The sequence below is a fragment of the Tenrec ecaudatus genome, chromosome 15 (genome assembly GCF_050624435.1).
Source record: "Tenrec ecaudatus isolate mTenEca1 chromosome 15, mTenEca1.hap1, whole genome shotgun sequence".
In the NCBI taxonomy this organism is placed as follows: Eukaryota; Metazoa; Chordata; class Mammalia; order Afrosoricida; family Tenrecidae; genus Tenrec; species Tenrec ecaudatus.
In genome coordinates, this window is record NC_134544.1 from 36548870 (window position 1) to 36620958 (window position 72089).

General features: G+C 39.1%; 1 non-coding gene across 1 annotated transcript; it reads left to right on the plus strand.

Moving 5' to 3' along the window:
- The first annotated feature begins 20002 nt into the window (after positions 1–20002).
- Positions 20003–20130, plus strand: LOC142428461 (small nucleolar RNA ACA64). The gene has a single exon (XR_012780359.1). It is a non-coding gene; the product is annotated as a small nucleolar RNA ACA64 (small nucleolar RNA).
- Positions 20131–72089: the final 51959 nt, after the last annotated feature.

Below are 72089 nucleotides of genomic sequence, written 5' to 3' on the forward strand. Positions count from 1 at the left end.
AGGAACACCTCCTTCCATTAGCAGATAAAATAATTGAAGTATCTGTGTTAGTCTGGACTGTCTAGAGAATCAAAACCAGAGATACTCATATATGTGTAAGGAGAGTTTTATATCAAAGAACAATTGTACATTAAGAAAACATCCCAGTCCAGTCCTGAATAAGTCCATAAGACTGGTAATAGTCCAAATGGCAGGTACTAGTCTATCAATTGCTGTTCAGACTCATACAACAAATGCAGTGAGCCTGAATGCAGAGAGATCACAGGTCTGTGGGTGGAATAACTTGTGGACCACTGGTGGTGTGACCATCCATCTCCAGGGCTCTGGCTGCCATTAGCGTGGCTCCGTGTGGTTTGTCATCAGGATTGTGTAGCAGGGAGAGAGTTCCCAAAATCCTCATGAGTAGGCTGAACCCACAGGAGGGATCAGCCTGTGACCTGATTGACAGTCTAGACTCCGCCCCTCCATTCTTATTTATCAAGTTGACATGAAGTTGTGTAACTACCACAGTATCCATTCTTTGCTATATTTTCCTAGAACAGAACATGATCGAAGTGGATTTTCACATGTGGGTGTCCCCATCTCCTTACATGAACTTTTATTTTCTGAGTCAGAATGACTTTTTTCATCATTCATGCTAAATGTAGTGATATTAGCTGAGGATAAAGAGAAAACTAAAATTCATATCGGATCTAAGAAGTTATGAGAAATGCTTTGAAGAGTTTCCTACTGAAGCTGACACCCTTGTTTTTAGTCACTATAGCCCCCTCCCAAACAATATTTTCCCCCTGAAATGTCCATGTTTTAAAATATTTTGTTCCATTGTGTGCTTCATAATATTTTTACTAATCATAATAAAAAGTTTCTGAGCAGCATAAGATTATCCATATCAGTCATGTTTTCTACTGAGTGAATATAATCTTACACAAATAATTATGTAGATAAAAATTTTAATACTTTATCTACGTGTGAGTTGATTTTTCTTGTTTACCTGGAACAAAAGTACGGATCTGCCAGGTATTCTGCCACTAAGAGGTGTCCGAGAGGCTGATCAAAGGCATGGTGGATGCTGCTTCCAGCATGCCTGGACCTCACTGAATACCTCTTTCCTTTGCATGTTATGGTCTTCCCTATCTCTCATCACACATAGCATAGAATTGCAAATCCAAATTGATTGATTAAACCAATTTAGACTGGTTCACTTGCAGATGGCCCAAAGGGAAAAAACACAAAAACAAACACAACAGAGGGAGGAAAAAGACAAAACAAAACCCTTAACTCTTTCCCACCTAGATTATCCCGGAGGATGTGGGAGACAAAGAATAACAACACTCTCTTCCATGACTATTTTTCTTTTTTCAAGATCCCTTTTATGTTGTTCCTGTTTCCCTCCTATAATTTGTAAAGCGCAGAATATAAAACAAGCAATTGTTCCTAGTAATTTGCAGTTTCGAAACAACATCTTGATGCCTTTTTCCCAAGTCATTAATTACAGCACAACTGAGCACACTCTCTCTAGTGTCTGCTTCCTTCGAATGGATATGATTGGTTTCATGCATTTTAGGAAAGGGCAGAGCCAACTCGGGTCCCTCCACAACGTCTGAATTGTATGTAGACCTAAACAAATTGGACTCCTTGATTAAGACACCGAATGGTGGGATCCAGGAAGAGTTTTGGGGGCAAAAAATCTGAAATGAATATATGTGATTCATGGAAGGGCTATGTGTTCCTACACTGATTGATTGGGTCCATGGAAGCCTTAAAAGACAACTTCTCTTAAACTGATTAACATATTAAAGAGAATATTAGTTAGGGGTAGAAAACCATGACAGTGTTTTGACCCATCTAAATTTTCATTCCCCAGTTTTTAAACATTAAAAAACATAGCTAATACCCTCAATTAAGGTAGATGGCTCAGGAAGTCGTGGGCCAGTCTCTTGGTTATTTTTGTGATTGTTATTGTAATTGCTGTCATTTTTCTGGCCTTAACTCCTAAGTTTGAGCACATGCTTACATGAAGATGCTCCTTGATGATCATGTGTCATTTTGGAAGATGTCTTAGGGCACAAAAGGGACTCCAAATCTCAAATATAATTTATGGAGAACATTTATTGAGGTCCAAAATGGGCTCAAAAAGAACAATTGTGAGGATGGCCCGGAATCCATCTGTTGTACACAGGGTTGCTATGAGCTGAAAGTGACTCCATAGCAGCCAAGAGCAACAATGAGGCTAAAGACAACTGGATAAGGGAGGCAATGAGCACAAGGTCACAATGGCATCTGAGGGCTCATAACTACACAGCTGTGGAAATGAGACATGGAACACCAAGGGGACAGTCACAAAGTCATGACTGCTGGCAGAGCAATGTGTGACAGTTACGGGGGGACAGTAGAAACTGGACCAGGACCACAATTGAGACACCTTTGCTGGGTTAAATAGAAGAGCTTACAAGATTCATTCAGGGCCTTCCAAGTAAAGTAACTAAACCTGTCCATGGTACAGTTCATCAAGGTCACACCCAGGCAAGCCCTGAAGGGGAAAAGCCCCTTCCTAGAAAGGTTAGAAGGGGTGGAAGTAATTTCCTTTCCCATGTGCTCTGTCTGAGGGCAAGGCTGTTCTTGACCGCAGTTAATGGTCTGAAGGGATTCGTTGGAGGCTAAATCTACATGAGGACTCTGCAGATGGAATTTGTGTTTTCACAAGCATCCCTACTTTATTCACTGCCCTTGAGTCAATTTGGACTCCTGGCAACTCTAAAGGGCAGGGTAGAACTGCCTCTGTGAGTTTCCCAGATTGAAGCTCTTTTAACTGAGACAGCTTTTCATGTATTTATAGTTCCAAAACATTTTATTAGGAGCTAATCCAGACAGCATACATTCCATTGTTCAATCACATCAAGCAATATTTACAATTGCTACCCAAAACAGTTTCAAAACATTTTTTTCCCTCTTGAACTTCTTCGTGTCGACCCCTCCTTGTGTTAAGCAGGGTTAGCTACAGAAATAAAACAAGGACACTTATGATATGTATGTATGTATGCTTATATATACACACATATATACGTTTATATAGAGAAAAGGAATACAGACTATTAGTGCACACAGCAGAACAGAGAGCGCAGTTCAACTAACTTTCATGGTCAGTTTAATATGCTGAAGGTCCATCCAATTCACAAGGACTGCTGGTCCAAGACCAAGGAAACAGAATGCAGGAAGCTGAGAAGTGGAGGCGTAGCACAGGCCTGTAGGGCATAATGATGTAGTGTAGTTAAGCAGGTCATTGTGTGGAACAGCACAGTGCACAGTTCCACCACAGTTCACCAGTTAACTCAGCTCGCAGGTAGCACAGTACACGTGTAGAGGCAGGACAGCTAATCCAGGCAGCGTGCTAGCCTGACCACCAGGGACAAAGAGGAGCACAACATTTATCTCCACTGTGCCTCTAAAAGAGGTCATCAAGGGGCGACCTGTTAGACACGCATGTTCCTATGGGTGCTCCCTTGGCACAAAAACCTAGCTATCACACCCCCTTCGCCCTCCCCCACCACATCCCTAAGAACTCTTATACTAGTGGCTGTCTCTATAGGTTCATCAATCCTGGGTTTCATATACTGAAAAACATATAAAAACACATTGCAAAGATTCAAGAAGGCTACCCACAATGACAAAATACAAGAGAGATAAACCCACAAGTGAGGGATGGGAATAAACTGGTCATGAGATGGAGTATTAGAGAAACAACTCTAGAAGATTAAAATGATAAATCTGACTTGAACAGTTAAAACTTGTTACTTGATCTCTGGTCTTAAACACATCGAGACCGTAACTCTTTCCTGGAGCAAAAAGCCTCGTCTTTCTCCCGGGGAGCTGCCTGGTGGTTTCAAACTGTTGACCTTGCTGTTAACAGCTCAGTGCATACAAGTCTTCTGCAAATGGGATGCTCAGTATTTGAGCTTTAATACAAAGGATTATGGTATTCACTTAGCTATTGCATAATGAGTCAAGGAATATGAGAACTCCACCATATTTACTAAATATTTATTTTTTATTTCATAGAAGGTGCATTATATTTCAAAATTATGTCATTTAGAATTACCTGGACATGTTCTAATTCATACAGTTCTCATCGTCATGATTTAATAGAATTGTTTATTGTATTGTGAACACAGTATCAAGGCCATATCTTGCTTCCTCTAGTTACACAAAGGGCAAGGAAAACCTAAACACTCAACAGCCCAAGGACTATTGGCTCAAAGCAGAGTTCAGATGCCTCCACCGTCTGCTTTCCTTTACCTATTCTCAATACGCTAGTCATATTTTACACATTGGGCTACATATTGAGAAATAAATATTCTATTGAAATAAATAGAATATCATGAGCCAAGATTAAAATGTTATTCTTCCATTGAATGCTAAATGAATGTAACAGTTATTTATAGATAGATTGACTTTTTCCCCCAAGATGGTATTTATATGCAAAGAAATCATCTAAATTAAAAAAAACTAACCCCTTCTCTCGAGGGTCCTTCCTTGTCTTCTCCAAGGTACGACTCAGAGTATAATTTTTCTTAGGCCAACAGTATGCTTCACATGTCTTTAAAATAGTCTTTAAAGAATTATGTTGATTTCTTTCTTGTTCTCCATTTCACTGTTTGTACATATAATACCCAGGATGGAGAGAAAACTAAATAGGTGTATAAATCAATGAGCCAATTGAATTTGGTCTAGTCTAAAGAGAAGACCGAATGTAATTTTGTAAATTTTACTCATAATGTATAACCTATGCTTTTTCCTTAATATTAGAGAGAACATATTCGTTGTATAAAATATTCTAAAAATACAAGTTTTATATCTTACAAATATAAGCCATTGCCACTTAGCTAAGTTGCATAGGTAGTACAATTTCTTCTTCACTAATAATTGGAAAGTTGGCAGTTCAAATATGCCGAGTAGCCCCACGAAAGACAAATCTGCCCATCTGCTTCTATAAGGTTTCCCTCCTTCAAAATCCAAGGGAATCTAGTTCTACTCTGAAACACAGGGTCCACTGAGTCAGTATTGACTTGATGGGACTAGCGTGTGTCCCTTAGCTATAAACCCGATGACCTGAGTGATGGGTTCTTTCATCCATTCTTTCAACATTTATTAGAAGCCTACTATTGACATAGTCACAGGAGAGTGCTAGGCATCATGGGGGTAACAATAATGTGGTTTATGTTCTCAAAAAGTTTGACATATAAATGAGAAAATGGACAGAGTCAAATGATAACAGCAGGCTCAACATGGATGGTCAATTAATCCTAAGCACCACGTTTCCTATGGGGCATTTAGAGGAAGACTGGGTGCCTGGGAGAGAGGCCTTTTAGTGTTCTGTGGAGTTTGAGGGCAGTTTTTAGGAATGGACAAGAAATTCACATTAAATGATGAAGAAGAGACACAGGTTTGCATATATAAGAGGAGAGAGTTGATGCAGAGAGAGATCAGACAAGGTGGAAACAACACTGAGTCAACCTAAGAATGAGCAGGAAATGATCCAAAACAATAGCATTATCTGCAAGAACAAAGGATTCTGGTTAAATTGCTGAATCAATAGTTTACTAATGTACTACGTTTATGTGCCCAGCATTATGTTAGCTTCATGTGGGCTAGTCACTGCTTCAAATACACACTGAAAGTAACAACGTCCTACTTGGAGAAAAAACACATTCTAGCACCTGCCTGAGCAACAGCAAAGAAAATACCAGCACAGCGCTTCTGCAATAAAGTCAGAAATGGGAAAGAAAGCATACATGGAGTCATTAAAGTTTCATATGGGTTAGCAGGAGAAGGTATGAAATTCATTGTTTTTTGCTTCGCTTTGTTCTGGTGGTTTGGTCTTCATGATCACCTTCCTGGCCCAGAGGCAAGGGAACGTAACTTCCAAGGTCCCTTTATATAACTCTATGCCATTACAACACAAAAGCTGTGGTCTGACCCCAGGCTTTCTGTCCATACACCAGTTGTTCTGAGTTCCTATCCTGTGAAAGCCTGAAATAAGAGAGTTGAAAATATGGTTTGGGCTAAGCATGTCTTTTAAAGCAATCTTTGAGCCAGTGAAGGAAACTTTGATTTGGAGACTGTATGTAGAATTTGAATCTATACCAATGCATCCTGATGCAAATTACAGCTACAGCATGGACTCGGCGGCCTCTTTCCTGTATCCCTTTTATATCCCCTTGTGTCCTGGATTCGGGAGCATCTTGCTTTCTGGTTCTCAAACAGCTTTGAGGAAACTCCGGAGGTCTGGGATCCTGGGAGTCTAACTGCACAAATGTTCCGCGTATGTCCTTAGCTACTGAGCTGTTATTTTCTTTGGTCTCTACCTGCAAATTGAACTGCAATAAACCCAACTCAGGAGAGAGTTCAGAAAACCCACACATTCCTATGTGGCCTCTGTCGTGCTCCATCTCTGCTTTGGAAAATTCCCTCAGCCTGTTTGAAGAAGAAAGCAACATAAAACAGTGACTTACAATTTATCCCAACAGTTTTGATTACTTATTTAATTTTAATCCTCAAATCGGCACCTACCTGTGTATGCATTGGTCCTTTCTCTAGTCTTCCTGATGCACTTTGACAATTATAAGTGAAGAAATCCAAATCTTCTGGGGAGCTTGGGGAAGGGGATGGGTGGAGTGGGTGGGAGGGAGGGAAAAGAACTTCACTTGATCTTTTGGTCTTTTAGCCAGCATTCTTCACCTTTAATAAAGAGCAGCTGTTGAATCAAATTTAGATGTCACTTTTTAAAGTGCGAATGAGTCCGATATGTTGTCTTTTAGTTACCAAGATTTTGGATTCTTAAAGAATCAAAATTTTGGTGGCCCAAATGGTTAAGATTCAGGCAACTTGCCAGATGTTTGATGGTTTGAAGCCACCCAGAAGTGGCCGAGAAGAAACTCTGGCAATCTGTTCCTCAAAGGTCACGCTCAGCCTAGAACCCTAAGGACTGCAGTTCTATCGGGACACACACGGAAGGACCATGACTCCGAATTGACATCCAAACAACTGGTGGTTTGTTTGTTTGCTTTTTGGGTTGTTTGTTTGTTTTCTGCATGTTTTTTTACCTATTGGTGCTAAGGTTTTAAGTTCCATGAAGTTTGTACTCCCATGTCGTTGAAACAGATTGGTGAGAAATCTGCTTGTCTTTGAGGTGGTAAAATGAAAGCTTCTTCCTTGGTCCATTCTGACCAGGAACATGTATTTCTAGCAAAGAAAGCGATTGCCATCCTAGCTCACTGTGCTCCAGCAGAGGACAAGGTCTGTCTCCTGGGAAGAATTAGAGAGCATTCTTTGATGTTCACTTGCCTACCCATCCAACACCTATTGTCTGTGAGTAGATTCTGATTCACAGTAACCCCGTGGGATGGAACAGATCTTCCCCAGAGGGTTTCAGAGACTGCAAACTGTCATGGGAACAGACAGCCTCATCTATTCCCCATTAAACTGCTGGTGGGTTTGAACTGCTGAATCTCAGCCACGAAATGCTTAACTCACTGTGTCACCAGGGCTCTTTCCCATTTGCCTGGAAATAGAAAAAAAGGAATAGCCAAGTGCTCATAAACAACACAAGAATTCCCAAACTCTGATTTATTAAAAGAAGGCTTTCATGTGCTAAGATATGAGAGCTTACATTTTCAATTCTTCCAAATCCGTCTACTTCCTTCTCTTCATGTTAGACTCTTCCTTTTTTTTCATAAATTTTCATTTGCTCCTTTCATTTTCTGTTCTAGTGTATCTTTCTCCATGGCATGTTGGTAAACCTTTAGCAACCAATTTTAGGAAGACTCTCACACACACACACACACACACACACACACAAAATCACCCTGCTAATGTCCATGATATAAATACTCCCACAATCTAATTTGTTTGAGCAGACTCCAACACACCATTGATTCTTTCTTTTTCAATTTTACTTTATTGACTCACATTCTGTGAGATTATTGGATGAAAGTAATAGAAAGACCTACAAGAATATATTCAAAATGCCTCTCTTCATTAAAGCGTGGTTTTCACTCCCAGTACTTGAAATTTAGGAATAGCAAAATATTTTATCCCATAGTCTATGGGTTTATAGTTATTGTTGTTATTAGGTGCCATCCACTGGTTCCAATTCAGAGTGAACATACAACAAAACAAAACACCTCCCTTCCTCTTTCTTGCCAATCTTCAACCAAGCCTGAAGTCCTTTTCCAGGGAGTGGAAGATCCTGATAACTTGTCCTAAGTACATGAAGCAAAGTCTCACTATTCTTATTCCTAAGGAGAATTCTAGTTAACATTTTTCTAAGACTATAGTTCAGAGGGGTGGGAAGAGATCTCAGATGTGTGTGTGTGTGTGTGTGTGTGTGTGCTTATTTAAATCAACAGGCAACTGGAGATGATGGGTACCAGACCACAGGTTTCCATACCCTTTTTTTTTCCACGAAAGAGTTTTCAGTGTTGAAATGTACACCTTTTTGCTCTCAGCATTCATCTTTTTTTTTAAACGTTTTATTAGGGGCTCATACAACTCTTATCATACATATACATACATCAATTGTATAAAGCACATCTGTACATTCTTTGCCCTAATCATTTTCTTTTCTTTTCTTTTCTTTCCCCTTTTCTTTTTTTACACTTTATTAGGGACTCATAGAACTCTTATGACAATCCATACATATACATACATCAATTGTATAAAGCACATCCATACATTCCCTGCCCCAATCATTCTCAAAGCATTTGCTCTCCACTTAAGCCCTTTGCATCAGGTCCTCTTTTTTTTCCCCTCCCTCCCCTTTCCCCCCTCCCTCATGTGCCCTTGGTAATTTATACCTCGTTATTTTGTCATATCTTGGCCTATCCGGAGTCTCCCTTCCCCCGCTTCTCTGCGGTCCATCTCCCAGGGAGGAGGTCACATGTGGATCCCCGCAATCAGTTCCCCCTTTCCAACCCACTCACCCTACACTCTCCCAGCATCGCCCCTTACACCCCTGGTCCTGAAGGTATCATCTACCCTGGATTCCCTGTGCCTCCAGCCCTCATATGTACCAGTGTACAACCTCTGCCCTATCCAGCCCTGCAAGGCAGAATTCGGATCATGGTAGCTGGGGGAAGGAAGCATCCAGGATCTGGGGGAAAGCTGTGTTCTTCATCGGTACTACCTCGCACTCTGACTGACCCATTTCCTCTCCTAAACCCCTCTGTGAGGGGATCTCCAGTGGCCAACACTTGGGCCTTGGGTCTCCACTTTGCACTTCCCCCTTCATTCAATTTGGTATATATATATACCACACACACACACATATATATATATACATACATATATATATTCTTTTTTTTTTGCATGTTGCCTTATACCTGGTCCCTTGGGCACCTCGTGATCGCACTGGCTGGTGTGCTTCTTCCATGTGGGCTTTTCTGCTTCTGAGCTAGATGGCTGCTTGTTCACCTTCAAGCCTTTAGGACCCCAGACACTATCCGCATTCATCTTTCAACTGGCTTTCTTTATATTATTTCCTTCTCTCAAACCTCTTTCTCATTCCTACTATTTCCTTCAGTTTACTTTGTACCCTTCCCACCACCTATAATCGTCACTCTTGTGAAATCACCAACCAAAATATTCTTAAGGTGCATCACATCACTGCAGTGCAAGGTAGAGCAGAGAAAATAGTCAATCAGTTAAGAATAAAAATACACAAATAGGAGGCTAAGCCATGAAGGGGGAAGAAATCTTTTGTCAAAAAAATTTGGCCAACATTTATGCAAGTCCTAGTCCATATGACTGTGGTTGCCAACAGTAACCATGGAGCTGTTTCTTCCCACAGCGAAACAATGCGCTTCCCTTTCTTCCCACGTGGGCTGAGACCGTGCTGTGCTGGGGCAGTTGGAATGTGCATGGAAGTAACATCGCTTCAAGACAAAAGTTTAAGAGCTGATTCTTTAACAATCTGTAATGTTTAAGAGAGCGGAGGCTTTGTCAGCCTGGGTCTCAGAGTGAAGATAAAGCGAGACAAAACCTCCAGATGACTTGTAGTGGAAATGTAGTTCTGGCAAGAAATAAAACTTGTTGTAAGCCTCTGAGATTTGGAAGTTGTTTGTGAACACAGTATATAACATAACCTATTCTGAGGAGTACAGTAACCGAGAGGGGGAAACATAAAATAAGGAATTGGCTTTGAGAGATAAGAGTGTAAAGGCTCAAAAGAAAATGAAAAGTGTGGTTAAATTATTGTCCCTTTAAGGGAGATTTCCCCAAGAGGGAAAAAGATGACTGAAACGAATCCTGTATTCTGGATGAATTCAGAAAGCACTAATTCCGGTTGTCCATGCACATACATATTTAAGGTTTAACACACACTTCCAAGCATCTGTGAATGTGGCTGCAGCCAGTAAATGGGAAACGTGCCTTGCCAGAAGTGCTCCCCTCCAGAGTTGAGCATCGCTGCTAGTTCCAGCCAAAGGTCTGCACCAACCACAGCTAAAAGTGACACCAGCACTTAAACGTCACCATCAGCAGAGGAATATCTATTTCATATATGACATATGAAATGCACAGATAATTTCCCTGTTCCTTTCTCCTAGTCATTACAATGTAATCTACCAGGCATCTATTTGAGTCTAAAGTGGACTTTAGAACTCATGTTCATTAATGGGACATGGGGCATAAAAAACCCAAGTCTCTTCTCCAAATATGCCCCTTCCTATTGTAGGTCAACAGATTTGAACCTCAATGTTCTCCATCTGTACAATGCAGAGGGATCCAAGATCACAACCACCCTGCATAATTTGTTATAGCAAGAACGGAAAGCTACAGTTGATAAGAAATCCTCGTGGTGAATCTTTGGAGTGACTGAAGTTTGCTTGAAGGAAATGAATCCTGCGCTATTGCATCATTTGTTGTTACAGATAGTTGAGAGGCTGTGATTTGATCCTGCTTATAAACCAGCAAGTTATCCAGTTGCAGCTGCATATACCGGAGGAAGACGTGAAACAATTTGCACAATGGTAGCAATAGTAAGAATACAAACCTTGAACTGTGGTTTCCTAAGCACCAACAGACCGATGCAAAGAGAGCTAACTAACACTTACACAGTAAAGAAAGCCTGAGTTAGGGGAATGAAAGTAATGTATAAGGGGTATTAAGCATGTCTTTAAAATTCTTTCCCCAAGAAAGAACCACACTCCTTATAATATAGGACACTAAGCAAGACCACACTTAGCTCCATTGGAAGACACTAAGCCTATCACCTTTCAAACAGAAAACCAGCTCTCTCGCTCTCTCTTTTCCTCCCCACTGTGCTGGGAGACACTAACTCTATTTTCTAAGGGAGTTTACAATACAAACATCCATCAAAAGATAATCCAAAGCAACGGCTATCGGTGTGTTTAGCCATAACGCATCATTCTGTCTCCCACAGCACTCTCTACTCTTCTGGTGTGGTACTTTTCTTCTGGGTTCTGTAATCCACTGCAATAGCCACCAAGGACTCACAGACAATGGTCACAATTATAAGTTTATTAGGGAGATTAAGAGGTTACCAATCAGCTGTACAATTCAGGTGAGAAATGCTCTGAGCTTAGGTTTTCAGTCAGGGCATGTTACAAAGCTCTTGTAAGCCTGCTGAAAAATGCCCAAAAGGCATACCATTCTAATGTAAACTTCAATCCAAAGACATTCAACTCTAGCTTCATGGGTCAGCAAATCCTGCTCCCTGAATTAATTAACCAGAGGCACACTAAGCCACAAGCCAGCATCCTGTGTCACAGCACTGTGCTTTAACATTCTCGGTGTGCCAGGAAATTCACCATTGTCTCATGCTCTGGCTCCTGGTTCTGCTGCTGCTGCTGCGGCTGCTTTTCCTTGATCACTTCCCCTGGTGTCAAAGCTGTCTTCTGGATCAAGAAACTTCACTGAGGAGGAGTTTCTGGGTCCACTCCTGACTCTTGTTGGTAGTAAGATCCTCCTTCCTACATTTCAGATGGCCCAGTTTTGCCCAAAAGAATGACAATCCCAATTAATCCTGTAAACAAGCACTCACAGCTAAATCCTATCAGTATTTCCCCCCCATGTTCTCTTATTAAGAACCATCAGGAAAATGTTTTCTCTAAAAAAAATTTTTTTTTGTGGGAATCACAGAGACTGCAGCTAGATGAGCCATATGAGTAATTCATTACATTTCCATCTGCAGAAATGGAAAAGGATTTATCACCCTAAAACTCCTACCCATATGTATATACAACTATGGTTTACGGAAAAAAATGAATTGAGGTAATAGAGCACGGAGGCAAATCTGTACAGCCTTCATTAGGGCCACTGATAATAGGTAGGACCAGCCTTCATTTTGATTTCAACCATGTCGTAAGGTCCTCTTTCCACCCAGCCAAAGGCATCCCCCAATACATTAAGGTCTACCTCAAAGAGCCACGTGGAAGAAAGAATAGGCTGTCTGTTCCCTTAATGTCTTGAAAAGTCCTGCTCTGTCATATAGGGGGACTGGGGGTTGGGATCAATCGTCAGCAGTGCGTTTTGGGAAATCAAATGGCATTCTCATCAAGTTTCTGTCGCTGGGTTCTCCATTTGGCCCAAGGTATGATGTAGTTACCTTAGGATGTATATTAGCAATTGCACCGACTCCACTATGTTCTCCAAGTAGGATGTATGAGGGGATACCCCTCCCCCAATAATGGAATATTTTCCCCAAAGCTATGTATTTAATATTTTTTACAAAACAACTTTATCATCTTCAAAGTAGTCTCCATTACACTTAACACATTCCTGGAAACATTTTTCAAGCTCACGTGTTTGGATTGTTGACAGCACCTTCCTCAATTTTTTTCTCTATCTCTTCTAAGTAGTTCAGTTGCTGTCCCTTCGCATGCTTCTTCAGTCACAGAAAGAAAAAGTCACATAGAATGAGGCCAGGTGAGTCAAGTTCATGGGGCAAGAAAGGAATGCTGTTTTTTTTTTTTTGTCAAAAACTGACCCAGGGTGATAGCTGCATGAGTAGGTGCATTGTCATGGGGCCTAAACTGGAGCCCCATGTACCACAAATAAGGCCTTTTTTTTTTTTTTGTCACACACTGGTACACAATCTTTCCAGAACCTCTAAATAGAAAGCTTGATTAACAGCCTCACCAAGTGGAACAAACTCTAAATGCACTCCTCCCCGCACATCAAAAAAAAAAAAAAAAAAAGCAAATAAGTATCATCTGATCTCTGATTTCACTTGACAAGCACCTTTTTGGGCGAGGTGACATGTCGTCTTCCGCTCGCTTGATTGATGTTTGCTTTCAGGTCTTAAGAACAGCACCTTGTCTTGTCACCAGTAATGACCATGGAAAAAACTCTAGGTCCCTTCGGAGCTGTTCTTAGAAAGCACGGCATGTGTCCAGTCAATGCTCTTTCGCCTGGTTTGTCAGAAACCAAGGCACAACTTTCACAGTGACCCTTCTCATCCCCAAATCTGTCATGAAAATCGCTGAACTGAGATCCAAGATAATACAGATAACTTCCTTATCTCTTCAATGGTGTGTCATTGGTCTTGAGCAAAAGTACGTGAATTGTGTCGCTCTGTTTGTCTGCCCTGGAAGTTGACAAACAGCCAGAGCGAGACAGTTCACTCTTTATGAAAGTGGAAAACCACTCGTTCACTTATGTTTTCCCATAGTGCTGTCCTAGTAAGCTACGTTCAACATCACAACCATTTCTGCAGCATTTTTCTCAAGCAGAAAAGAAAATTTCACCGTCTCACGCTATTCTTTTAAATCAACCATCACAAAAATCTAGGTTCAAGGAAAACTGCTTTTACAAAAAAAAGAAAAAGAAAATCACTGTGACCAATAAGAACCGTTCCAGGTGAGGCAGCTGGGTACACTAACTCAGAGTGAGTTGCTTAAAGCTCACCTAGTGGAAAAATGTGTACTATGAGAACTCTGTCCAGAGGAACTATTTTTTTTGGTTCACACCCCACTCTAATGTGCCAATTCTAACAATCATAATAGTGATCGGTAAATTGAGACTTACCTGAATGCCTCCTAAAGGCGAGGTAGTTTCAATGATCATTTGAGATAAAATTTGGGGTAACTTTCATGCCAATTTTGAGATTACTATGACTTGGAATAGACTAGTAGCAAAGAGTTGTTTTTTAAATTGGATTGCTCCCATCATAGGAATAATACCTGCCAGGTATACCTAAATAATGGATCGCTCCAGTTATTAGGAACATGTTTGCATCCAAATATTGTTACAAAATCCATCACGTAGCCCCAACAATGCCAAATTCCAGTACTGCAAACAGAAAGTTCACCCACTATCAAGATAAGATAATATAGAATGTCCTTTTGCATAGGTTACTGAGTAAAATTCAAACCACCTTTTAACCTCTTTATTTTAAGAACAATCAAGGCAATCCCTGAAAATGAATGTTTATGACCCAGGTTGGCAGAGTAGATATCATCCCATATGGTAGGCAGATAAACTGCTCTGGCCAACAGAAATGCTGATTTCCCTGCCATTTGCGACGGACATTTGCACCATGAGATGTTCATGCCTTTTCACTATAAGAGAAAGTTTCCAGCTTTCAGAAAATATTCATAGAAATGTTCTCAGTTACTGTTTATTACTCACACGTTTTCCCTTAATGAGATACACCCACCCACCGCCAGTCTAAAAGCACCTCCTTTAAAGACAGTGCCCAAACCAATTGCTCTTGAGTTGATTCTGCCACATGGCGACCCCACACATGTCAGAGAAGAACTGTGTTCCACAGGCTTTTCATCGGGTGATTTTTTAGGAATGGTTAGAAATTTAGTATTGCCCTACTTGCTCAAAAAGAGCATACTCGTGTAAACAATGCACCCACGTGCATAATGCAAGGAAAAGGTGAGATTCAATAAAACACTCAGGCATAGTATACATATCACACAGCATGCCTATCTCCAGACATTTCCAGAGGTGTATTTAGGCCTCATTCACTCATCCTCCCATATTACCGTGTTCAGTTCATTTTCTTTGATAGCTTCTTATGTGTATAAAAACTATGCTAAAATGCCACTTTTCTCCCCAGTTGCATAAAAAATGTATCAGCCATGTCCAAGAAATCAAGGGTTCTGCTTTTAAATCCTATGGCAATTGGAACGATGGGGTGGAGTGGGGAGGAAGCTGTGCTCTTATATTTCTATTCATTTAAATAGAAAATAATAGTGGATTAGTTTACCAGTTGAATGGGAAAACTTTATCAGATCATCTTAAGTGAAACCGTTAGGTTATGTTAGTTCTGCTTATGTCATAGCTTAATTACGCCTCTTTAGTGTCCATGGAAGTTGGCAACATGTCAAAGGCACTGGCCTAAATCTTGGAAAGCAGAAGAGGGTTGTCTGACTGGCAAACACAAACAAAGCTATAAATCCTGCTGTATGTAAAACAATATAGTAAATGAGACCACATCAGGTTGGAGCAAGCAGAATAAAGAGAGGCAGATTGAGTGGGTTCGCGATGAGAGGAGAATGTATCTGGTGAGGGGAGTGAGAGCAGTAGTGCAGGGACATGACATCACGAGGCCTCAGGGCAAGCACAGGTTAGGGTAGAGGTCTGATTAGGCCTCAAATCTCAGTTTTGCCTAATATTGTCCTCTTAGATGGGAAAGATTTGCTGAATGATATTTGCCTGAGAGCAGAGCTTTCCCTGTGATGGAGTGTACCGTTAAAGCCTATCAGCGCCTTTTATTTCAGAACAATGTTGACCCAGGTCCAAGGAGATCCATCATCATCCCCATCTCCGCTGACTCTTTAAACCACCAAGAGAGGTTCACAAATCAATTCAAAATGGAAATAATGGGAAAGGTGCCCAAGATAAAGGAGAATTGAAAAAGAGATCATAGAGAACTTCCAGCATTCATCTTTTAAAAATTTAAAACAAGTCCCCTTCCCTCCAAAAAAGAAAGACAATAAAATAAGAAGGTGCTGTTTAGAAATCATTCAGGTGGGTGGTGGGGAGATAGAGGTGGGGATTCTCCAAACACAAGACCAAGTACCAGGTGCACAATGAGCAGAAGAAATAAGCTTTCGTTTCTGGGAATGATAGATGGATGATCATGAAGCTGTAAAATCTGGAAATGGTTTTCCCCACCACTGCCTCAATACCTGGCTCCTGTATCTCAGCATCCACTGCTCACATTTTATATCCCAGAAGCCAAGGAGTGGCGTGCTGGGCTCAGCTGTCAGTTGTGTTGACACCGTAAAGCAAAGGCTGTTCAAATGGACAGGTTTTCAGTGGGATTATGCCTAACGCAATCATTAGTCACTCACCCTCTGTTGCTTATCTGCTTTAATTTGTTTATCTTGTTTGGTCATTCGTTTTCTCTAGATTCTATATTCATTATCCTGTATCGTATCTCTGACATTTCAGTTTAGGAGGTGATTGTTTACCATATACATTGATTCTCCCAGGCCTCAAATATTCCACAATCGATGCTAACAAGATAGTAACTACGAATAGTCATTATTTGGCTATTTTGGGACACATGCTCCATCTCATTTTAATGCATTCTTATGTTCCTAGTCTCCTGGGGACTCTCACATATTCCTTTTGAACCTTTATTCTTTAATGCTATCCAGGCAGAGCCTTTGTACCTCTTTGGAATGAATAAATACAGAGTATCTCGGGTGATTTAAATCTCTCATGTGCCTTTAAAAATGCACACTTGGCTTTTATCAACTCCATATTTCCTGCTTTCAAGAGAAAACACTGCAACCAGCATAGGTTTTCTTATCAGCCCGTATTATAAATGAGGGGGCCAGGTAGAGACAGGCTTGCTTTCCACGTTCCTAACAAGTCGCAGACACAGAAGAATGCATTATGGATGCTGGGTATCATTTGTCTGGCCAGTCTGCTATTGTAGTTTGTGTTGATCCTTTATCTATTGATTGTACCTGGGGCTTCCATATGGTTTTAGCTGTGACTAACCAGGGAGACTGGTTACTCCTAGGTACTGAATTCATGAGGACCATGGGTGGTGAGAGCAGTTCAACTCATGATTATCAACCGAAAGATTGTTGGCTTTGACCCACTCAGATAGGTCTTAGAATAGACAAATTGCTTTTGAGAGGACATAGTTCTGAAAACAGTATGAGTCACTTGGTCTTTGCACATATGGGGTGGCCACAAGTCAGAATAAACTCAACAACATCTAGCAAAAATCAGAGCCCAAATAAGTCTATACCATGTGGTGGAAGTCCGATAAGCCCAGGGGATACCACACCTAGTTCTAAGTCTCCCTACGACCAAGTACTGCAAGATCACGTCCAATCTACTCTCCTTCTTTGCCTTTCTGGCTCTTGTTGCAGATCCCTGGTGATGCAGTGCTTCTGTGTTGGGCTGCTCGCCATAAGATCCGTAGTTCAAAACCACCAGTCACTCTATGGGAAAAAGAAGATCCTTTAGACTCTCGTAAAGAGTTCCAGTCTCAGAAACTCACGGGGCCAGTTCTACTGTGCTCTATAGGGTTGCCAGGATTCAGAATCTATCCGAAGACAGTAAGTTTGGTTTGGCCTTGGTCATCCCTGTCAATGAATTTTTCTTCACAGGAAAGCCACCCCTGGTGTTGTGGTCATTGCTCTATAGTTAGAGAAGTCTGATAGAGGCTCTAATAATATTTGGATACATTCCATACAATGACAACACTGGTGTGTGCAGCATACCATCTGGACCATGTATTCATATGCACAAACTTTAATATGATACCATAAGCTCATATAATATTATGTCATGTGGTTTGGTATAAAGACATACAAACTTGCTTTAAACAGTCATGATTTCATAAGTAGCCCTAAAGGTTTTCCTAACATTATACCTCCTGTTATCCTAAAATATGTTTTACTTGTGTCTGTGTCAAACTTCTAAGACATCATGACCTGCAAGACTGTGAGCAGTCAAGCACCTCTGGCCAAGTGCCATGCTGCCCAGAACACAATTGGCTGCATTGCTTTACACCAAGGTTTGCTTCTGAAGAGACATAAACTCAAGAAAGAGGAGAAAAAAGAGAGTTTAGTTCCTCAGTATCCTGTGACAGTCAAACCCTGGTTGCTGAAGTGTGCACATAGACGAAGCACCTATTCAGAAGCAAACTTTTGTTTGTGATTCTCTGTTATTATTTCTTCCACAAAGGCCAAACCACAAAATCACTTCTAGGAAAATGATGCACCCAAAGTAGAGTATCACTCAGTGAACTAGGAATTCAGTTGAACTCCGTTAGGTGTCTCATCCGGAAACACAATATTCAACCTTTAAATAAATACACAATAAAAATAGCACACCCTGACTAGAGGGTTACTGGACTGTAGCAGTAAATGAACTGAATAAAATTTTATGGCTTCTTAACATGCTGAGGTTTTTGCAGTGTCTTCCATCTTGTAGCTTAACAACATTTTGCAGTCTGCTATCAGTGAAACTAATAGTGCAGATGAAAATTATATGAAAAATGGGAAATCTACATTGGTTTTATATTATGTCAGTGAAATGAATAAAGATCATTATTTGGCATTAACAGCTAATGGTGAGAAAAAGAGTGGGGGCAGGTTGCCCATTTTTTGTCCCAGAATTGATGTTTTTTAGAGTCAGCTATAATTATAATATTTGAGTGTCATTATCATTATACAGATGAATTATTTAGAAGGAAGGTGAACAAGGCAACGAGCTCTTTGGTCTGTTCAGGTGTTTTTGTTGTATTTTGCCAGCTGAGGTGCTCCTTTCAGATAGCAGTATCCGTCGCACGGATACTGTTATTTTTCTCAGCAAGGTCAGAGTTTTCTACCACAGAGCATTTGTGGTGCAGGTTTAGAGCAAAAGGGGAAGATGAATTTCTAAATAATCAATCACATTGCAAATTATGATTGTAAGGCGATCACTTTTTTAAAGGGGCTGCTTTCTCTCTTCCAATTGACTTGTTGGAATGGTCCCCTCATCAACCTCTGTCCACCCACCTTGATCAGTTTCAAGAAAGCTTTTTGACAAGACGGAAACACAATTTGGAAACAAAAGGACTGTGAGAATGATAACGAGTACATGAGAAAATGATTCGATCTAAGGTATAAACAACTTTGCCTGTAAACATTTTTCTTGAATCAAATAGTAAATTAATAATGAGAAATCTTTATTTTCTCATTTTTTTCTCTTCTACTCCCGCCCCCACCCAGGAAATAACATTTGCTGTTCAGTGGATTAATTTCTTGGTAATTTGTGAAATAATGTTCTCTCTAGACTTATCACAAGGATCATTTTTCATTTGCCTGCCTGGATATCTCCCTGGGCTCCCAAAGAGACTGGCTATTTTGAGCCCTGGGTAGTGGTCTAGGATTGACATTCATTGAATGTAAATTGTTATAGTTATGTGAGGGTAGACAAGATGAATCTGATAGCATTTTCCATTTTTGGAGGCTATAATGAACTGGATATGATATTTTAATATTACCCTACAGGAGTAATTTTACTATGTCCCATGCAGTGTTGGGTCTTTTCATGGTACATATGGTAAAGACTTTTGTTCCAGATTATTCTGAATGCTCTATCTTGGTCATACAGTATCCTTCGTTTCCTAGACATTTCACACAATTCTACATTTCCAGTCACATCCTATCATCTCATATTCTGATATTTGTTTATCTTATTTATCTTGCCCCAGTGTGTCCCAAAGAGATCAAACCCACCCAGCAATAACATGGAAGAAAGGCCTGATGTGCTGTTTCTGTCCAGATGACAGTCACGAAAATGCCTTGGAGCCAGTGTAACCTGTAATCCAGGGGGTTTCCTGGGGTCTGATGGACATGGATTTGAATTTTGGGTTTCTCTAATTTGGGTTTGAAGTGGTTTCCAATGGGCTATTCCTTCAACACAGATCCTAGAGGAAAATAAACAAGGAGCTAGATGCTTGTGAGGGACGTAAGGCATATGGCTATAGGCAGGACTCAAAAGAATATTTTTCCCCCATGCTGGCTGAAAATCACCTGCGGCATCACCCGTGGCTGCAGGTGAGATTCAGTGCCCAGAGCAACCAGGGGCCTTAGCTCACTACCTGCTGCCTGCTTGTAGGCAGCTGAAACCCAGGTCCCAACAGGGGGAAAAAAAAAAGAAAAGAATATTTTTCTTCCATATTTCTTTTCTCTGTTTAACTCAATGATCTCTGAAGACAAAGCAGGTGCATAAGTAATTGTGGTGAAAAAGCTCATGGTGCCCAGCTATCAAAAGATATAGGGCTTGTGGTCTTAAAGGCTTAAAGATAAACAAGTGGCCATCTAGCTGAGCAGCATCAAAGCCGACATGGACGAAGCACACCAGCCTGTGTGATCCCAAGGTGCCAATGGGATCAGATATCAGGCAACAAAGAACAAAAAAATCATATCGTTGTGAATGAGGGAGAGTGCGGAGTGAGACCCAAAGCCCATCTGTAAGTAAGTGGCCATCCCCTTACAGAAGGGTTGTGGGGAGGAGATGAGCCAGTCCGAGTGCAGTATAGCAAGCAATGTGATGAAGCATACAAGTTTCCTCTAGTTCTTTAATAATTCTCCCCCCACCACACACACTGTCATGGTCCCAATTCTACCTTACAATTCCGGCTAGACCAGAGGATCTACACTGGTACAGACAAGAGCTGGAAACTCAGGGAATCAAGCACAAATAAACCCCTCAGGACCAATAATAAGAGTAGTGATACCAGGAGGGGAAGGGGAAAGTGAAAGTGGAGGAGAAAGGAGGAACCAATCACAATGATCTACATATAGCCCCTCCCCTGGGGGACAGATAACAGAAAAGTGGGTGAAGAGAGACAAATTTATAAATTATCAAGGGTTCGTGAGGGAGGGGGCCAGGAAGGGAGGAGATAAATGTGGAGCTGACATCAAGGGTTCAGGTTGAAAGCAAAAGTTTTGAAAATGATGATGGCAACAAATGTACAAATGAGCTTTACACAATGGATGTATATATAGATTGTGACAAGAGGTATATGAGTCCCCCAAAAAATGATTTAAAAAGAAAAGATGTGTGAGTGCACAACCAAACTGATGTCTAATGCAAAATCTTGCCTTTTATTCTCTCTTCCACTCTAGCTCTGAGAGAAACGGTATACATAGAGTTAGGAAATATTTTATATTCAAGTCAACATTAAATTATTGTGACAGGATAAAACACAATTGTGTTCTTACAATGCACCTATTGTTAGTGAAAGGGATTTCTTTATATTCTTCTAAAGTAGTTCTGAAGTTCAGTCCCTTTTGTTGTGGCTCAGTGTTCTCTTTCATTTATTTAATCGAGTTCTTTTCTTGCCAGGACCTCAAATACTGTGCACATTCACGTACACACAGCTGTGCACAAACACACTCAGACACGTTCACCACAACTGAATATCAAAGAGAGGGCAGTACATGTATTAATGTATTCATTGTTATTTACATTGAATGAATGAGATTATACTTTCTCCAATAGTATTTACATTTCATACTGTTTAATTCATAATAAAAAGCAAAGATCAGTCACATGTTTCATTCGCATGTAAATTTCTTAGCACTGGAGCTTACACAAATTAACAAATGATTAGCCTTGACTAAAGAGAAAAGGCAGACTATTAAGGAAGTGATATTTTATTCTTTATTGCTGGTCATGGTCATGAATTCTCAAAGAATATTTAACTCTTATTTGTGAGGCTACTTTTCCTCATTTGTTTATATATATATATATATATATATATATATATATATATATATATATATATATATATTCAAATTGTTTAAAGAAAATAAACATTCTCAAAAGTGGAAAAATGAGTAAAATCATGATAAGCAGAGAAGATGCTGAAATGTTAAGGATTTTATTTTACGTGTCTCCACAATCTCCAGCTACAAATAAGAATCATGAAACCAAATGACATATTTCAATGGATAAATTTGTTGCAAATGCTCTCTTTAAAGTTTGAAAAGACAAAGATGTCTGTCTCTTTGAGGACTAAGTTGCACCTGACCCAAATCATTGTGTTTTCAATGCCTCCAAAGTTTGTGAAAGTTTGGACAGTGAGGAAAGACGATCAAAGAGGACTAGATGCCCTTGGATTCTAATGATGCGAGGAATGTTGAGTGGATCACAGGTGACAGAAGAACAAATAACTGTCTGAGAAAAGTGCAGCCAGAGTGCAGATAGGGATATTTTCCTCTGAATATTTTGGACATGCTCTTAAGAGAAGGACATGATGCTCGCTAAAGTAGAGGAAGGCCATCAAGACAGAAAAAGGCCCTCACTAAGATTCATTGGCACAAGCGTTGCAACAACTGGCCCAGCACAGCAGCAATTGTGAGGCTCTTGCTTAATCAAGAAAGGTTTCCTTCTGTTGGACATCGGGTTGCTGTGAGTGAGAAAAATCACAGAAATTTCATAAGTCAGTCAGGCTTGATCCTAGATGTGACTGAGAGCGGTACTTGCTATTTAAAAAGCCTGGGACCTCATACTAGAATTCCAGTGCTTCATAAATGGAATTGCAATCATTTTGTGGCCGAGGAGGGATTCTCTCTTTCTATGTATATGAGTATGTGTATAGGTATATACCACACATATCTATAGTTTATTTACCTGTTTTCATTTTCTATAAGTGCTTGTATGTATGTATATAAACAAGCACACATACATAAAATGTTTATATTATTTGCACAGCCAATACCTCAAAATCAAAACTGAAAATGATTACCAGGAAAGAAAAATCAGTAATATTTTTACTTTACTTAAAAATGATTAAAGCCACGCTATTTGCTTTTCATTTAGGCATTGCTCGGTGAAACAAATCGGGGCATTACTTTTATTTGTTTGTTTGTGATGTTGTAAAAACAAATGAGAAGGATAAGGATTGGCCACAAAATTATATTTATACCTCACACTACTAAATGTAGAATGGGGAAGAAGAACACAGAGATCAGGACTTTTTTTCTGGTGGATTTCAGAATCGGAGCTAGAAAATGTATTTCTTTGGGATTTCATCAATCAATATTTACAAGATTTCCATGAAATGGTTAGAACTGAGACGCCATGCTGAACAAGTCAAATGTGGCTGAAATTCACCCGGGGACGAATGTTGCAGGTATTAAATTATCCATGGGCTCCAGTCAAGCAATTCAATACTCAATCTGCTCAAAGCCCAAGGAAATAAAAATCACATAAGGAATTCCAGTCGGAAAGAATATTTTCTTTTTAATTTCTGACGTACAATGGCAGGTCATCTGACATCGTGTCACATCAGCTTAACTCGCAGGCAGCAACAGACCTGTTATGTCGTATCAGGGGGCGGGGGCGGGGGGGGGGCGCACAAAGAGATTCTTGTCCTCAATCAGATTTTTCTGGTATCAGCCTGGACAGCAAGCAGTCAATCCCAATTGAGCAGGCAGATGGAGACAGAGCAGATTAATAAGTGGATCTTCTTTATCTGAAGAGCTGGCAGGCAGCATGGTTCGCCAGGCACCTGAGTTATATTTTTAAATAGGTCAGCACATCTAACGTTTACAAAGGAGAAATGGAGTTAGCTGGAAGACTGGCACCAGTGAGGAACACAAAGTGGGATGTGTAGCTCGAGGTGTGCTTTGATGGGGTCTGAGGATTCAGGACAGTGGAAAAATAAAAAACGGCTCTCCCGATTTTCCATGTTGTTTGCGGGGGGGGGGGGGGGGGGGGGGGTGTGGAGGGGGGTGGGGGGGTGGGGGGGTGGGATTGAACGACCATGGAAAGTGCACAAAATACATCTGAGGGACATCTCTGTATCTAATCAGGTAATTTAGGTTTAAAATCTTCCAATGACATTACTGTCATATACACGGCAGTCATTCAAACAGAAAAGCCAATGTTTTGTTTGTTTTGAAACTTCCATGACATGGATCCCTTTGGATGCTACAAAGGAAGTAGAAAAGTTGCCTGTAAAAACAAAACCAGAAATAGGTTCAACTCTGAAAATCAGTTAAAACAAAGTGTGTACACAAAATAGAGAGTGAGGGAGAGATGGCACTGCATCACCAACATCTCCTGAAGTCAGTCCCAGGAGAAACACAATTTTGCCATGAGCAGTGGAAGCATTCCGTATTAAAGTTCTTAATCCATACCACTTGCCATTCCATACAGTTTGCTGCACAGTAAACTATGCGATAATATACTATGCAGTATAAAAATTGACACACTTGGCATTTCTCACACTGAAAAACTAAAGAAATTATTCAACATAGAATTATTATTTGAGAAAAATACTGAAGGATTTAGCAAGTATCAAAAGGATTTGGAAGAGATAACTAGCACTATTGCAATAAAAATAATTGGTCAACACTCAGCCATTTCAGGAATTAGAACAGGATCAAGAACGGATGGTACCCAGTGAAGAAGTCCGTCCTGCACTGAAGGCACCAGGGAAACACACAGGCCCCAGGGATTGGCAGAGAACCAACTGAGGATGCTTCAATAAATCGATGAAGTGCTGGAAGCAATCATTTGTGCCCCCAAATTTGGATGACATCTGACCAAATGATTAGACTAAATGCATATTTTTCCCATTTCAAAAATAGGTGATCCTAAACAATCATTGAGCAAAATCAGTATTATATCAAAACAAAACATTGGCAAAGACTAAAACCATTTGCAGCAGTGTATCGACAGAGAACTGCCAAAATTTCAAGTTAGATTTAGAAGAGTTGTTGAAAAGAGGGTTGTCGATGCTTATGTCAAATAGACTTTAATTGGAAGCAAATAATAATATAAATAGCTTTACTTCTGTGGAAGTTGCTAGGAAAATTTAAATGACTATATGGCTCATAACCAATTATGGATAAAAAGGCAATGAATGAATATGCCAGAATAGTTCATTGTACTCATGTAGAACTTGTACATTGGCCAGGAGAATGTTGCATGTTTTAAAAACATGAAAAGTATATACATGAATTGTACTCATTCACCATATACATTCTATGTGTATGTAGAGTAAATAATCTGAGAAATCAGACTAAATGAAGAATAATGTGGCATCTGAATGGGGGAAACTCATAAGTAATCTGTAATGTGATTCAGCCTTTCTAGGTAAAAGTGAAGAATACTTGAAGCTCTTCCTGATGAAGAACAAAGACTACAGACATCAGTATTGAACATAGACAAAAATCCTTACAACTGGACTAATAAGCAGCTCATTATAAATGGGGAAAGATGGTCACTTTACTTGAATCTATAATCAAACTTCAAGAAATGACTGTCAAGGAATCAAGTAATATATTGAATGGGGCAAATCTACTGCAAAAGATCACTTTAAAGTATTAAAAAGCAAAAATGTCACCCTGAAAATTAAGGTGTGCTTGACCCAAGGTACAGTATTTTATTTTATTTTGCATGTGAAAAGTAGACAATGAATAAGGCAAGCCACAGAAGAACTGATACCTCTGCATTTTGGTTTTGATGCAGGTTGAAAAGATCATGGAATGCTAGAAGAGCAAATATTGGTCTTGAAAAAATTATAGTCAGAGTGCTCCTTAGAAGCTAAGGCGGTGAAATTTTGTCTCATGGACTCTGGACATGAGATCAAGAGGGAAGGGTCCCTGCAGAAACACACCATACTTGGTACATCAGACGGTCATCAGAAAAGAGGGAGACCCTCACACAGTGGACTTGGCCCCATGACTGTACCATGGATTCAAACCCTTGCAAGGAGTGTGAAGGTGGAGCAGTATTTTGTTCTTTTGAAATATGTAGGATCCCTGTTATTCAGAAGTGACACGGGGGCATATAATTGTAACAACAATATTCATTCACAATTTAAAGTATAACAACAACAAAAATGTACAATCGTCTCAAAGATTTCCAAATAGTGTTTCCTTGATAAGAGAGCTTTCTCCAGGTGTGGTCAATGGGTGATCAGTGGTTTGCAGCAGTGCATGTCAACCAGGGAGCTTTGTTTGTTGTTTTAGTCCTTAAAGAAAGAAAGAAAAAAATCAGGGAAATGTTACCAACACATTTTCAGAGTGTGAATCTCGAGAGATGGGATTATAGAAAGGATTAAGTTCATTTTTGAATGGCAGTAATAGGGTGGGCCACTTAAACTATCCCATTTATAAATCATAATACTTATTAAAGAATGTCAAGGAACATAAATAGGACATTGTTGTCTGGCTATTTGTATGTGAATGAATAATGTATTATTTTTTTAAAAGAAAAAACACTTTCGGGGGTTATCCTATCTGACATCTTCTCCTTTCTCTCTCTTGGGGGTGGAGGTCGATTCCTGGGAGTGTGTTACGTTACCCAGATTGAACAAGGCAAAAGCGAATGATTTGCGCTCACGGGCTTTGCCTCAGCTCTTGATTTGACAGCTGGAAGTCAAACTCCATTTGCTTGTGTTGTTTCCTAGGGTAGATAAAAAAGACATTTGAAAGGAATAATTTGGGACCTCTAGGGAGAATAGCATATTGATTGAGATGAACTGTGCAAGGCTAAAGGAGCAAATTTCTCCTAAAATGAAACTCAAGAAAATTAAGTAGCAAGGGAGCAACGAAGTAACAATAAGTGCTTAATTTGGAAAGGTTTATAAAGTCTCCCAGAGTTCTTGAATCCTCTGATCCCAGTGCCTTAGACTTAGTTAGTGATTAAATGATTATCTGATATGACAGTACAATGGGGTTAGAATTTCTTCTATTACATCTGTGTGGGAACAACCATTTTTCCCCTTGTAGCACAGAAGAATAAATATTGGCAATGCACGTCTAAGGTATATTGGGATGTGAAAGTGAAATCATGGAATTGTGGACCTTTTTCCCTTCCAAGATAAATGAGAAACAACGAAAGCGCAGGAAGTAGAAAGAATCTGAACCTTGGTTTCTAAGGGAATCCTCCATACAGTAGAGCACAAAGTGGCCACTGCTTAGGATTTCTTTGAGTCAGTCATCTGGTGTCAGAAAGACATCACTGTTGATTGTTAGGTGCCCTTGAGTGGGCACAGAGACCCTGTGCACAGCAGAATGGAATAGTTCCCAGCCCTGCACGGTCCTCACAGGGTTTTCTACGTTAGAGTTCATTGTTGCAGCCACGGTGTCAATCCATCTTCCTGAGTGCCTTCCTCCTTTTCCCTGCCCTTCTACTTGACCAAACACGATGCCTTTCTCCAGGGACTGGTCGCTCCTGGACATATGTCCAAAACGTATTTGCCCTCCAGGAGCACTCAGGCTTTACTTTTTCCAAAACAGTACATGTAGTATGACATCCCAAGAGCAGTCGCGGGAAGCCTTCAAGCTAGAGTCTTACTTATCAAGACTCCCCCTATCCATTCACCAGGCTCCCTTGTCTAAATCCAAGTATGAGTGCGATACCTGTATTAAATGAAAACCCCTATAGCAGTATAACCCCTATTTAGCAGTATATATACACACACACACATAGACACATACATACATATCTGGATAATATAAATCCTTATATTTAGATTGAGATATAAACATATAGCACAGAATTCAATGTGGATACAACTAGTGATGCTAGCAATAAATAAACAAACAAACAATATGAGTTTATCAAGACTATAATAAAAATAAGATTTTAAAAATTATAAATTAAAATATTACAAATAATATAATATATTTTACTTCTTGCTGTCTTAATTCTTTAATTGATTTCAGTTTAGCAGACGTGGATAGAGCAGGCGCTGTAGCAAAAATGTACACTGGCTTTGAAAGAGGGGAGCTGCAATCCTGAAGTCATTTGCATTGATCTGCTCAGCTTTGTATGCATTCTAAGAAGCGTAATTTCTCTTCTGAAAAATGTATGGGCTACTTGAGGCCAGAGATTGTGACCCTTATGTCTTTTATGTTTTCCTGGGTTATTAGAATAGTGTTAAGTACAATACCAATTGATTGATTGATGTTTAATGCTGGAGAGTTGACAGAGGTAGCCTTTGCTCTCTATTGTCACAGTCTTCAAATTGAATATTTTTACTCATAGATACACTACTAATCACACAATATTGGATGACTTTAACATACAAGTAGGTGTTTTCATAGGGTCTGGTATTAAAATGGAAATAGTAGAAGAATAAGGTCTTTGAGGAACAAGAAGAAATATGCAAACTGTGATTAGAATCAGCTCAATGATGCCACAGTTGGTAGAAAGCAAGGCATAACAGCAAGACTAAGCTCCTGCTTCTGTTAACCCTTGAATGGATGTACAAAGTGCATTTATTAAAAACTGTGGAATCTTTTTCTCCCTGTCTACTGGTCTGCACCTTCTTCCCAGCATAAAAGGAAATCTTAATTAGTCTTCTTTCCTTTTCCTTTGATAAATGATTCTGTTTTTCCCCCACCTCGTTGGTAGAACCACCAACATTAAGCGTTTAGTTTTTTAACAGACTGGTCAGCCGATTCCCAAGTGAGAAGAGCAAGCCAAATAGGTCACCAAAATGGCATCATTTAAGGACAGTCAATTCATTATCTTTTTCATAAAGTTCACATATGCACACATTAATCATCATGGTGTGGAACTGGGTAGGATATTCTTACCTAAGCAAGTTCTACTCTGCAATCTATCTTTAGTGTTTAATGGTCTTTGCAGCTCGGCTTTTATTGTGTGCTCACTCATCTGTTGTTTTACGAGCCAGTCTGTGTCTTTGTGATAAACCCATTAAGCAACTGGTCTTGAATAAAATTCATAGGTATGTCAACATTTCTTCCACACCTTTCTATTAAATTTTTTCATATTTTCTTATTTTCTCTAGTAGCTGCAGTGTTGGGATGTAGCCTTTGTGGAAACATTCAGGCCCTTTAATTGACGATATAGTGATAACGAAAAAAACAGATGATTAAGGGACAATTGGGGTGGTTTTCTTCACATATTTGAAAGGTTATCTGGTGCGAACTCATAAACTAAAAATAAATACATACTACTCTAGAGAACAGGTGATAGATACTCTAATGAAAATAGAGATCAGGATAAAAAACATTTGGTCAACAATAATTAGTGAGACAAAATGATTTAGGAGGGGGTAAGCCTTTAGTCAAATGCAGACTGCAGGTGAAGATCTGTTACGGTGCTTGAGGTGAATATGAAGTGTGCTGAGACATTGGACTTGAGGGCCTTCACAATAAGGAACCTTGTATGAAATAGTACCTGACACTTGACCATCTTGCCGGCCACTGTCCAAGCAATCTAGCCCAACAACCAGGGGGATTGCTTCTGCCCTTCCTTTCTTGTCTTTCTCCTTCTCTAACATCCAGCCTCACTATCCTCACCCCTTTCTCCTTTTCTATTTGTTCTACGATTTTCAAAGGATTATTTTACAAGTGAAGCATTCTTCATAGCAACTGTTTATCTCACGTATAAATATATTTGCAACTTCAGTAGTGCAATGATCAAATTCAGACCAAATCACGTTTGTTTCCTCTACTTATCTCTCATCTCTTGCTCATGTAGTGCCTCTCTTTCAACCCACTGGCTTACAGCATAAAAATTCAGAAAATTTGACTCATATTTTTTTCCTGAATAAGGAACTAAAATTTGCTCAATTACTTATTTTAGAGGAAATATTACCCTTGTAAGTAATCTATGCTTTAAAAATATAGAAAACAAGGGGAAAATGTTAACAGCATTTTCAATTTGGTCTAAATACACTTAACAACTATGTTTTTAAAGTTCATCGAGAGAAGGATCCCTGGTGATGTGTGGTTACGTGTTTGGCTTCGAAACACCTGGTCAGCAGTTAGAAACCGCCAGGCCAGGAAGTCTGTGGAGAAGCACTGGGCTTTCTGCACTCCTAGAAGTGATCATCTCAGAAACTCACAGGAGGTCATGAGGAGTCAGAATGGACGTAAGGGTAGTGAGCTTGCTTTTTTTGATTTTGAGAAATATATCGTTAAATATTTTCAAGTCTCTTTTTAAAAATGTGTGGCCTACAAAAGAAATGTAATTTGGGCTTCGCTGAATATACAACATAATTAGTTTCTTTATATATACAATTTTTCCTACAGTTGCAGATCACAATTAAATCACCCCTTAGGCTTCACTTGTCTGTATTAAATTAGACTCACTCTATCTCCTCCTTAACACTGTTGTGTGCCAGCTCTTTAAAGATTTATGCTGTTTTCTTCTGAATTCTTACTCAAAAGTGCTTCTGTACAATATTGGGCTAAATCCTTTACATGCTAAACCTCATACTGCCCTTCTGAGATTGATGTGTGTCATCATCTACATTTGGAAAGTTGAGGAAGAAGTTAAAGAGAAATTAGGCCTGTCATTATTAATAGACTTTGAATAATAGCTAGGATAAGAAGTCAGGAGCTCATACCACAAATAATAGTGAGAAGAACAGCAACTTCATCATTCACCAGTCACCTAACAGGTTGCCCTCTGATATCATCTTTATTTTATAGCACTATATTTCTTACCTCTGGGATCTTTGTGAAATGGATGGGATGATCAGCGAGGCTGTCATGGATGAAAACATGTTGATTGCTTGTTTTCCAAGATTGAGGACTGTCTGAATGCTAAACTACAGCCCTGTGAATTGGACAGACTTTAAGATTATTTAATGACCCCTGCCTATTAGAATCTACTCCTGTATAATCTGCTCCCCTGGAGTGCAAATAAGAGTAGTAACTCTTAGGTAACCAAAACGTAGATAGTGGAAAGATGAGTCTCACACTTAAAAAACTAGTATCATTCCTTTGATTACATAATGCTGTACGAGGGTGCTTCAGGATATTTCATGGAAAATAGCATACATACATACATACATAATCATACATGATTCTATTTTGCTAGTAGATTTACTCTAAGTCTTTACCCCTCCTTGTAGAATGAACTGGTAGGTCATGACCTGCCTATGGAGAAAGCTAGTGATAAGGAGTTATGGAGTTGAGGGTAGCCTTCTGGTAAAAACCAGCCCAAGAACAAGAACTGTGCTACAGCTAAGAAGGTTTTGAGGTGACTACTTCCCCAATTAAGCCTTCTAATAAGAATGCATCCTGGCCAAAGAATTTCTAAAGTTCAGAAGCTGATATAATGAATGTATTTTGTATTAGGACACTAGGTTTGTGATCATTGATTATACAATATAGAAAAATTATTTTTAAAAAAGAAAATGGATTTGCTCTCTTATAAGAAGTATGAGGAAATTTTACTATAAGGAAATTTTTACAATAAGCTCCACAAAAGGATCATAATTGAGAGTTAAGAGATTGGTTACCATGAAGCTAATAACATCTCAATGTAAGAAAAATAGCTGCAGCAACAGGCAATTATTCCATAATTTGATACTTCTTCAATTCTGGAAAACTTAAAGAGAAAAAGAAGTACAATTTTTAAATCATAACTTCTTTTCCATTTTTCTACTTTTCTTCCTGCTATCTTAGCTCAGAGATCAATATATGTTCTTTCCTTGTGGACCAAGGTAATATTCATTAATACTACCACAAAATTCTGTATATTTAGAATTGTATTATTATCTCTCTTCATGTTATTCAGGAAGACATTCTAATTACCTGGACAGGAAGGAAGATTATCTTCAGAGGACACAGATGTTCACACGATGTTCACATTTTAGTTGTATGGCAAGTCTTAAAGAAACTTAAATGCTGATCATTCATAATGTTTCCTTAAACAAACAACTGGAAGAAAAAATAAGAAAAAAGAAAGGACAAGAGTTGCTGATACTGAGGGCTCAAGTAGAAACCAAATGGTTTGAGAACGATGAGGGAAACAAATGTACAAACGTGCTTGACACAATGGATGAATGTATGGATTGTGATAAGAGTTGTACAAGCCCCCCCCCCAAAAATGATTTTTTTTTTAAAAAGGAAAAATACTTTAAAAAAAAGAAAGAAGAAGGTAGAAAGTAACTTCTATTACTCTTTTGAGCATTCATTTATTAGGCTGTATGTAAATTGGATTGGTTTATCTATTTAAAATATTATAAAGAAATAGAGAAAGGGGGACGAATACAAAGAAAAATCAGAAATGTCTATTCTATGATGTGAACATTGTCATACATTAGTATTATTATGATCTTTACAAAACTTATTAAAAATCATTGAGTCAATATTGTGGGGGTTTCCTTACACCTATGGAACCTACTGGCATGGAGTGGGTATCTCCAGCTGCCTGTGCAGCTGACGTCACCCACTGCCCACGGTCTCCATTTTGAATCTACAGGCTCCAAGTTCCTTCTTGCATCTTTAGCCACTCTCCACTAGGATTATATTCTTCATTAACAAATCATGTACTATGCTGCTCACATTATACAGAAAATAAAGAATGATCAGTTCCTGAGCTTTGACTACCCAAGTACTTCTCTTCAAAACTTTAGGGAGATATCATGTACATTTTTCATGTAGTTTAGATGGTGATTTCTCAGACAGAGCAACAGCCAGCTAATGACACTACAACTTGTCAACCTTGTTCAAATTATGTGAACAGATGTGTCACGTATGTTTCCTTTCCAGAGAAAAAGTGCACCCACGCTTTTCTCAGATAACCATGGAATTCTATTTGCCTTCTCCCTTCTTAAAAATTACCTGAATATATGCACTTTCTTATTGTTAACAATTAATAAGCAAGACACTTGGTTCTGTATTTGAATTTTGGCAAAATTTTATTTCCAATATCCAATTTAGAAAACCTCATTTTTCTGTATTTCAGTCATGACATGTGGGGGCTATGGACCAGAGAAGGTCACATTCTAAAAGAATGGGAAAATGTTTTAGTTTTTTAATAAATAGACCAACTCTTTCTAGTCTTCATTCTATATTTAACCAACTTAGTGACTCACATAATCCTCAAGTATCTATCCACACTGGAATTTCAAGATTTATTTGGAGAATCTATTAGAATATTCCCCCCAAAGCTATGTTTCTACTCTGATTGTGTCTACGAATGGTTTTTAAGCTAGATCGAATAGAACAAGGTAGAATAAAAGTAGAATAAGCTGCCAATTATGTTTATTTCCCATAAGTACATAATCAATAATGGTGTATATATAGTGAACAATTAGTAAATATGCTACTAAATATTTTTAAGTACAGGTATATATTTTTTAACATCTTTTCAAATGATGTCTGATTATATATATTTAATTTGGTGTTCATACAACATTCAAATTGTATATTATACTCTTTCATAGAATGTACATATTTTAAGTCAATATATCTATACTTTCTAATCACCAGTTAAGAGACAAAACTCAACTCTTAAAAATAAATAGTTCTGTGGATTCGTTAGTTTTCTGCCATTATTTTTTTTGAAAAGTATTATTTGAAACACTCAAAATTTCTAAAATGAAATGAGGAAAATGGCTTCCAAAGTAAAGCTTGTGAGGCAATGGTATATGAATAGGTTCCTAGGAAGTCAATAAGGTCATGTTACCTTCAACTCATGAGTTAGTATTTGCTGGGTAATTTGAGTAACCTACGCAAGAGACGAGCTTCAAGTTGCATGAGGTGGAGGCACATTTAGGTGTGGAAGAAAGCTTATTCTCTGAGTGTGTGCCAAACCTTACAGGTGCTAATAAGATTCTCTTCACAGATCCTGGGGAAGTGGGAAGAGGAGTTCAGAAAACACTTGAACTCAGTTATTGATTCCCATTTCCAAAATCAGCCATAATAAATGGATGTACAAAAAATAATAAAGAAAATAAAAACAATATAGAACTTGAGGCTGAAAAGGAAATTAACCTGTCAAACGTTCGCATAGAAAACAAATAAACATGATTTCCTTAATATGTGTTAACTCGGGACAACTTTGGAGTCCGTCTATATCGAACACCTTGACCAATGTGGATACTGTTAACAAAGTTTGGAGTTTTAAAATCCAAACCCACCTGTGTTGTTCATGGGTGCCTTCAACTCAGTTCAGACTCAGAGTAACTGTCTGATCAAACCAAAGCCTGTCCAGTCTTGCTCCATCTTCATGATTGCTATGTTTTAGTCCCATTGTTGCGGCTACAGTGTCAATTTATCTTCCTGACAGTCTTCCTAATATTTATTCCTCCTCTACTTTTCTGGGCACGATCTCCTTTCCCAGGGACTGGTATCTCTTGATAGAATATCCCAAATATGTGAGATAAATCCATGAATCAGTCTCTTCACTTACTCCATATGTTCAGTGTCTTCACTTAAACAATGTTCAAACCACTTCTCTATCCTTCCCTGTGAAGCTTAGGATTCCTGAATTATCATCTGTATCGGTTTAATGTGATCTCTCCTGTCTTTGTTGTAGAGAATCTGTGTAGCATGTCTGTTTCTTGTGCCATAATGTCAAAAGTCCTCATGGAAACAATTTGAAAAATAAACTCATGGACCACGAAAAAAATAATCTCCACAGCCATGGAGAATTAGACCGTTCCCAGTGACTCCTCCAATTGTTCTGAAAGGGATCAGTAGAAAGTCCTGGATAGAGTAGGGAGAAACTGTGACCCAAACTCACAATCATAAAAACAAACACATAAAAACAGGTTTATGAGTTATATGGAGGATGGTATATGCTCCAAGACTGGCCCTTAGTCACCCTTTAGATCTGGAAATTAACTCATATAGGGCTTACTTTTCAATTAAATGGTAGATTGTTCTACAGGGGAAAAAACAAAAAAAGAAAATCACCTAATATGTATGACATCTTGAAATAATCAGCAATTTGAGAGTGAAAAGGCATCATTTACCTAAGGACAGTGTTTAGAAAGATAAGAAAAGTAGAAGGAACAGAATAGAAATCTTGGAGAGGAAGGGAGATCAGTGATATTATATTGAAGTGATTCAATGAATGAGAAAAAAACAATATATGTATAAATTATGTATTTAAACTGATGATTTGCTATGTATACCTTCAGCCAATTCACAATAAAACGTTTTTAAAAATAAAACACAAATAAGTATCTTTCTGATATTCTGTGCTTTCAGCCAAGATCCCTCTGACATCAGAAATGAAGTCCCTGATTTCACAACTTTTTCTCAATCTTTCTTGTACTTTTTGCAGCTACCTATGGCTATACTGCTGCAACTCATAAAAAATATTTTTGGCAAAATTTTACTTGTATGTGATGTTAATAATATTTTGATATTAATAGTTGATACTTAATAGTTGTATATTTTGTTGGGTTGCTTTTCTTTAGAAAAGGCACAAATATAGATCTCTCCAATGACTGGGTCAGATAGCTGTCTTCCCTAGATTAATGAGTGGGTTCAGTCATAGACAAATGAATGCTTCATGCACTTACCCAATTTGTGGACATTTAAATTAGTATTTCATCAAATGCAGGAGATGATACTTGCCAATGTCATCAGTGAAAAAAGAAGTGAAAATTCGTTCTTCAATACTATAATAAAGTAATACTACTTTGCCTGTTTAAATGATTGAATGTTTACCATTTTTAGTAGTAGCTGCATTATTTTTTTCTATGGGTGCTTCTTGAATCATTAAATATTTTGCCAAGACATTCCTTCTGTATTGCAATTTTAATCTTGGATTTTTTTCTTTAGTTCTTTGAGTATAAGAGACCTTCTGGAAATGTACATATGGGCTAACATCGGATATATGAACTTAATCTAGACTGGTCTGGGATGTGTTCTTAATATACAATTACCCTCTGATATAAAGTTGCCTATTACACGCAATATGGTACTTTGGGAGTGGGGTACTAGAAAAACAAATCATGAAGATGGAGAATGAATGCTTGTTTGACCTCTGCCTTATGATAATTTTTCTTCTTCAGCTAGCTGTAGGTCAGATACATTCATGCAGTTTACTGTGCTGTTTTCTGGAAAAAATATGGGAAGTTAAAGTTCTGATTATTTTGTTTGGTTGTAATCTTGGTTATTCACGTTGGAAATAGTGAAGATGACTGAGATTAATGTATATTTTGAGCTCAGGGGAAGAAATCATCCCTTAAATGTCTCAGAGACCATGCAGCTTAGTGAAAATGACTGACAAAGGTCAGAATGGCTGACAAAAGTTCCCACCCTGGCTTGAGGCAATGTAGTCATTGACCTAAGGCCATATGTCAGATCAATAGAGTAATTCAGGTAAGGATTAAGATAAACTAGATAAAGATTAAAGTTCACTGCTTTAACAATTGAGTTTGTATCTGGTTCTACTTTGGTTATACTGATTTATTCTGCTTATTATTGTTGATATGCTTGATAGAAATGATTATTGGGAAGTATAAAAATAGAGATCTTTTAAGCCCACAGCCTTAAGCTTTTAAAATGTGATCTTTAAATGGTTTTAGGACACCCTGCAAAGAAGGTTCTAAAAAGATAAATCCCACCCCAGTGTCTCAATTGCTCAAGATATTTGAAGGTGAAGATACCTGCCTAGGGGCTTTTGACAGATTAAAAAAGATAAAAAGGACCTCTTTGTATTTTTGAATTTTAAACTAGTGGTTTGGGTCAGAAACTGGAAATAATCTGGAACCATGAATAAAACTACTCTCCAGGACTGAATGTTAAAGAGAGTCTGTAGCCATTCTGGAATGCTTGCTAGGTGACCACCTGGATCCACTTGTTGAGTGACAGTGGGGGAAATGCAGCAATAAGGAGATGGGTTGAGTCTGTCCATGGACCTGTTTTACAAGAACTAGAGAGGAAGAGCACGAATTGATTGGTCTCAAGTTCATGACCTAGCATAAGGAGCCTAGAGTTGATTAGAAATTGTGATGGAGCATAGTCTAAAGGTGAGGCTACCAATGGGCACTCTGGTAAGGTTAAGTGAGGCAGCCCACCATTGAGTTGACCAGAACCCAATCAGATGAAGAGAAACTTTTTCAACCTGTGAACTGGTGCATATTATTACTGATTTTCAGACTGCCCTGATTTGACTTTGCTTATGGATGCAGACAAACAAGGTTCCAACTGGAATCAAAATTCTTCACATCAAATAATATGCTTGTCTCCTCAGAGCACAAGGTTGATGTAATTTGTCAATATAGAAATTGAATACCCCAAATTAGGTGGATGAAGGCATGAAGTGGTTGACTTACAAGCTTCCATATATGGGGGACTATGTTCATAGGATTATGATGTAGATATTCATATATGATAGAATATTTTTGTTTTGTTAACTTACAGAATGTTGTGTTTAAATGGACGTGGCACATTTTTGAATTGTACGCATTTTAGTTTTATAATGTTAGGTATAGATATAATTATATTATTGTTTATTTAAGAATTATATATGGCTAAAGAGTTGTGTTACAGTGTCAAGTGGACAAGGGCTGGTCTGTGGCAGGGACATTTTCTCCAGTCAATTTGCGAAGGGGTGGAGTCTAGTCTGTCAATCAATCATTGCCAATGAGGCCTGCATGTGAGCAGGGCTTTCTCGTGAGGATGCTGGGAACCCCTGTCTTCCTCCTTAGAGGCAGGCCGTCCACTCTGCTTCATCTTTCTGCTGACAAGCCAGATGTGCTATGCTGATAGAGCCAGAGTGCTGGGGCTGGAAAAGCCACGTGGAGATCCATGGTGGTGCTGAAACGCTTCCACCATCACAGGATTCACATGACTTTCCACCCATTGGCCTATGATCTTCCTGCATTCAGCATCATTGCATGTGCTGCATGAGTCTGAAGAAGAATTTAGAGACTCATAATGGATATATGGGTTAATATCAGATTTATGGACTTAACCTGGACTGGGCTGGGATGTGTTTTTAAGGTACAATTGCTCTTTGATGCAAACTTCTCTCTTACACACATTTGAATGTCAATGAATTTGTTTCTCTAGTCAACCCTGACTAACAGGTCTTTTTACTTTTGGTTTTCTTACTCCAGATCTTTGCACATTTCATTACAAAATGTCTTCATGAGTTGACAATTGAAATATTCTATTAAGCTCTTTTATTTTACAATTTCTTTTATTGACTTTAGAAATTATACTTTCAGAATTTCAAGTTTCAGAATCTATTCTAATATCCATTCTGGTCTCCTATCGCCCTCCCCCCCTACACACCTCATCTTTTAAATTCCTTCTTGCTTTGTTTGTGTATAATATACTTCTTGTTATCTCACTACTCTGGTCATCCACATTTCGCATTCAATGCATCAACTGTGTTCCTGAGACGGTCTCTACACCCAGATGTGACATATTCAAGGTGGTATTTTGTTCTCATGGATCTGTTTTCATTTTCTTCCGTTGAACCTGAACATGTATAAGAGCAATCTATAGTCAGTTTCAGTCATGCCCTGGCCTTATTTTGGCTGATGATGCAGTGTTGCTCCATTGTCTTTCAGAAGATAAAAGTGATATGCTTCCTGTGTGTTTTGTTTGGTGAAATCTATGCATATCATAGGTGGCTGTAATGTTGGAAAAGTTATTTGAAATGAAGTTATGCCCTCACAAAATTCTATAACGCAGTCTTCAAAATTGTTTCTATCCCCAAGCTTATATTTGCCACTACTCATCTTTCTTCTTTGCTTCCAACTCTTGCTTTTCCATCATCAAAAATCACCAATAACCACTTGATTACAGTTTTTATCAACCTTAGACAACAGAATTTTGTAGAATTAAAATATTTCTTCATCGTAGTTTTAGTGATTGGTTCATAAATTGAAAGAGATGTATTAACATTTCTTGCTTGTAGGCATGTAGATCTTAATTCTATCACATGCAGCACTGTACTTTAAGATAGATCTTGAAATGTTCTTTTTTGACAATTTATGTAATGCTATTCCTCTTGAATTTGTCATTCCTGTCATAGTAAATGATATGATTGACCCCAAATGGCCAATATCAGTCCATTTATACTACTAGCTAGGATATTGATCTTTAAATAGTCCATTTTGCTATTGAAAACTGCCAATTTTTCTAGATTGATACATTGTACATTTCATATTTTGATTATAAGTGGAAGTTTGCCTTGGTTTCTTCTCATTTTAAATCATACCACATCAGTAAGTGAAGACCACAGATGTTTTGCTCCAGCTACGTCATTAAAGTCAACTTGAATGTAAGGAAACAGCTTGTCCCTGGTCATATTTGGAGTGCCTTCCAACCCGAGGAGCTAGTCTTTGGCACTGTGACAGGCAATGTTCTGCTGCTATTCAGAAGATTATCAGTGGCTAAACTCTCAGAAGTGGGCAGCCTCTTCCTTCTTCATAGTGTAGCATAGTCTTGAATCTCAGTCTTATTTAAATATCAGTGATATTTAAAATGAATGACTGTAGATGATAGATATGTATATTTTTGATAAAACATTGCATTAAAATATCCATTATTTGTTTCAATATATTGAATGAGCCAAATATTATCTTCCCCAAACCAAATTCGCTCCCACTGAGTTGATTGGGATCCAATAAAACTGCACCTGCTACTCTCTGAGATTGTAAGTCTTTATGGGAATAGAAAGCCCTGGTTTCTCCCATGGGGCTGTTGGCTGTTTGAACTGATGACCTTGATAACAACCCAACTCATAGCAACTACATAAACAGGGCTTCTTAAATATTCTCTTAAGATGATAAAAATTATCTGTAATTTTCACACCGACGGCTAGCTATTAGGGTCTGTTACCCATTTTGACTCTGGAGAAGATTCAGTTATGCAACTGGTAGATTTTTAACTCTAAACTTGTTGTTTCCAAACATGTATTTGATAAATTTCTATTTTGTACCTTTAGCTCAATGTTATTTCTTAGAAGAACTCTTCCAAAATCTCACATCTTTTAATGCTACACAGCATGTTAGTTTTGTTTATGTCTATATTATAACTCCCCCTGCATCTTTTTACTTTTTGATCCTGCAAGCTTGCTCCACATGAGGTGTTCTATCTAATTCGTTGCCAAATTGCCATGTTCCTCAGACTCCTCTGACCTCTTTCTACTCATCAAAGACAAAGACAAGCAGGTAGCTTTCTTTTCTTCATGCCTTCTGTAGTCACCCTGTCTCTCCAGTTATTCTTTCTTTCCTCTCATAGTGATAATGATATCATTTTCCCTTTAAGGCAGGTGCAGGAAACATTTTCCCGCCAAGGGATATTTGAATATTGACACCATTATTCTCAAGCCATACTGGTCCAACATCGAATTAACTCACTCTTAAGGTGATGACCTGAGCCAAGTCAGAATATTTTAATAGCTTTATCTGCATGTGAAAGTTGGACATTGAACAAAGGAGACCGGAGAAGAATTCATGCATTGGAGTCATGATACTGATGAAGAATTTTGAAAGTCTGTCTTGGAAGAAGTTCATCCAGAATGCTCCTAAAAACGAGCATGCTAAGACTTCAGCTCATGTACTTTGTCCCCGTGACCAGAAGAGATCAGTCCTTGGAAAAGAACATCACATTTGGTATAGCAGGTAGCAGGGGAACTGAGATGACCTTTGACAAGACAGAGGGACACTTGGGCTGCAACAATGAGTTCAAACAGAAACACCATTGTGAGATAGCACCAGATAAGACCACATTTTGTTCTGTTTGCATAGGGTTGTTATGTTTTGGAATGGACGCTATGGCACCTGACACCAGCAGCAGCAATGCGATGGCTGGAAATGCTTTGTCTTGGTGAGGAATATGACATTACCCGGCTGGAAGTTCCCCACCCCTGCTTTAAGGGCTTTATTGTTTACAGGAAATCCCACTTACAGTAGTCAAAAATAGATACAGAGAAAGGTTCAAAATACTCTCACTCCTTGCCTTTGAGTTGATTACTGCTCATAAGGACCCCAGGACACAGAATAGAACTGCCCACAGGGGTTTCTGTGACATTAAAAAGAGTAGAAAGAAAAAAAAGAGTAGAAAGCCTCGTTTTTCTCCTGTGCAAAGGCTGGTGGTTTTGAACAGCTGACCTTGCTGTTAGCAGCCTGAGTCTTAACTCTAAGTCATCAGGCCTTCTTGGTGAAGGATACACCAAGAGCTCACTGCCATCAGTTCAATGCTGACTCACAGAACCCACCCTGTGGGAGTCTGAGACTGTTTACAGGAGTAGAAAGCTAAGTCTTGGGAGAAAGGCAAACTATATTAATTTTGAATACTTATCTAATCACGATTACCCTTTGTTTCTTCACCAGATGAGATGGTAAAATGGGCTTCAGCCGTCGGTGTGAAAATTACCAAGTTCTCTGCTTTCCACTTCCTATCTTTGACGGGCTCACTTTCCCACCATTGACTCCAGCATTGCAATCGAGACTGAATGGTAATTTCTTGGCAATAATAGACATCTTTTTGAAAACATCCTCTGCCTCAAACTAGGATATTCACCCTGAGAATCCTCATTCTCCTCTGGGGGGTAAACTTTTGAAAAGAAGGGATAAAGTTTTCTTTGTGGTTAGATGTGACATGTTTTGTGTTTGTCACAATATCACACTTTACGGGTTTGCTGTATGCTTGCTCAAGCATGTGACTTGGAGACAATTAATTTTCTACGAAGGTAGGAAATGCTGTTCTGTACTTATTTTCTGCTCGGTTGAAATGAATATGGCAGATGATAAATGTGGTATTGAGTTGGTTGGTGGCTTCAGGTTGATTGTGAAGCAAACAATCTCCTGTCCAACGGAAGAAACACTACCTGGTCCTCAGTCATCCTCACACTCTGTGCCATGTTTGAGGGTTTTGTCGCAGTCACGGTGCCAATATAGCTCACGAAAGGTCTTCTTCAATCTCACTGATCCTCTATGCCAACAGCAAATGTCCTTCTCCAGGCATTTCCCCCTCCTAATAAAATGCCCCAAATATGTGAGATGAAGCCTCACCCCCTTTATTTCCAAAGAGAATTCTTACAATTACCTCTACCAATACAGATTTATGAATTCTTCTATCAGTCTTCAGTACATTCAGTCTTCTTTTCCAAGATCATAAGGAGTGATGAGTGGAGACATGAGCAAGAGCTTTCTGTGGGGGCACTTTCTTCACGAGGATGTTGGTATAGTTAAAAACAGATCATTGCAATAAAACAAAACAAAAAAAAACAGATCATTGCAATGGTCCTAAGTTCATTACGGTGAATTTTAGTAAGTTTAGATTTTTGTTTTCATATTAAGAAAGTTTCAGAATACTAAAAAGGCAATAAGTACTTATGAAACTGATTTAAGAAAAAATGAAAATAGTCCATCTACTTGTTTTCTTACTGAATGGTTGGGACTAAAACTACGTTTAACTCATGGCAAATACTTAAGATGTTTCTTGAAACACAAAAATAGAATCATTTAAAAACTAATTATGAATTAGTGGTTATAATACATTAAACAATCTTATGCTATATGTTAAAAGCAATGTTCTGAAGAGAGAAGAATGCAGTAATGTTCAGAAAGAAGTGGGGTTAATTAGAGAAGGCCTCTTATACCCAAACCCAATTTCTCTGCTGAGTCAATTTCCTATTCTTTCCTCACTGGAGATGAAGAACAGCTGGTTCCTGTCCTCTGTTTAATCAATCGTCATAATTCAAATACAATTCTCAGAGCACCCTTTAGACTTCTCTTTGCCAAGCTACACAACACCACTGTCTTAACCTTTTCCAAATGTACCTATATGTCCTTGAATCATAGTGCACACGTTTGAAAAATACTCATTTTCCATAATCCACAGCTCAAGCCAGCCAATTTTAGGGAAACTGAAAGGCGGGGGTGTCCTGACAATAACGATTATATCTTGGACACGATTATATTATCAAGAAAATAATACTTGCAAAATGGATACACAGAAAAGAGAGTTTTACTTGACATTGTATATTTACTTAGCATTGTATATTTGCCACCATAAGTTTCAAAATATTTTCTTTTTTCTCTTGAACTCTTCTACGTGAAGTCCCCCACCCCCAGAACTCTTGTTACTACATAATATATGACTATTAATTAATTAATTTTTGCCATACCTTTCACCATCTAATATGTCCATTCACCTACAATATTGTTTCTTTTTCTCTCTTTTTTCAAAAATCATTTTATTGGGGGCTCATACCACTTATCACAATCCATACGTACATCCATTGTGTCAAGCACATTTGTACATTTGTTGCATCATCATTCTCAAAACATTTGCTTTATATTTGAGCCCTTGGTATCAGCTCCTCATTTTTCCCCTCCCACATGAACACTTGTTAATTTATAAATTATTATTATTGTATCACATCTTACACTGTCTGACGTCTCCCTTAACGACTTCGTTGTTATCTGTCAATCAGGGAGGAGGTTATTTGTGGATTTTTTTAATCGGTTCCTCATTTCCAAACCCCCCTCCCTCCACCCTCTCAGTAGCACTACTGTCACCACTGGTCCTGAAGGGATCATCTGTCCTGAAATCCCTCTTTCCAGTTCCTATCTGTATCAGTGTACATCCTCTGTTCTAACCAGATTTGTAAGGTAGAACTGGGATCATGATAGGGAGCAGGGCGGGGGGTGGGGGGGAGAAGCATTTAGGAACTAGAGAAAAGCTGTAAATTTCATCATTGCTATACTGCATTCTGACTGGCTCTTCTCCTCCCTGCGACCCTTCAGTAAGTGGGTGTCCAGTTGCCTAGAGATGGGTCTTGGGTCTCCACTCCGCACTCCCCCTCATTCACAATGATTTGACTTTTTGTTCTTTGATGCCTGATACCTGATCCCTTCGACACCTTGTGACCACTCAGGCTGGTGGGCTTCTTTCATGTGGGCTTTGTTCCTTCTCAGCTAGATGGCAACTTGTTACCTTCAAGACTTTATGACCCCAGATGCTATATCCTTTGATAGCTGGGCACCACTTTTGCTTATGCACCAATTTGTCTTCAGTGATACTATATTCTTTGCCCTTGAATGGGGTTATACAATCATCATTGCTATTAGATCCCCTGCCCCACTCCCCTGCTTCCTATACTCTCAGTGAATTATTACTGCTGTTACTGTGTCTGAAAGGTTATCTGTCTTGGCTTCCATGCATCAAATGATCTTAATAATACAAATGAACATATGCAGGTCTAAAAAGATTTAAGAGGTAAAACAAAGACCATGATAATAAGGGAAGGCAATGTTAAAGAACTAGAGGATCATTAAGTGTTTCATCAGTTTTATACCGCTTCCCCAGATACATCATCCCTTCAATGTGGCCCTTCTGTGAGGGACCATCCAGTTATCTTACAGGTGGGTTTTGGGTCTCCACTTCTTCCACTCTGCTTTACATCAATTTGATTGCTTGTTTTTGAAATCCTGATACCTATCCCGTCAACGTCTCATGATCAAAAAGGCTGATGTGCTTCTTTCTTGTGGGCTTTTTTGGCTCCCCTGTTCAATGGTCGCTTCAAGCCTTTAACTTCAAGCCTTTAAGACCCCACACATTACATTTTTTAAGAGCCAGACACCATATACTTTCTTCACCACATTCTCTTATGCACCCTTTTTGTCTTTAGTGAGCCTGTCAGGAGGGTACCATACCTTGCCACATTATTAGAATAAGCCATTCTTGTACTGAGATAAGATTTAATTAGAGGCCCAAAGTCATCTGCTTCCTTGTTGTATTTATATATACATAAACACACATGTTTTTATTTTTATGTATTATATTTATACAGGTACATATTACATTTATCTATAAATACATATGTATGTACACAATATACAAATATACCTATCTCTATATATTTGAAAATATACATATCTATATTTATACCCATATATGTAATTTTTACTTTCTTCTTTTTAACTCTCTTTCCTCCTGCCCCATTATCATGATATACTTTTAAATTGATCAAACATGACCAGAAACCCTGCACCCTCATAACCATCTACAGCCCACCCCTCCCTACCTCTTCCCCAGACATTCATGACCCCATGGAACCATTGGTTTGCACCCTGCCTCCTTGGGTTTGCTCATTCTGTCTATCTTCTATAGCTAGGCAACAAAAAAAAAAAAAAGGAAAGGTCATACAATGGAACTGTTATCCTGACCCAGAGTGAGTGACTATCTTTTTGTTAAATAGTGAGCAGGTCTTCTTATACTTCATTACACTAATCCCCTCTTTGTTCAGGGGTCCAAGTCCAAAGACCCGCTTCCCTGACAGCACTTATACACTTTAGTCCTCAGCACTTGAAATTGAGAGCTGCACCTCTTTCAAGTCTCTTGCTGTTCCTGCAGTCTGGGATAGAGTAGTTTACTTTCCCCCCCCCCACCCCACCCCCCACCCCATTACACCTTTAGACTTTCAGTGTGGGCCTCATGAATAACCCCTGACCAGTTCAGATGAGGTGTCAAGTGCTGCTCCCGGAGTCAGAAGTCTACAATTGGGATTCCTCAGGTACTGGTGTCTTTGTGTCTGTTACAGGTCTGATGTACTCCCCTGTTGGTTTGCCTCCATCAGTATGGGTCAGACCGGCCACACTCCCTGAACTATATCTTCAGTGCTGTCCTTTGTAGCACTGTGATCCAGGGAGGGGACATCATGTTTCAAGCTAATGCTGGCTCTGCAGGTGTCTCTGTGAATGAGCTGCTCTGAGCAGGAACGTCGTCCTCAAGGGCTGGTAGACAGGGATATGATCAACTCTCACTCTCCCTTTCCTGTGGAGACATAAATAACACCCTGTCCTCGGGAGGATCAGTGCCCTGTTCCCCCATTGTCATAGTTTCTTTGTTTACCCCCACTCCTCTGTGGGTTGTATGTCTGACTTTCAGCACTGGTGTTGTCTGCATCTTTTTTCTTTCTTTGTTTTTATTATTTTTTGATGGCATCTGCATCATTAGGTTTGGCCTGGTTCTTGCCAGACTATCTTGTCCTCAGCCCAGGAACTATAGGTTATGTGTGTTTTTCTCTAAGCCCATTCTGCTGTTGGAACTTACCACAGCAGACACATGTTGTACTTGTCTTTTTTGTGCTTGGCTAACTCTACTCAGCATTATATCCCCCAACTCTTTCTACAAGATGAGGTGCTTCATAGTTTCATCACTATTCTTTTAGGGATCTGTAGTATTCCATTGTGTGAATATACTAGAGATTTTTTAATCCATTCATCTATTGATTGAAATTTAGGCTGTTCCCAATTCTTTGGAAGTGTAAACTGTGCTGCAATGAAAATTGAGCTCAAATGTTTGGTCGTGGCCTGTTTCTTATATCTTCTGGGCATATGCCCAATAGTGGAATTGCATAACGTAACCTGATTTCCATCTGTTTCAGGTATTGCCAAATTGCTTTCCACAGTGGTTATACATATCTAGAAGATCACCAGCAGTGAATGAGGATTCCTATCTCACATTTGTTGCTTTCTGATATTCAAAATCACATTCTGATCTAGAAGTAGGATTGGTGTTAGGATTGGTGTTGATGTTGTTCTTGTTGAAGGTGCTCAGAGTCTGTTGCAACTTGTGGTCATCCTCTGTACAACGGAAAGAAACAATACCCAGGCCTGTGCTATTCTCACAATTCTTCTTATTTGTCAACACTCGGTCAGTGTCAGTTCATCTGACTGAATGACTTTCTACTTCACCGAGTGTGAAGTCCTTTTATAGGAACTGGTCTTTCCTAATAAGTTTCAAGAGATTTACTTCTTCCAAGACAGGTGTGTTTGCTCTTCTGGTATTCTGTGGTGCAGCCAAGATTCTTTTCTTTTCAAAGGTATTAGTTCTTTGATCTAATAATTCAAAGGTATTAGTTCTTTGGTCTTTCTTATTGATTGTACATCTTTCATATGCATATGAGACCATTGAAAAAAATCATTGCCTGAACAATGCACACCGTAGTTTTCAAAGTGACAGCTATGTTCTTCAACACTTTAGATGATGTATGCAGCAGATTTCCAGTGCAATCGGTTATTTTATTTTTTGACTGTTGCTTCCATGAGCATTCACTATAGATCCAAGTAAAATAAAAGAATTGACAAATTTTCTATTTTCTCAATTTATTATGATGGTGTCTGCTGGTCCAGTTGAAGAGCTTGGTTTTCTCTACACTTAGTTTCAATCCAAACTGAAGACTGCAGTTTTTGATTTTCATCAGCTAGTGTTTCAAGTCGCCCTTGCTTTCAGCAAGCAAGGTTGTACCATCTGCATATTGTAGGTTGGTAGTAAGACGTCCTCCAATCCTGCTACCATGTTCTTTATATAATCCAATTTCTTGGATTATTTGCTCAGCATACAGACTCATGCAGGTTTCATCAACTCAAAAACAGTACAACTGATATTGTTTACCATAGAGTCGTATTGCCTGATGATAACTATTTCAATAACTGAAACCATCTATATATACCTGCCCTAACTGACACCAAATGTGTACACTAATATATGAGGACAAATAATAAAAATTCTACTAAAATTCTAGAGCATGCTGTCAAAATAGGCTTATTCTAAACCAAACATATTGATGTCATCAGTGGACGGCTCCCCAAATGTTCTCCCAGTGATACACAGTGGGCTGAGTCTCATTAAGTACTTCAAAATAAGGCTTCTGTTTTGTTCCTGGAGAAAACTAATTTGAGTCAGGACTAATATCAAGTTTTTAACAAAACTCCACTGGACATCTTTCCAAATCACTGAAGCTTTGCAGCAAGTTAATGAAAAGGCTGCCCCAAATAAACCAACAGTTTCAGATGGATCAAACATTTTAAGAAAAGTTGAGAACTCCTGAAAGAGGAGCCAAGATTATCCACCTTAATGAATAAAAATATGACTAAAGTACATATTCTGGTGTAAACACCCCAAATCTGGAGTGACTGTCTTTCGGTACTCCAATTTGATTGTCTTAATAGATCTTCTCAAAGTATATGACCATATGGGATTATTAGGAAAACTTAACAAAATAATAGATGATTGTATTGGTTAGAAAAGGGTCAAGATTATTTTGTGTAGTGATTTTTAATTTTTATTTAATTTGTATCATGACAACACAACTGTTCAGTCCTCAAGGGTGGAAAGGGCTCTCCTAGAAGAATTTCATTGGGAAACTTTATCCCATTCCGTCTACTGTCGTCATCTGGCCCCTTCAGGCTTCTGTATCTTCCCAAATTCCAATATCATTTAAGAGAACATGATTTGAATCCCTTGAGGATGGCACGCCTGCCATTTGGTAGTGCTGTAAATTGAAGTCCACAGAATTCTCCAGGGAAGGGCTCATCATATGGAAATGCTGCCTTCTGGAGTAGGTAGAATGAGATGGAAGTTAGATCAAGAATTAATAGCTTCACAGTTTGATGTTTGAATTTAGAAAAGGTTTTTTTAAAAAAAATAATTTTAGAGCAATACATTTTTCCTTACCCCTGTATAAAAAAATAAAAATCAGAAAACCACTGAAAGAAAAGATAAAACAAAATAAAACAAAAACTCCCCTAAGACCTCACATATTTTCCATTTGATCATTATAGTCTATTTTGGTGAGCTGTCAAAAACAATATCTAATTTAGAGTACTTTATATTTAAGCATCTGGCAGTTTGATTAATTTGATTAATTAATTTCTTAGAATCCTATCAACTCTGCTGCATCATAACGTGCATAAAGAACTAGGCAGTGAAAAATAGCTTTAAAAAGAATTAAGGATGCCATTATTTGAAGTTTGATATTATTAAGTTTTCATCTGAAGAAGGCAGAATAAGAGGCAATTAGAAAATACAGCAAAAAGAAGAAAAGCAGACTGCTGAGCTCAACATGCATTGCAAATATATATAACAGGTGCTGTGTTTTAAGATGTTAGATTTCACATATATTCCATAGGGAGATAGATAATTGGTTTTATTAAAGAAATGCTTACAAAGAAATATTTGCTTATACTTGTGCCTGGTCCTTGGTTTGCAGTTAAAAAAATGAGGCTTACTGGCCCTTCTGGATGCTGCCTTCTGCTTGGCACTCAAGTGTGGTAAGGCTAGCAGGACCCTCATGGAGGAAGTCTGCTAAAGCTATGGGTCACATCCTCATGTCAAACCTTTCCCTCTGTGGGTGGGGTGGGGAATTCAATCTATTTGCTGCACTAGTTGTTATGCAATCTGCTATCTGGGCATCATACCGCTGATATGTTGAAACCATCTCTCTACTGACAGCTTTCTGAACTGGTTTTCCCAGCTCTCCGGCTGATGAGCTTCCAGCCACCCCACATTTTCCTGACCACTGCAATTTCACAAGCAGAGGCCCTGGGTGGTAATCACCTGACCTCAGCAAAATCATCGTATAAAGGGAATTTTGTTCACATTGTTGTTGGCGCAGCTGGATGGACTAGCATTGCTTTCCTTTGCAGATTTGGTGTCAGTGCATTTCGACGGCCTGCAATGGTGTTCCTGGCATGTGTGTGCATCTGGCTCATGCTTTTTTCTCAGGTGGCTAAGCAACTGCTCATTTCGAGGAAAACTGAGCAGAGCAAAAATGGACCCCCCAAAAAGAAAACATGCATTTGACCTTGTTCGTGATGCAGGATCACAAGATTGACATATTATTTCAAAATCACAGTAGGAGAATATGCAGGGCTATAAAAGCCACATACTCTTTAGACTCTCCCAAGTGCCCACTTGCAGGTGTAGATGCTAGTTAGATCTGCCTGTACACTTGAATAGAGATTGCATAAATTTGCATATTTTCTCTTACCATAGAAAAATTGTTGCATATTCTGAGACAAGATTATCACCCAAAATAGTATTATCTTCTTAAAGATTTTGTGTTTTGAATGTTTTCACATTTATTTTGAGTATCTTTCATATTGACTGAGCCCTCTCCGGACATTAGACTAGGAAAAGGCATCTACACAAATGAAGGACAGGGGTACAAAGGGCCAACCACCACAGACTTCTTTTTTTTTTCTCCATGAAAAGTCAGTCTTAAATTTACTCTGGAAGGGAATTAAGTGAGAGTGAATGGCGCTAGGGACTGATGGAATGATAGAGACTTGTTCTAATTATGAAATGAGAACTTATGCCCTCTTAGGTTTTCTTTATTTTATCACTCTCTTGTGAACCAATTGAACTTCTAACTCTCCATAGTTTCCCCACATGCAGTACCTGACTCACCTGAGTTATGCTTTTCTTGGAGGCCATGGCTTTGCTCTTCCCTCAGATTCAATGGTCCAGACCCTCAGTTCTGGTTCTGAGCTAGCTCCTTATGGTAGTACATGATCTTATGTCAAAGTGAATATAGATAAAAATGTTGAGATGGTATTGAACCTGATAATCATGTCATAGCCTGTTAGTACCTCCATGTGGGCATGGCCTTCTCCTTACGAGGAGGCCCAGGGAATGTTCCTCTCTCTCTATTCCTTGACATTCCTGCTTGCTAGCCACCTGGAGAGCTGCGGGAGTCCTGCCACATTGTCACCGATATGGAATGCCCAGGACTGCACACACCCCAGCCTGTGATATTTCTGAGTTCAACAAATTCATTCAAACCTGAGAACCAAAGTGTGTAACAGTCCACCCCAGCCCCCAAATAGTAAGATCCAGTGTGATGGCTAAAGAAGATGTCTGCCTTCGCTCCTTATAACCTGATATTGCCCCACAACTGGAAACAAAGACAGATTCATGAGAAACCGAGATGAACTCAGAGGCAGCTTGATGAGCTGTGAGGGTGTTAAGGGCTACTTCAGCCATCCAACTCAGACAAAATGCAATGAACTTTGACCATCCATCCCCCCACCCTCAGGGACTTCTGCATGTCATGGTCCCCACGCAGAATTGGAGCATGCTGTTGGAGCAGGGTGGTTAACTCTGCTTGAGAGAATTCCTAGTCTCAGAGATGTTTTATGGTCAAACAATCGCGCTCAGGATCCAAGTTTTATAGATACAGCCTCTGGTGACCAGCTGAGCTCAGGGGTGACAACCCTCTGGCCCATCTTGCCCTGTTTTGAATCATCAAGAAACCTTGTGCATGACCATTAGTCAGTAGAGGAAGACAATGTCCTTCACATTTCCAGTATCAATTTTCAAAGAAAATGGGCTAGCATATTCATAGCAAGTGGCACATTTGTTTTCCCCACCAACACACATCTGGTTCCTGTCTTCTTCCAAGAATCGCATCAAATCTGCCTTGGAAGAAATAAAGCCAGAGTGCTCCTTAGAAGTGACGATGGCTAGACTTTGTCTCGCATCCTTTGTACACTAGTCAGGAGACTGGTCCTTGGAGGATATTATGCTTATTAAATGGAGAGGCATCCCCCAAGAGGAGGATCTCCATAAGATGGATGGACACAGTGATTCCAACAATGGGCATTGTGAGGACGGCACAGGATCAGACAGGGCTTCTGCTATACCTCGAGCCGCTGTGAGCTGAACTGACCTGGTAAAACTGTGTTCTTCACTCTGAGTTGCAAGGTGATCTTTTATCTCCATCAGCCACCCCATGATAAATCTCTATAGGATGGGTAAATTCACCTTTAAATCCTGGTCGGAGTTAAACTTGCTTCCTGAATTATTTGTTCTTTACACAGCTTATTTTATTAATTGCAATGAATTTGAGTGATTGCCCTTATAACTTTCTTTTAAGCTTCTGAGTTAGGTAAATCATAGCACATGCTACTTGCGTACTATAAATAGGGCACATCACTGGAAACTGAATTTTATCGGCAAAAAGAGAAGCACTTCTTTGTTGAGTTTGGGTTGTGGGAGTGGTGTGGTAGGCGGAAATAGAGATACTCACATCCTGTTCCAATTCATCATTAGAGTGCTACTTAAAAAAAACATCCCCTGAAGAACTGGTGCCTGGCTACCATTACTAAATATTTTAATCAAGTATTCCCTAGAAACTGCGGAAGAGAATTTTAAATGACCATGCACTCCAGAATTTATGGAATTATAGAAATTACATAGACTCCTGAAACAATTGCACCAAGCGAATCTTTAAACTTCAAAATAAAACTATCCCCTTATGGCTACTTAAAACCAAGAAACACTCTCCATGAAGGCAATACTTGCCTGTGTAACTGGTGTTCAATGTATTGTTGTTAGGCAGAATCAACCCGACTTAAAGAGACAAGAGAATAAGACGATGCCAATTCCTGCACTGTCCTCTCAAAATGTTGCGTTTGAGATCATTTTTCGTCACGGTATCAATTCCTCTCATTGAGAATCTTCCTCTTTTTCACTATCCTGCTATTTCACCAGCCAGGATGTACTTTTCGCTTTGTAACAAATTCAAAGTTTATGAGACTTCTAGAAAACATTCTGACTATCCTTCCCCCAAGATTTGTTTGTTCTTCTGGCAGTCCCTGGCGCTTTCATTGTTCTTTGGGGAACCCCGTCCCCCCAATTCGATACATTATTTTTTCTGTGGTCTTCCTAATTCAGTGTCTAGCTTTCACAGGAATATAAAGTCATTGAAAATACCATGACTTTCGTCAAATACACCTTAGTTCTCCAAGTGACATCTTTGTTCCTTAAATATCTAAATAGATTTTGGGCAACAGATTTACCTAGTTCATTCTTTAAAAAAGAAAAAATACCCAACAGACTATTTAAACAAATGTTTTCAATGATTAATTGGTGTTTTGTGTCTACGTTTTCAAAGTGATAATTATAACGTAAAAGAAAGCAAAAAAATTAAAAAGAAGAAGAAAATCATTGTAGAAAAACCTGATAAATTGTAAGATATAAACCCTAATAGGCATCTAATTATCATTTATTATAAGAAGAATTTTAGGAAAAGTTATATACTTAAAGTATATAAAAAGTATAAAGTTGCTGAGATTTGGAGTACTGAAGGCGATGTAGCCCGAGATGATAGACTTATCAAATTCCATAGACGAAGTCCTGAGTCCATCAGTCAGGAATGCCACATTTAACAAATAAGGAAAAGTAATATTAGGCATGGTTCTATCCAAAATAGTTTCATCATGTTTGATTATGTTGCCTACTATGTGATTGTTGAACTCTTCCACATTGAAGCCATTGATTTCCTCCACTCTGTCCTTGATCACGTTAATAGATATGCTTATTTATATTTCATCCATAGCCACTATTTCCAGTTGTTGAACAGCTACATATGTAGGTTTCTTGCCAAGACGGTCTCATTATCAGATCCCAACTGTGTAACCAATTGCTACAATGCGTGAATTTGGCACAAGCTTGGATTTTTTTTCATTTCTGTCTATGATGAATTGGTGTCAAAAGCAAGGAAAGGTGAAAGTTCATTAAGGGAACGCACCCACTTTCTTCTCTTTATTTATTTATTGGTACACACACTTAGACTACCATGGCTTTGATTCTGCCTTTTCAGTGATATGGAAAAATTGCGACCCTACCCACCACCCACACACAAATCATGAGAATGTGTATATATGACCATTTCCATTATTTTGTAGCTATCAAAGTGTCCTGAGGAAAATCCAGTCGACTTACCCAATGACTACCATAATTGTCATCAAAAGTGCCTCATCATTCTGCATGTATCACCTAAGGGACACTTAGCCTTTAATTAAACAGAGGGAATATTTCTAAAACCTAAGAACACACAGGCAGAAACAAGGAACGCGATGTTTTCCTGCCCCATAAATGCTTTGAAAGCCTATAATCAAAGGGCAAAAAAAAACCCCACATGATATATAATTTAATCAGATCTCTAACTGAAGCAAACTGAAGTCTAGAAAATGCATGTGATTTTTTTCAAGGTTATTAAATGTGGCAATGGCAGAGTCAGAGCCAGGGCCCTTGCTTCCCCACCAGGTAACAATTTAGAAGGAATTAATTGATGTCAGCTGAGCAGAGAACAAGAACTGGGACAGCACCTCGGGGAGCTCAAGAATGCTTGGGAGCTGCCAAGTAAGAGCCTAAAGAAAGGAATTGCAATAATGACTACCATTTATTGAGAAGCTATTATGTGCAAGGCACACGGTTTGACATTTTATAAAATTCTCCCTATGCTCACAATAGCCCTATAAGGTAGGTCTTAGTCACCTTATTTTCCATATTCAGAAACAGAATCAGTAATGTTAATGAACTCACCAAGGTCAAAAAGTCAAGGTTCATAACTAAACTTCACTGAACCACATCTCATACTCTCTCTGATTAACCAAATCCTTTTCAGGGAATACTGAACTTGAAGGATCCTTCGTTGATCTGACAAAGGGGTTCACCTATAGAAATGGATAGGATGTAATTTCACATTTTCTATCTGGACATGATTATGAAGAACTTTTCATGCTAGACGAAGGAGTGGGAACTTAATTTATTGACTATCTGTGTTGCATCTAAAATTGTTGGTTAAGGAGGGAAACTCCGGAGGCCTTATCACCAACGTTGGCAGAGAAAGTCGTGGAGACCAGTAGAAAGGGTTTCATTTCTTTGCTGCTGTCCCACCAGGAAACTTCACGACACTAAGACATTTCATGGCAAGATGTTTCAAAAGGGATTTCAGCTCCTCATGACGTTTTTCCTGTCTACATATTAATGATCTTCAGTATTTACTTACAGTTGGCTACTCTTTGATTGACCACACATAGATTCTGATTGGAGTACTCTTGCAATAGAAGATGTTCTGATTTTGAATATAATTCCTGCTTATTGTTAAAATAATTCCAAAACTACCTCTCATTTATAAACTATCAAGATTCATAAATTTGTGTCAAATAGATGCAGTTATTTGAAATGAGCTAGGATTCTACCTTTCAGTATGAATTACACCTTGGCAAAAAAAGAAAGAAAGAAAGAAAGATCCCCACAACTAGCCCATTCAGTTACATCATGATAGAGAAATGATGGAAGGCATCAAGGACTTCATTTGACTTGAATCCACAGTCAACTCCATGGAAACAACATTCAACTAACTGAGCAGCATGTTTGCCTGATGCAAGTCTACTGCCAAAGATTTCTTGAAAGTGTATAAAGTCAAAAATGTCTCCTTGAACACAGGTGCACCTGCCGCACCTTGATATTTTCAATCACCTCCAGTCCAGGTGAGAGCTAGGCAGTACCCGTGGAGGACTGGAGAAGTGTTGACGCATTGGGATTATGGCATTGACAAAGACATCATCTGCTAGAAGAATGGGCACATCTGTGCTGGAAGAAATAGAACCGAAATGTACCTTGAAAGGGAGAATGACAAGACTTCATCTCACATTCTCATTTCTATTATCTGGAAAAACCAATCCCTGGAGAAGGTTACTGTGCTTGGTAAAACAGGACATCAGCACACAAGAAGACTCTCACCTAGATGGGTTGACACAGTGATTATAATAATAAACTCAAACATGGCAATGATTAAGAAGATGATTTAGGACAAGGCAATGTTTCCTTTAACCATACTTGGGATCACTATGAGTCAGACCCAATTCAGTGACACCTAACAGCAAAAACATGAAGAACTGAAGTTCTGTGAAATGTATAATCAGAAAGCTCCCTTCTCACTGCTGGCTTATTCATTTGGTTTAGCATTGATAAAATTGGCTAAAGTTGTGGGTGTAATTATTAAACAAATTCTTTCATATTTTAAGATGTTTTTCTCACTATAGAGAATGCATCCATCCTGAGTTCTTTTTAATCCTCCTAAGGCAGTAATTAACACCTTCCTCCTACATGGAGGAAAGTATGGCTTAGAAGGCCGAGTAGATGACAGAGTGAAATATTCAAACCATGTCTGGCAAATAATTATTACCACACTTAGGATTTTCAAACAATGTAGACAATGTCCATTTTCCCCAACAGCCTCTATGTTTCATCCCTCTGTCATCTGTTCGGCAAGACTCATCTACATCAAGTGAATCAGACAGAGTCTCCAGGTCCTCTGGCAGCCATTTGAGTTTTGTCAACAAGACCTTCAGGTGGAAAGGAGGGTGGGGGGCCAGCAAAATGAAGCAGGGGCTTATTTTCTAGCTCCCCTTTCAAGAATAGGAAATTTCAGGGTGTTTCCTAACAGAGGTCACTGTATTTCCTAAGGAGATCTGCCTAATACAGCACTCTCTGGGATGCTAGTAACTTCTTATTGCTGTTAAATCTGGAGGTTGTAATCGCTCCTCTGCTGCTAATCCTGGGTTCCTGTACTATTTGTATTTTCTTTGTGCCCTACCCACACCTCTGTAATTAGACCCTCCTGGAATTACCCTAATTTGAGTATGCCATCTGCCACCTACGGAGACCTGAGTGACACAGGTGAATCGGAATCTCTTACTTTTATACAAAAGTTGCAAAAATTCTAATTATAAAATAAACACTTTTCTGGAATTTAATGCTGTTGCTAAATCTATATACTGAAAAGTGCATCAAGTTTTAAAACTAGTTGTAACTTAGAACGGAAAATGATTGCTCTCCCAAGTCTGTGTTCTCCAGACAAAACGCATGTTTTATTTATTTAAAAAATGCATTTACGGTGGAAATTCAACACCAATTCCATGTTTATGCATGGAATGCTGTGTTGGGGTCATGGGTAAAATTTTCGAGGAAAGGCAGGGTATGGGAATGCTGGAGGAAGCACAAATTGAAGACTGCATATTTTGACATGTCTGTCAGGCTATGAAACATAATGTCTCCGTTTGAACTGCAACATGAAGTCGACATCAGTTAAGTTCTAAGAAATGCCGATGATGATCACTTACCTTATAACAGTATTGATTTCTCAAACAAAAACAAACAACAGAAAATAACTTACCGGGAACACTTCCCATTACCACGCCCCCTACACACACACACACACACACATAGAGACACACACAACATCCTATTTTCCCCACAACCAACTATTTCTTCTCTCCTTCTAAAAAGTGAACGTGGAAAAAATATGATTCTTGGCTAAGGTTTTTTTTAAAGTAATTTCTTCTTTTTTATTATAAAATGTTTCGGTGAAAAGTATGAAGTAAAACTGATGAGCACTAATTAGAGGTCTAGCTATTAGTCGCAGAGCAGTGCCAATTAAGCAGACATACACAAAGGGAAGAGTGTCCTCAAAATATAAAGAACTCGGTTCTCCTTCATTCTGGGGAGAAAGTATGTGGACCTTATTACTGAAGCTATAGATAGATTCAAGCAAAGATTCTTAAAATTCAGTCAGGACATTGTTTTCTTACGTTCAGGTTAAAACTGGTAATCATAATCTGTGCGCTACTCAGAAATGACATACAAGACTAAATACCGAGCTACTAAAATTAAAACAAACTAAATAAATGAAAACAAAAGAAAGACAAGAAACCCTGAATGGTTTTAATAAATTAAAATTAAATCCTAATTACTTTTGAGCATACATTTGGTAATTCCAACATTGTTACTAGCCACTCTGTGGGAGAGAGAGGGAACTTTGTAAACACAAATGGTTTCAGAAATTCATACCAGCAGTTCTACCCTGTCCCATGGGGTCGCTGTGGGTCAGCATCAACTCGATGGCTGTGTGGTTGGTTTTTTGTTTGGTTACCACGTGAATTAATCTTTCCAGCCTACATGTATGATACACCCTCCCAGGTTTCTATCCTTTGCAACTCGTCCAGGTCAATTGCCAATGCCTATTATGTTCCTTCTGGAAGTAGAAGTCTCAAACTTTAATGTTGGAGATTTATTAAAAACTTCCAGTTTCTAAAACTCACCTTAGTGTTTCTTTTTCAAGAATGATCTGGAAATCTACCTTTTGAGGAATCCCCTTGGTGCCCTACTGCAGACAGCTGGGGGAGCAGGACCAATGAACATGGAGTTCACCTTGTCTAGGCTTCTGCACTTCTGTAGATCACAGGCAAGTAGCTGTTAAAAGGCTTGACTCAGGTAGTACCCTTTGTTATCATTATTTTTATTCTGAATCCTCTTTATTAAAAGCAGAACAATGAGGTACATTCACATGAAACAAGAAAACCAAGATTCCACAACTGTCAAGTGTATTCAGAATCATAGCAATCCTATAGAACTGAATCAAAAGGCCTTATATGTTTTCCATGAATAAATCTTTACAGAGGCAGACTTTCTCCCATGCGATGATTAGTGTCACATTGGTTAGCAATTAGACACTTGAAGTCCTGCATCACAGATTCCATCCGTCCATCCATCCATCCATCCATCCATCCATCCGTCCATCCATCCATTCATATGAAACTCCAAACCAAACTCACTGTCGTCAAGCAGATCTGGACTCATTCTGCCCTATTATTCTGAAATGAAAATATTGGTGCTAAAAACCACTAAAAGACCTGGTAGAACCTTAAAAGTAGGTTGTGAAATGAAAGAAGCCAGTCTCAGAGAACTACATATGGCATGATTTCAAATGTATGATATTCTGGAAAAGACAAAGCTATAGAGATGTGAGGTCAGGAGGAAGGGGGAAGACCGGTTAAGTGGAACACCAGTTTCACTTCTGTGATCTATGCATTTTGTAGGCCACTGTACTGGTGGACACGTGGCCTTGTGCACCTTGCAAATTCTTTCAGTGATGCCCAGTGCTAGCAGTGAACTCTCAAGTGAACTATGCACTTTAGTTGATGATCAGGTATCAATATTGGTTCATCAGTTGTAGTAAATGTACCACAACATGTCCACAATAGGGGAACCCATGTGCAAGAGGGACGGACAAAACAAAACCAAATCCACTGAGAAAGAGTCAATTCTGACTAATAGTGACCCCATCATGACTGAGTCTTCAGCCTACAAATCTTTTAAGATGTAGTTTGCCTTACTTTTCTCTTACAGACTGATTGGGGGCTTGGAACTGAAGATATTTTGGGTAGTAGCCCAATGCTCATTTCATAGCACGACAGACCACCAGGGTTCCTTAATAGTAGTAACAGGTTCCATAAATTATGACTTATGAAGATGCCATTTCATCAGAGTAGAATTATGCTTCATGGGATTTTTTCCAAAGACAGGCTTTCCTGAGTAGATTGTCAGGCCCTTTCCCCAAAGTGACTCAAGCTGGATTTGTGTTATCAACTTCCAAATTAGGAATTAAGTACTTACCTAATTTTACTACCGAGGGACTCTTGATATATAACCCAAACCAAGTGCATTGTCCTCTGATTTGATTCAACTCAGGAACACGTCCTGTAATCTTGAAGGAGTAGAAACTTTCTTCTAAGGTTCCTTTGGATAGATTAGGCTAAATGGTTTAGTGTAAGTCATTTGTGCTACCCAGGGACCTGCTAGATATACTATTAGGGCTTAAGTTCTAAGCACCTTGGTTTGAAAAACTGTGTGGCAGCGACACGACAGCCTAAAATCCATTAGCAGAGTCTCCACATAGATTGAGCCCCCATTGAATGTACATGGCCCTGGAAAAAATCTTGTAAGGCCCTCTAACCATGCATTTGTCAATTGTGGTCTTGTCCTTGCTTATGTCGTTCCACCTGTAACTTTGATGAATTGATCTGCCACCAATTATGCTTTTTTGAGTTTTCTTTGCTCACCCTTACCCCTTTTAAAGCTTGCTGTCTCAGCGAACACTGGGATGCCATCTCATCCTTTTGAAGATGGCTTCCTTATCAGGGTGATGTGTTCGCGTTTTTGTGTGGTCTTCTTCTCTTTTAAGACTTAATGAAAATTCTCTTTATATTTTATTTGTAATTGGGTTGCTTTTGAATACTAAAACAAGTTGTAGAAATTAGTAAAAATAAGTTAGTCAATACTATTGTTATGTGAAGCGATTAAAATATTCAAGCCTTCCCACTTGCCTGTTCTTGTCCCACTCATGGAAAAAAATTCTGGCAAGGGACAAATTTCAGACCACTACAAAAGGCATTAAGTTCGTCGAAAAGGGGCAGGGCAAAATGCCCAGCTAGACCTTACATTTAGCTAATGGAGGACCTCCCACCATAGGCTGCCTTGCTGATAAGTCTTATGCTATTGGTAGGCCCTCTGTAGTGGACCTCCTCTTTTCAGGCATGTGTACCCAACACCTCAGTATGCCAAACTCCATGCTGTGCTATCTTCTTAGACCCAAAGCTTTTCAGTCAATGTGAGGGGTGGTGCGAACATCCTGTCTTTCTCCATCCAGTCTTCTCACTATCTCCTGTCTCTTCCATTGATAAGGAAGTGAATCTTTCCACCCTTCATGTTCTTTTGTGCTGAAGAGGTGTGCATCTCCATCTCTCCTTTGTGTGACAGATCCTGCCTCATCACCTCTTTTCCCTTTGCTGGCCTCTCTAGCTAACCATACCCCCAAAAAACAAGCAAACAAAGAAAACAACAATCATTACTGTCATCTAGTCAATTCTGACTTACAGTGACCCAATAGGACAGGATTGTCCATGTGGATTTCAGAGACTTTAACTATGAAAATAGGGCTACCTAAGTAGCATCCCCTAAAGTCTCTGATTCTGTAGTAAGTAAGCAAACAGTTACTAGTTGAAACGTTACCAGTTCAAACCCACCAACTTTTCTTTGGGAGAATGATGTGACAGTCTTATTCTGAAAAGACATATTGAGAAACCCTATAGGGGGTAGGACTCTGTCCTATAGGGTTGCTATGAGTTGGAATCAATTTGAGGACAGCAGTTTTTTTTGGGGGATGGGGTTTGCATAATATCAAAGAGAAGAATTTACTGGAGTGTACTATTATTGCATTACAGTAAAATGGACTCTCCCCAGATAGATCTAGTGTTGTATTTCATCTTATATTAGCTTAAGAAAGACTTCCATTTTATTCCATATCCCTACAGACAATTAATCACTTGAACCCTTGTGTCCCTTGAATTCACTGTTTCATTGGAATCGGCAATTCGTGATTAGTCCTCAGGGCTTCCTCTGAAAAGGTTCTCATATACTGTATTAAGTTACTGCATCAGTTGTTCAATAAGCTTCCCAAGATGGTTACTCAGATAGGTCCAGTTGACATAAAATATAACCATCACAGTATCTAACATAAAACTATTTATGTTTGTTTCTTCATTGCTGGTTTTCCAGAGTCATTATGCTATCGTGGATCATGCCATTAAGTTTATCAATTTCTTTAACCTAAAAAAAGCAAAGAAAATAACTTAATAAGAAAAATACGAAGGTCAGGGGACATTATAAAGAAGATAAATGACCTAGACTGCTCTAGGTCTCCAGTCCCTTAGAGACACAAAAAATGTTTTTTATGTGTATAAAGTATACATGAACATAGAAAGAAGTTGTTCTTCAAATTCAGTCTGCACGGGCTTCTAGTAGAGGGTAAGCTAGAATCTGTCAATGGATTTTGTGGTTCTCTGCTCCCTTCCTTCAAAGCAGATTTTTCACAGGCTTAATTATTGTATGGATCTTTCTACAAATTGAATCTAAAAGTGAAAGAAGAGGAGAGTGGGTGTGGTGTTTACCCTACCTTTTGGCTTAACTAGGTGGACTGATTCCTGCTCTAAGCATTAGTGTTATGTCTATCTCAGACTAGGCAAGGATGATGAGACTTCATCGTACAGACTTTGGACATGCTGGCTAGTGCCTGGAGAAGGACATCATGTTTGGTAAATTAGAAAAGCGGTAAAAAGAGGAAGACCCTTAGAAGATGGCTTGGCACAGTGGCTGCTACAATGGGGTCAAGCATAGGCTCACTTGGGAGGATGGCTCAGGATTGGGCAGTGTTTCATTCTGTGATGCATAGGGTCACGATGCATAGGGAACTGACTGACTAGAACCTAACAACATCAACAACATCCCAGACTCCAGAGATTCTATAAGCAAGGGTTTTATTTGCTTCCAATTTTCCTACTGAGGGGTGCCTTGGGGATGCAGTGTGGTAGACATTGGGCTCTAACTGAAATGCTCCACACCTCTATCAGCAGCAGTTTGAAACCACTGGCTTCTCTGCTGGCGAATGATGAGGCTTCTCCCTGGTCAAGATTCGCAGTCAGGCAAACTCACGGGCAGTGCCTCGTCCTGCAGGGTGTCTTCGAGTTGGAATTGGCATGATGACTGTGAGTTTGGATTCCCTCCCTTTTCTTCCTCAGGTAGTTCTGCTGGAGTTGTATAATTCCACTGGATTCCTGAAGCACACAATACCAAATCCAGAATACCAATATCCGTGCTGCCTGTGATCAGCCAAACATGTAATCTCCGGGCTTGTATTCCACCCAGGACCAAATCAAAAGCCAAGCCTTTGAGTCAATGCAGACTCTGATGGGAGACCCTCTAGGAACGAGTGGAACTGCCCCCAGAGGTTGCAAATCCTTCTGAGAGCAGACATTCTCATTTCTCTCCCTCTCAGGGTCTGGCAGTTCCGAATTGCTGAACTTGGGGTTCACTGCTTGACTTCCATAACAGCACTACTCGGTCTGTAACACATCACTTGACCAAGGCTGGAGCCCCCAACCTCTAAAGACAGGCTAACGAGAAGATTTTGACACATTGCTTATTCCTGCCTGTAGGATTGGTTGGAGTCAAGTAAAGCCCTGGACAGTCTTTCATGAGAACGCGAATATAATTTTTCCATTTCAGTTTTAACTTCTCATTTTCTGATCTAGACACAAAACAATATAGAAGGAAGAAGAAAAGGGGCCTTTGCGAGAGGACGGAGGAAGAAAGGAGCAAGAGACCCACCCCAGTTCCCCCTGCTGTGCCCGGGCCAGGTCTCTGCTAGATGAATGTGCTGCAGTGGCATTCCAGCTGCAAGTAAGACTGATTAAAATACAATTACTCAGTCTCCCGACCCACAGCAAATTTCATGAGCTGCAATTTGTCCAGTAGTTGAGTTGTGAGTACAATCTGATTGGCTATAATTTAGGTTTATCGTTCCTACTTTTTTCTCAAACACTGTAAACTTCAGTGATCTTGAAATAAAGAATGAGAGGAAGGACGGAAGTTTTAGCATATGATAAGATGAGATAAAAAAAGAAAAAGCACACTTATTTAAAATCTTATTTCCCCCCCTTATAAGCTTGATTCAGAAAATCACTGGAGCTCAGGAAGCAGAGAATGCCCTGGTCTTTCCTTTGTTTATGCCATTCTGAACTTCTTAGATACTTGCGTCCAGCGAGGCGGCCTTAATCTCTTCTTTCTGTATTTCTTGCCTCCTTCTCTCTCCTGGTTTCCATCTTAACTCAGGAGTAATGTACTAGCTCTGAAAATGCTGAAGATCCATAATATTAAACAATTTTTCAGCCCACTATGCAGTTGGAAAGTGATTTTTTTTTTCTCTCCAGACGTTGCCAGGTTCACTTCCCGTGAAGGTTAGTCCTCTTGATGCCAAAGTCACCTCTCTCGCAAATATCCAGCAAAGGCACATCAACAGAAAGAGAGTGTAGCATATGTCTGATCATCCAATGGTCTGGAATGTTGGACCAAATATTTTAACACCAAAAACGTAAAGAGTAATATCAGATAATAAGGGCATGCATATTTTGAAATTGTCTCTTCACCTAGAACAACCTCATAGGCTATCGTAGGCTTTAAAACAACTGTCCATCTATTTTCACAATAAAATGAGGCTTGAAAGAGCAGAAGATAGACAAAATGTTAGTAGGTACTTAGTTTCTTCAGTCATGTATTGCTATGACTCAACAATAACTATATGCGTGTTTGGAAGTAAAATGATCTGACGTTCTCTAGAAATCATAGAGCCATTCTCATACCCCTCCCCTTTCTCTCACCAGAGCTCACTTCCTGGCAGTCTGTGAGCACAGAACATACTTGTGTGCAATGGCTAAAGAGCAGGTGTCCGTGGGCACCAACACCATGACTTATGACTGTTTTCTTGACCACAGGAATCTGTCTTGGAAGAAGTGCAGGCACCATGTTCCTTAGAAATGAAGATGGCTTTATACATGTCATAAGGAAGAGCAGGGCACCATGCTTGGTACACTAGAGCGCCAGCAAGAAGATGAAGAGCTTTGATGAGGTTGATTGACAAAGGGACTGCAAGCATTAGGTCAAATATTTGTGAGGGTGGTGAGGTGAGGCAGTATTTCATTGTACTGTATCAGGGCGCTTCCAAAGTTCTTGGGGGGAAGACATTGCAAGGTCAAAATGGTTTTCTTTTTTTTTTTAATCGCTTTATTAGGGGCTCATACAACTCTTATCACAATCCATACATCGATAAATTGTGTAAAGCATATTTGTACATTCATTACCCCCATCATTCTCAAAACATTTTCTCTCCACCTAAGCCCCCGGCATCAGGTCCTAATTTTATCCCCTTTCTCCCCGCTCCCCCCTCCCTAACTAACCCTTAATAATTTATAAATTGTTATTTTATCATACCTTGCCCTATCTGAGGTCTCCCTTCGCCCACTTTTCTGTTGTCAGAAGGGTTTTCAATGAATTCCTGGAAGGATTATATTTCATGAAGTCAAGATGAGTTGGGACGGAATTAGCAGCCCCCTTAGAACAGCAACAGATGGCATGGGAGCAAGTTCTGAACGAAGAGCTAGAAAGATCTTCTTATTTCAGTGAGATGCATCCAAGGCATTTCTCCTGAAAACTGAGCCCATTTGAAAGAACCACTTTTCTCCCACCGCTGGTCCTGAAGGTTCGTCCGTCCTAGATTCCCTGTGTTTCTAGATCCCTACTGCACCGCTGTGCATCCTCTGGTCTAACCAGGCCCGCAAGGTAGAATTGGGATCTTGATAATTGGGAAGGGAGGAAGAGTTCAAGAGCAAGAGGAAGGTTCTGAGTTTCATTGTTGCTACACTGAATCCTGAGTGACTCATCTCCTCCCCACTACCCCTCTGCAAGGAATGTCCAGCGACACCAGGAGGGAAGGGGGTGTAGAAAGGGAGAACCAATTTGGGGGCTCTATGTGTAACCTCCTCTCTGGGGAATTGGCAATGGGAAGGTGGGTGAGGGGAGATGCCGGGCAGTGTAAGATAAGATAAAATAATTATTTATAAACTATCAAGGGGGAAGGGTGAAGGGGCAGTGGGGAGGGAGAGGGAGGGAAAAAAAGGAAAACGAGCTGATTCCAGAAATCCAAGTGGAAGGTGAATTTTGAAAATGATGAGGGCAACGAATGTATAAGGGTGCTTTACTCAATTGATGTATGTATGGATTGTGATAAGAGTTGTATGAACCCCAACAAAAAGATTTATTAAATAAAAAAAGAACCACTTTAGTTTTGTTGTACTGCCCTGAAAGACCTGCCTAGTAGATCCTCAATGAAAATCTGTGTGAAGGTGAATGAATGATGAGATATGGTGTTTTATAGATTGTGCAGCACTGACTGAGATGGCCCCTCCTTAGCTTCCACACCCCTCACAGTCAGAGAGATTTAGCGTACCCCCCGAAATGTTTGTTCCAGGATTTATGCCGCTGTCTCTTTTTAGGAAAAGGTATCTTGGAATGGCCCTGGACAATAGATTCAAGAATGTCTTATTTGTCCACCATTTCTCCCTAAAATGAAAGATAGTCCCACCAGAAGAAAACGGGCTGGACTCTGACAAAGCTGGATCTGCATGGCAGCCTGACAAGTTGTGTGCTAACTTGGTCAAATCACTTTGCATCTCTGAAGCTTAGTTTCCCTTGCAAGAAAATGAGAATAATAAAATCCACCTTTCAAGAATTTTAGGAGGATTAAATAAAATGAGGTGTCTAAAACTCTTGGTAGCTAGTAGGATCTTAATAAGTGAGCACGGTAATGATAAAAACTTACCTGAAGAACACTTGGCACTTTTTTTCCGCCAGAAATCCCTTCTCTTTAATTCTCTTCTTCTTGCACATTGCTTAAGGCCACTCTTAAAAAAGAAAATTTTATTGAACTACCAATGCCTATTCTAAAATATATAATCACAAGAGAGCCTAAAATGAGAATCAACCATTCTTCCTATGTTTTCGGGATTGCCGTAGAGTCTCATTAATTTGATACTTGAGAGAACACTGAAAATTGATTCCAACCACAAGTCATTTAACTTTTTTTATTATGAAAAGTTTCAGACCTATCCACAAGTAGATAATGAACCCCCATATCCCCTTCAGCCGTTTTCAGGTAGTATGATAACCCAAATCCTGAGAGTTTTTCTTTTAGAAAATTTACTTACTGTGGACCTGACAATGTCATAGGATCATAAATGTTCCTATTTCCTCAAGATGATAAGGATGATGCATTCCTATGTGCTTAAAAAATAGTTGAGAATACTGAGGTTCCTAGAGATCATGCTATGTCAGATTTCAAACAGCAAGAAGAGGCAACCCTAGAGGCTAGATCTCACGTTTCCTCCATAGCTTGTCTCCTTTATGAGAATTACCCATGAAAAGTGGTTAGAAGTCCTTAAAGGAAAAGAAATGTGTCGGGTTGTTTAGTACTCTCTTATATCTGCCTTATCGCAGGTATTCAAGGTAGTTCTTCACATCTACTGGCTCCCTTGGCGCATGACCAGTTAAGGACTCCACTACTGGCCTCAAGGTTGGCAGTTCTAGTCCATCCAGATGTGCCTTGGAAAGCAGACCTGGTGATCTGTTCCTCAAAGGCTAGTCTTGAAAACAAGCTGGCACTTTCTACTCTGCACACACAGGGTCTCCACGAGTCAGAAACAAGGGAACGGCAAGCAGAGACAACCACATGCATGTCTATAAGAGCTGTTTCCTAGAATATGTTACTTTAGATATCTCTCCTAGATTCCAAAGGAGGCAGTTTTAAGATTACCAATATGCAAGCATGCTCTTACTACCGGTGTGACACGGAGGGGTGTGGGTGGTGTGGGAGGCTGGCCACAGAAGAGGGTGCTAACTGCAAGATCAGCAGTTGAATCCACAGGCAGTGCTGCAGGAGAAGGAGAAACCCATCTGCTGGAGGAAAGCCCTGCAGTCTCTGGAACACACAGGAGCAGTCCTGTTCTGTCCCATAGGGTCTTTATGAGGTTCAATAACTCAAAGGTAGGGGAGCAGATACCATGGATTACCCTTCATCCAATGATAATTTGAGGAAGCATTTTTTCACCTCCGTGAATGAAGTTTTATTTGGTCAATTGGAAGGATGCTAACAGATTAAATATTTCCTTTTTCTTTTCTTTCTGTATTTCTGAGAATCCCAAAGTAGTATGCAGGTTTGGCAGGAATGATCATTATTCATTATTTGTAAAAACCTGGGAGAATCAGGGGGTTTGGGAAGACTGAACATCAGAGAGTGCTGAAGAGCTGTATTATTTTGCCTCTGACCTTTCATCACCAACTTTCTACGGCAATGGACTCCGTGGGCGATTGGACGTCTGACACATTTGGTACCAAGGCATGTTGTCCTTTACTCAAGGCCCAGGTGGCAATGATTTCACGTTGGGGTGCTAATGGCAAAATGCACAGTCAAACCACCAACTTCTCCAAGGGAGACAGACAAGACTGTCTACTCTCATGAAGACTTACAGCCTTGGAAATTCACATGGGGTAATTCTTTACCTGTCTGATGGGGTCACTAAGAGGCGGCATCACTCGAAGGGAGGGAGGCTCCTGGTTCTGTTGGAGGTTTATTCATACCTGGAACCACAGGCCACTTTAAAGGACTGCAGCAGGACCATTCTCTTGCCGTTGCTGACTTGACAGTTGGTTGGTCAATCTCATTGATTGTAAGGAAGTCAACTGTTAAAAATAGAATCAATGGTGTTACCACCAGCTCACTTGCCACTTACAGGCACTCATAAATACTGAAAATGACTGCCCACAGGCTGTGCTTCCAGGCTTTTAAAAGAGCTGTACTTTAAATCTTCTGCTTCTAGCTATGGCAGCAGAGGAGAAGACGTGAAGAATTGAAAACAGCTCAAGCGGTTTCAGTTTCTCAAGAAAGAAATTAGCAATAAAATGTCAACTGCTTTGCATTAAGCCTGTTTGGGACCAACTTTGCATCCCCAAACCCACATTATTGAAACTCTGAAAACAAATTTCCCTTTGCTCATGAGATCACGCCCATCTCTGTATATAAGTATAACTTGATAGAGGTTTTAACTGGATGCTTAAAATCCTGTGGAATAGAAAGTAATAAACTCTGACTACAGAAATCAAATGGCTTAAACATAGGAAACCATATAATGAGAATTAGAAACTTTTTTATGAGCTGATATATTTGTTGGTGCTCATTGGTGAAATTCAGCTTAATGAACATTTAGGATATGTGAATTAGTCTTAATATATACCCATATAAACATATCTATGTACGTCTCTATACATGTATGCATTTATATATGACTTCCCATATATGCACTAACATATATATGTACAGATATATCAATATATAAAGAAGTATTAATTGTGGATACATTCTACCAAATAAAGTATGTCCTGGTGGCTCAGTGATTAAGCCCTTGGGAGCTAATGCAATGTCAGTGCTGTGCACAGCGAGTAGTTCTGCAGCAGAAAAAAATGGCAGTGATTGCCTGAAACTTTGCAGTTTATGAGGAAGTTCGACTCTATCGTATAGGCTTGTAGTGAGTTGGAATTAATCCAATGATAAGGGATTTGATCAATTAGATTTTAAAAATGATTTTGTTCCTATAAGTTGAAATTGACCTTGTGGTAGTAGGTTTTGGCTTTGTGGTTTTATTACAAATAGGAGACTAAAGATTATTTTTAAAGAAATAGAAAATGAGAACTAATTTCTAAAAGGTATTAAACATTATAATAAACACTATTCATATCTTAAAGAATATCTTAGAGCCATCTTTGTCTCCTTAGAATATATCAAAATTTTTAAAAAGGAAAGGGTATATGCACGAATGTATTTAAAAGGGATTTTTTTACATGCCAATAAGTACATATATACGTTTTGATTTTCACTTTCACATTCGTGAATAGTAATATTTAGAAGTCAAAACATATGAATAATAAAAAAGAACTGCCATCAAGTAGATTCTCACTCATTGGGGTCCTGTAGGACACACTGGACCTGTCCCCTGTGAGTTTTGGAGACTCTTAACAGGAGTAGAAAGCCCTATATTTTTCCAAGCTATAAATAGGCTTAAATAATAGATCTATTATCAAATTATCTTCTAGCAACATTGTACTAATTCTCTGTCTCTTGAAGAGCACAAGAATGTAAGAAAGCAGTCTAACTATGAAAATGCTTCCCTGTCTATGATTGAACTATTGAGTCATGTGATGCGTAGATTATGTGCCAATAAAACTGTTAACAAAATAAAATAAAAAGGTTTCCCTGTACTTGGTAAATCTTTTATTTAATGAATATTAAGCCACAGTATATGGATATAAAACCAAAATAGAAACCCACTGCCTTTGAGTCAATTTAAACATCTAGCAACCCTATAGAACAAGATAGAGCTGCCCCATAGGGTTTCCCAAGCAGTAAATCTTTATGAAAACAGATTTTCCCATAATTCTCCAGTGAAGTGAACTGGTTGGTGTTACAACCGTTTAGTTAGCAGCCAAATATTTTAACCACTGTGCTGTCAGGGCTTTTAATACTGTGTAGTTTCCGATCATGTTATTGTATTTCTCCATGTGAGTTACCCTTTATAATCAAATTATTCTTTTTCTCTCCAGTAGTATGACAAACTATGCATTGCCTTAAGAATAATGGGAATTCTAGAACATTTAATGGTGCACACGAGGAATCTGTACATCAATCAAGATGCAGTTGTGCACACAGAACAAGGGCATACTACTACCTTGTTTAAAATCAAGAAAGGTATGCACTGCATCCTCTCACTGTGCCTATTCAGTCCGCTGAGCAAATCATCAGAGAAGATGCACTCTAGGAAGAAGAATGAGGCATCGGGTCTGGATGGAGCAATCAGAATTGATTAGAATATTTTTTAAAATCTTCAATATAAACTAATGTGTGTATTTGTTCCTGGCCAATTCCACTATTTACAATTGTTATTTTTCATTCTTTTATGAGCAGTATACATTTCATGGGAAATGTACGTTTTATAAATATTTGAAATAATTCATCATTAATGAGACACACTGGAGCAATGGCTAGTGAGTCCATTTTGGTTCATGATGACCCTGAAAAACAGGATAGACCTGCTCCATAGAGTTTCTGAGGCTAGAAATCTTCATGGAAAAAGACAGCCTTATCTCTCTCCCGCAGAGAGGCTAGTGGATTCGTGCTGCTGCCCCTGAGGTGAGCAGATCAAGGTGTGACCCATTATGCAACCAGGCCTCCTTAATTGTTTTAACAAGTCATCCAATTATTTTCAAATTATTGTGAAATTTATTTCTAGCTTTTCTCCATTTTTGAAATTTATTACAAAATTTTATTTCCCTTTATGAAGTCAACTTTAGTATTTTCATTTTCTTAGAAAATGGCTCACATTTACAGCATCAATTTGATAATATTAGACTACTCTAATTTATTAAATTATGCCTTTTTCCATTATAAGTGTGTATATTGTCCACTTTAAACATGTTCCTTATTGTACCTGCTAAATGTTTATGTATTTTTTCATGTAAAGAACAACTTTGAATTAATTATCAATTTCAATTAAAAATTTTTTAATCTTTTCATTTCTACCCTCATTTTAAAATATGTTGTTTTGCTTCCATAGCACTAAATTACTGCTTCTTTTTCTAACCTCCTTAGTTGATGGATGAATTCATATATATTATTTTTTCATGAACATGTGCTTTTATGATATTTTATAATTTGTTTTAGCAGCTTTAAAACCACTGTCATCAAGTTGATCTTGATTCATAGCAACCCTCTATAGGATTTCTGAGAACGTGATCTTTCTCAGAACAGGCAGTATCATTTTTGTCCCACAACTCCTGGTGCATTTGAACTGCCAGGACACAGCCAAACTCACAATTTCACGAGGGCTTATGGTATATTTAACAGACAAAAAATGTATTTAAAATGCATTAAATATATTCTTTGAACTATAGGAACACCAAATCAATCATCATTAAAATTAAAATTATGGACATAGCTACCACTCGCACAGTTTGGGGATAATATCAAGACCAGTAGACAGAAAGAAAAGAAAAGCTCTCTAAAGGAAAAAAAAAGAGTGAGACCCAATTGGATATCAGAAGAGATTTTGAAACCTGTTCTTTAATATAGAGTATCTAAAGACAATGGAGGAAAGACAAAGTGAACCGAGCTGATTCCAGGAACCCAAGTGGAAGGTGAATTATGAGAATGAAGAGGGCAACGAATGTTTTGCTCAATTGATGTATGTACGGATTGTGATAAGAGATTTATGAGCCCCAATGAAAAGATTTAAAAAGATAAATAAAAGAAACTAAAAATATATATATTATAATGAGATGTGCTAAGGTATGAATTAAGAAGCCAAAAGGAAATAACAGGCTCAGCATATCTGAAGACCAAATAAATGAAGCAAACTTGTAGGCCCCAGGTCACAACAGTGAGGAATTCTTTGGGGGGAAAATATTGAATAAAACAGAACATCACTGTGACAAAAACAAGTGGTTGCTTTTCAACCCTTTTAAGTGGGTGTGTAATTGAGAACCAATGGAGTTGAAGAAGTCCAAACTGCAGAATGCCAATGGAAACATTTCATTGAACTGACAAATCGCTGGAAGTGTTCATCTACACGTATGTCAAAAAATTTGGGCAACTGATGGGAAGAGATCCATATTTATGACAATTTGAAAGAAATGTGACCCCCTAGCTCCCAAATTTGGAAATGATTGAACAATATCACAATTTATCACATGAAAGTAAACTTTTGAATTCAAGCAGGATTTAGAACAGTATGTTTGCGAAGGGTGGTGTATATTTGTGTGGTAGTTACATAATCTGGGGTCAATTTGGGACTTGAGAGGATTAAGAGTGAAGGGGTAGAATCTAGTCTGTGAATCAGATCATAGCCAATGAGGCCTCTGTGTGGGTATGGCCTTCACCTGAGAATTCTGGGAACTCCTGTATTTTCCTCCTTGCAGATGGGAGACACTTCTCTCTGCTCACTCCCTGGGAGATGTTCTACTGACAAGGCTCACTCCCTGTGAGACATCGCTGAGGAGAAGCCACATGGACCTACCCTGATGCAGCCGTAGGAGCTAGAGAAGCCGTAAGGACCTACTCTGAAGCAACCAGACCTCTGGAGCCAGAGAAGTCACATAGAGACCCCTGCCAGTGCTGAGATGCTTACAACACCATTGGATCCAGAAGATTTCCAACCCATTGGTCTGTGATCTTCCTGCATTTGGAATCATTGCATTTGTTTCATGAGTCTGGAGAGGACCTTTTATCAGACATGTGGGGTAATATCAGACTTATGGACTTAATCTGGACCGAGCTGGGAGGTTTTGGGAATATGCAATTGCTATTATATATAAACCTCTTTCACACACAAATGTGAGTGTCTATGAACTTGTTTCTGTAGTCTTCCCAGACTAATACACTTTGCTAATGTCAGTTGTTTCTTGGATGAAAGCAGAGAACACCAGAAAGGTACTTATTGGAGTTTGATTGACTATGCAAAGACCTCAACTTTG